The sequence below is a fragment of the Equus przewalskii genome, chromosome 26 (assembly GCF_037783145.1).
Source record: "Equus przewalskii isolate Varuska chromosome 26, EquPr2, whole genome shotgun sequence".
Classification (NCBI taxonomy): Eukaryota; Metazoa; Chordata; class Mammalia; order Perissodactyla; family Equidae; genus Equus; species Equus przewalskii.
Genome location: NC_091856.1, coordinates 4,796,159 through 4,857,106, shown reverse-complemented (window position 1 = coordinate 4,857,106; position 60,948 = coordinate 4,796,159). Strand labels below are relative to the sequence as shown.

At 44.4% G+C, this 60,948-nt stretch overlaps 2 protein-coding genes across 16 annotated transcripts; both read left to right on the top strand.

Annotated features, from left to right (window-relative positions):
* The first annotated feature begins 986 nt into the window (after positions 1-986).
* HEMGN (hemogen) lies at positions 987-19,846 on the top strand. 5 transcript variants are annotated; one of them, XM_008518986.2, is made up of 7 exons: positions 987-1,260; positions 1,380-1,480; positions 2,728-2,864; positions 9,130-9,255; positions 11,511-11,604; positions 15,405-16,591; positions 19,134-19,846. In XM_008518986.2, the coding sequence occupies exons 4-7, from the start codon at positions 9,177-9,179 to the stop codon at positions 19,235-19,237; spliced, it is 1,464 nt and encodes a 487-aa protein (XP_008517208.2). In that variant the 5' UTR covers positions 987-1,260; positions 1,380-1,480; positions 2,728-2,864; positions 9,130-9,176; the 3' UTR covers positions 19,238-19,846. The 5 variants fall into 5 exon arrangements, with proteins under 5 accessions (XP_008517208.2, XP_070451861.1, XP_008517210.2 ...); XM_070595760.1 differs by lacking the exon at positions 1,380-1,480 and having other exon boundaries at positions 1,036-1,260; XM_008518988.2 differs by lacking the exons at positions 987-1,260; positions 1,380-1,480; positions 2,728-2,864 and adding an exon at positions 5,727-5,807.
* A 4,536-nt stretch (positions 19,847-24,382) lies between these two features.
* On the top strand, positions 24,383-38,579 carry TRMO (tRNA methyltransferase O). Of its 11 annotated transcripts, none has more exons than XM_070595859.1 (6): positions 24,718-24,925; positions 25,474-25,546; positions 29,411-29,585; positions 31,800-31,957; positions 34,647-35,300; positions 38,412-38,579. In XM_070595859.1, the coding sequence occupies exons 2-6, from the start codon at positions 25,495-25,497 to the stop codon at positions 38,558-38,560; spliced, it is 1,188 nt and encodes a 395-aa protein (XP_070451960.1). In that variant the 5' UTR covers positions 24,718-24,925; positions 25,474-25,494; the 3' UTR covers positions 38,561-38,579. The 11 variants fall into 11 exon arrangements, with proteins under 11 accessions (XP_008517216.2, XP_070451958.1, XP_070451957.1 ...); XM_070595855.1 differs by having other exon boundaries at positions 38,130-38,579; XM_008518994.2 differs by lacking the exons at positions 24,718-24,925; positions 25,474-25,546 and adding an exon at positions 24,383-24,548 and having other exon boundaries at positions 38,130-38,579.
* Positions 38,580-60,948: the final 22,369 nt, after the last annotated feature.

Below are 60,948 nucleotides of genomic sequence, written 5' to 3'. Positions count from 1 at the left end.
GCGCTGGAGCCAAAGCTCCTGCCCTGGTCGACAGGTGAGACGGTGCAATCGCCATTTAGTCCACCTAGTGGTAGCAGTTCTGGTCAGAGTCACGGTTACCTGGATTGGTTCGGGTGAGGACTATTTACTGCACGTATACCTTGTGCCAGGCCCTCGGGCCAGCACAGAGGGCTGAGCCGTTTGGAAGGCTGCAATTCATCTGCAGTGCTCCCTTTCAGGCAGGGACTGAGCTAGGTTATTCTACCTCAAAACTCCAAGTCCAGAGGATAGAATCTGCCGGAAGCAGGGAGTTGAAGTTTCCAAACAAATGGGATTAAAGCGTCACGTTAGGTTCTAGTCCATAGACTATGCCAGAATAGCTAAAACTCTAAAGGGTAAAGAAATAGCAAAAATAGGAGAGGCTAGTGTTCAACCAGCTACTGCGTGGAGACTAGCTGACAGGAATAACATGGGTCAGTGGCAGGCCAGGGAGTGACTTGGGTCTTTGGCTCTGTCCCTTATGAATTATAAACCAGTCACTGCAAAGGGCAGTTTCGTTTTAGCGTAGATTTGGACATGATCTAGAAGTTCCGTGAAATGAAAAGAACTTACTGATTAATGACATAGGCTGGCCTTTCCCAAGACGTGGTATGCATTCCACTCAGGGCAGTGCAGATAATTTTAGGAGAAACATCTTTTATTTTAATAGTTCAGTATTTATTTTAATGTGCCTTAGAAGAAATACAATTTGTTATAGCACAAACCTGTGATTTCATGGGTGATATGGTTGGTTTTCCATTTCCAATGATTATATAAAATTCCCATTTTAAATACTTTTAGTAAAAATAAGTTGATTTGAAGAAAAATATTAAATAATATGGAAGATGTTATTACAAGACTATGACAAAAATCACAAAGATGGAATGTAAGTAGCTGGAAAGTTTGGGAAATAATTCATTAAGCCAAGGGATGAGGTAGATTGACTTGTAGACAGAGGAGTCTGGGATACCTGACAGCTGAAGGGACAATGGTAGAACTCTCAGAGGCTCTGGATTCTAGTTCCAACTGCCACTAAGCCTGTGTGACATTGGCTTCTCTCCCCATTTCCTTATCCATAAAATGACTCTAATGCCTGGCTTAGCTTTATTATTTGGTGGTTCTATTTTACTTGTTATTATTGAGATTATGAACAATCCTAACAACAGGCAGTAGTTTAAAGTCTGCTGTCTGCTGAATGCTTTCCATAGTTATCATTCTTAATTCTCAAAATAGTCATGAAAGGTAGGTGTTACAATGCCCATTTGATATATGAGGGAATCGAGACTGGGAGATTTTGAATAACTTGCCCAAGTTTGAGTGAACTTAGCTCTGACTCCAGAGCCTGCCTTTGTTCCTTTTAGCCTGGCTGTGTCATAAGTAGTTAATTCCTATTCACCCTTCAAAACTAAGTTCAACATCTTCTATTCCCAGAAGACTTCTTGGACTTCATCTCTCCATTCTGGTGAGATGTCCCTCCTCTGTGTCCTCTTAATTTTCCATGTATGCTGTTTTTTATATTTGCCTTTGTATCCTCAGCACCCTGCATAGTTTTGGGCACAGGGCAGATAGTCAACAAACTGCAGAAAGAGGGAGAGCACGAGGGAGAGGGGAAAAGGGAAGAAAGGAGACAGAGGGGATTGGAAAAGAAAATATATTGCTGGCTTATTTTATTAAATATGAAAGAGGTGGAATTGAGAGGTAGGATGGCAAAGTGGTTAAGCATATGACCTTCTAGATCCAAACCACCCAGCTTTGCCATTTACTAGGTGTGCCACTTAGGGCAGAGTTTCAATGCCTGGGCTTTAGTTTCTTCATCTAAAAAATAGGAATATGAACAGTACCTACCTTAAAGATTGTTGTAAAGACTAAGTGAGTTATTATATATAAAGTGCTCAGAACAGCTTCGGGGATGTGGTAAACGGTGCTCAATAAGTATTGGCATTATTATTTCTGTTAAATAAGGGAAAAAACTTAACATTATTATAAAGTGAAAAAAATCCATAACACTCTTCCATACATATAGAGCCTCATTTTCCCAGCTCTACTCGTTGACCAATGCCAGAGTCATTCCAAGGCAGTTATGAATAAAGAGAATTATAGCCAGAGAGTGTACAATATGATATCCTTATTTTTCCACTTCTATGGCAGCAGAATTAAGAACTTTACCTCTACTCTCAGGACATTTGGAAATACTGATATCAACGTTATCACACTGTATTATATTCTAAATTCAGATTTACTTATCTACCAACCTCAATTAGATGGAGTTCCTTGAAGGAAAGGACTCTTGTTTGACTTCTATGTCTCCAATTCTTAGTAAAGGGGCTGGAAAGAAAGAAATGCTCAATAAGTGCTTGCTGAATGAACATTGTAGAAAAGATGTGTACATGTGAACAATAAAATAAAAAATACGATGTGATATTTACCATACAAGAAGCTCAAGTCACATGTGATTATAGCTCAGAAAGGAGAGATCACTTCCAGGTAGGAAAAGGCAGAAGAACAGAATGGTTAAGTCTGTGAACTTTAGAATCAGACAGCCTTGGTTTTGAGCCCTGACTCTGACTCTTAGGAGCTTATGTGACCTTGGAATGTAACCTAACCTCTTTAGACCATAATTTCCTTATCAGTGAATTGGGATAATATTAGTTGGAAGAACTAAATGAGATAATATATATAAACTGTCAGGTGCCTATTATGTGTTTGTAGAGTGGCTAACATCTCATCATCATCATCATCATCATCATCATCATCATCATCGTCATCATCAAAGGCTTTGAGACACTCACTATCTGGATGCGCAGACAAAGGGAAGAGTACTGAACAGCCAGGAGGCATAAATAAAGGTACTGTGGGTGTTACAAAGAGTTGAGGCCAAACAGGGAGGGCAAGTGGCCCTATTTAATTGGAATATTGTGTATTTTCAAGAAAGGAAATGGGAAAGAAGATTGGAAAGTTGGCTTTAAATGCCAGGCTGAGAAATTTCATCTTTATTCAGCAAATGATACTGAAACTTTACAGGATTCTAAACAGGGTAGTGACCAGTTGAGAGCCAGCTCTAGGGGGAATGTTCTGGCTGTTTGTGCAGGACGGTCGGGGAGAGCGAGAGGAGATGGAAGCAGATAGACCACTTAGGAAGCTTTTTTGATACTTCCAATGGGAAGTTGAGGTCCCTTTCTGGGATGGCAGAACAGGAAAGGAAAAGAGGGAGCGACTATGTGGGACACTGGGAAGAACGAGTAGATAGAACTATGTCCAACAGGACGTGAGAAGCAAAGTGAGGAGGTGGAGTCAAAGACAATCCTGAAGGTGTGGAGCTGGAGCATGGTGCTACTGTTCTAGCAGAAAAAAGCACAGAGGAAACTGGCTTTAGGTGGAAGATATATCTGCTTTTTGCTATGCTAAGTTTGAGGTGCAGTGGGATATTCAGGTAATGAATGATATCCAAGAGACACTTGAAAACACAATCTTAGAACTCAGACAGATATCTGTTTAGAAGATATCCGCATAGAGGTAATAGCTAAAGGTATACAGTGGGATGGACTGTCTAAGGGGGTGAGACTATAAAGAGAGTAGGATCCAGGAGTCATCCTCAGGAAATACCTCCTACATCTAGAGGAGTGAGAGAGAAGCCTGTGAAGGAGGATGATGAGTGGGGAGAGGTGAAGAACGCACCACCACAGAGGCCAAGAACAGAGCGATAGAGTGCTCAGAGGAGGCATGAGCTACAGCGAGGTCAGAGAGAGGGAGCTGAGAATGGACCACTGGACGTGGCCATTAGGAAATCATTGATGGCTTCCGAGAGAACAATATGTGGAAGAGAAAACTAGATTGCAGATGCGAAGGAATGAAGAAGTGGTGTGGAAAAACAGATGTAGACAGGGTACATTGTTAATTCAGGAAGTTCAGCAATGAAAGGACAGAGATGTGATGGTGGGTCAAAATGGGAGAAGAATTGTTCTTCCCCAGATAAATGACCACTCACCAACATTTCCCCAGAGATGCTTATTTGTCTACACATGAAGAAATAGAAAGCAATATTGGTGGAGGAGGCCAGAGGAGGGACTTTGGACCAAACTAGACTGAAAGTCAGGTTACAGCCACTCCGAAGTCATAGACCGTGTTATCTGGATGTGCAGAGTAGCATCTGTTTTAGCAGAGACAGAACTCATTTATCATGCATCAACAGACTGTGAGAGAGGGAAACCAGAAACTCTCCTTCTGCACTTAAGAAAACGAAGCTTGATCCACTCTTTGAAAAGAACTTAAAAGCGTTGAAAAAGTATTTTAGCAAGAAGGAATGCTAAGAAAAATAAACACACGCTATCTTTCCTTTCTTGACTTTTCCACCAAAATGGACTCTAGGAAAATGCACAGGTGCATTGTTAGAATGCTGTAATGACACTATCAACACCACCCAAGTTTATGGCACTTTGCACAGTGCGTTTCACTTTATAAGAAACACTCATGATCTCTTTTATCCTCACGGAACCCCTGTGAGCTATTACTTTTTCCGCCTTTACAAGGGAAGAAACTGAGGATCAGAAAGAATTGAGCAATTTTCCCCAAATTGCACAGTCAGGAAATAGCAGAGCCCCATATGCTTTGCTTTTTTAGTACATGTTTTCAAATACCAGTCACACAGTCTTCACAGTAGCATAACACTAGCCATGGCGTGGCAAACCAAAGTGAAGCAGGCTTCCGTTCTCCCTGGTTTCGGGGCTCTATAATTATATCAGTGTAGCCTGAAACTACCTTAGCTTGGGGGCACTTTTATCCGATCATGTTTTTGACTGAACAGTGTCCAGCGCTCCCTTCTGGACCCCATTGTGAGGAGAGCCCTAGGGCAGAAGTGTGGGGCAGTGTGTTTCCTTCCCTCCCACATCTGCCGGTTCAAGCAGGCCTCGGAAACGCACGAGCAAGGCCTCAATACTGAAGCCTGCCCCAGATGGGTCAGGAGGAAGCAAAGCAATTCCCTCCCCCAGCATCTAGTTTGGTCTAGTAGGAAGAAGGCCAGACTTGGAGAGCGAAGGCTCGGGTTCCTGGCTCAAACTACCAGTCTGGCTCCGTGACCTTAGTTAAATCACCCTATACTCTGAGCACCAGTGTATTGATCTGAAAAAAGGGGATGATAATAGCTATTTCATAAACTTGCCGTGAGGATCAAGGGAAACACTTGTGAAAGTAGGACCCTGTGCTAGGTTTAATTTGCTGCTCCAGCTGTCTTGAAATTCTGAATAACTTTTGAAGGAGGAGCTCTGCATCTTGATTTTCCACTGGGCCCTGCAAATTATGTAGCTGGTCTTGCCTGTGTGCCCTTGGCCAAGTCACTGAAACTCTCTGGGCTCCACGGTCCATAATTAATTGAATTAAGTTAATTAATCGGATTGAATTGTTAGGAAAATTCCCAATCTTTTCTCTACTTTACCTGTTAGCAAAATTTGACACTGTTGATCACTCCCTCCACCTGGAAACAATTTTCCATTTGGCTTCCAGGACACGACACTTTGCTGGTTTTCTTCTGCCTCACTGGCTGCTGCTTTGCTCTTTTCTCCATAATGTATTCATATGTCCAAAACTAAACTCCGGATCATCTCCTGCAAGCCTGCTCCTCCCAGGCCTCCTCACCTGTAATGGTAACTCCATCCCTCCAGGTGCTCAGCCCACAACCTTGTCATAGTCTTTGGCTCTTTATCTCTCCAGATCCAGTGTGTAAAGTACTCTAGGACCTGACTTCTTCACTGCTGCCACCACAGTCCAGGCCTTCCTTATCTCTCACCTGGATTACGGTGGGTCTCCCTGCTTCTACCCTGGCCCCAGTGGTCTATTCTCCACACAGTAGTCAGAATAATGCTTTAAAAACATAAGCCAGACCATGTCACTCCTCTGGTCAAAGCCATCCCGTGACTATCCATCTCCGCCAGAGTAGAAATCCCTACAGGGGGCGACAGGCTACCTCTCTGAAGCACCTCCTGTGATGTCCTCTCCTCAGGCCACTGGCAGAACCCCTCTGCCTGAAATGCCCTCCCAGACATCAGCCTGCTGCCCCTCACCTCCTGCAGTTCTGCTCAGCTTCCTCCTTCCCTGACCGCCCCATGCAGAACAGCGACCGCCATCAGCTTCCCCTCATTCCCCACTCCATCACTCCCTGCTCAACTTCCTCCAAAGCACGAGTCACCATCTGACACATCCCATATTTTATTTATTTGTTTATCGTTTCCTTCTCTTTCCCCATTAGAATATAGGGTCCGTAAGGGCAGGGACTTTTGTCTTTTACCTGCTGTATCTCCAGCACGTAGGGCAGTGCTGGTGAAAGACAGTAGACAGAGTTCTGGAACAGAGGATGGTATTACTATTATGAAGTCGCAGCCGCATCAGCTGCTCTCAGCGAATATGGTGCTTTCATAGGCTGCGTGCCCGTGAAGCCCGCCCTGCGTACAGGAGTGAGGGCATTTCTGGGGAAACCGCTGTGGGCCAAGCCTCCTCCAGATTATGCTGTGGAGACAGAAAGGCGACTCAGGAGTGGTAACCACCCTCTAAGAGTTTGTGGCCTAGAGGGAGGTTTCATGTATATATGCGAATACCTCCAGAACAAGGCAGCATTTGTTAAAAATACCCACCCTTTAATGCCGAACGTCTCACATTCTGCTAATGACTCTAGAGTTTCTACAGAGAGAAGGGACGATGAACTCTGGCTTGTGAACTTACTCCATGCCTACTATTTCTGTCCCAGACAAGTTCTGCTTATCACAGCAGAGACACCTTGCCTGACTTCCAATCTAGGTTGCTCCACAGTCCCGCCACTGGCCCGCTCCACCCAATATTGCCCCCTAATTAACTGTTAACTTGAGACCTCACCCTCTTAATAGTCCCTCCACAATCTCCCAGATACGGGGAACATGAGGCAGGGGTGGGATCAATTTAGGAAGGTTGCAACGGGGTATAAAGAATCTAAATATTTCCTTACAATAAAGATGTGTATCTCCCTCTCAACGAGCCTGCAGTACCCAGAACTCAGGAACCACATCTGTCCATCTCTGTGGTCTGACAGCCTGGCTCAGTACACGCAGAGTGGGCACGCAGTAAGGGTTACTGAGTCGTTGAACTGGGTGTTATAAGCTCTGAGTCAGGATAATCCTATTGCAGAAGTCCTTCTGCATCTTCCATAAGGCGCCCCAGAGGTATTCCATAAGGTTACTTCACCGAGCTATTATAAGAAACAACCTAACTAGTAAGAATTAAAACATTTCAAATAAAGGGGCTAATATTTAAAATGCCAGTTTAAATTATAAAACACTACTATTTTATAATTATCAAAGTTACTTTAATTTGTCTTTGATTTTTTAAAACCCTATATCTGAAAATCCAAAAATTATCAAGAGGTAAATCACAAAGGATGCCTTCCGTTCCCTACGGGACTCCTTTGTATAGGGACTCCCTGAACTTATCCGAATTTTAGACAGAGACTTACTTATGAGAAAGACTGGGGAACTGAGAAACCTAAAGCTAAAGCATCAGGATCTGGTAATTTAAAACCACGTTAAGTTTTGGTGGTGGGTACTTGAGTGTCTGTTATGTAATTCTCAATACTTTTCAGCGTGTTTGAAACTTCCTTCTCTCATACATTCGCACCACACATACATTTTCATACCCAGGCAAGCTCAAGCGTAAAAGGATGACCCATCTTCTAATCAGTAAGAGGTGCTGCTGGCAATCAGTAAGGAAATCTGGGGCCGGTGAATCCTTTCCTGTCTTGGGTCTCAGTTTCTCTGTGTATAAAATAGGGGGAAGGAGTAGATAGTCTTGGAGGCCCTTCCACTTCCAATGCCTTACGAGTCTGTGGAAGTAGGGGGCGCCCATACACATTATAAAGGTTTTCTCTTTATAAAAGATTCCTTTCAGATTTTCTCTGAGTTTCTTTAGTGCATGACTTGGTTTACCAAAATCTGGTTACTATATTTTTATTACTAATAAAAGCAGCAAATCCTTATTAAGCAAGTTCAATACGCCAGGAACATATTAAATGCCTTATATGGATTATTTGATTTAATCATCCCAATAACCCCACCAGGGGACATGATATTGTCCCCATACTGCATGGGTAACCTGGCTCCAAGGCTCTCTAACTTGCCTAAGGTCACTGAGTCAGGGAATGTGGCGACACTGGAATTCAAACTCTATTCAATTCAATCTGTGACTCCAGAACACGTTGTCAGCCCTGTGTCTCCCAGACTATCTATCTGCCTGTGTTAGAGGCGTCAGTTTTCCTTCCTTAGTTGAACAACCATGGTGCTCTGTGCCACTTGCCTTCACAAATGGGGTGACTGCTCAGAGATGGCATGATTCCTTTGGTTTCAACTGAATTTCTGTGACATAACGTGGTGACATTTTCATTAAGAAATGCTTTTTGCCCTTCCCTGGAGTAGTAACAGTGCATTTCACTAGTTATCTTGAGTCACTTGTCAATGATCCGGTGAGCAGTAAAGGGTTCAAATTTGCTTTGATTTCCTAATTTGGTTCTTTGCATCTATTATCTAAGTCTAAAAGCATACACGGCAAGACTTTACATTATTTGCAACAGATTAAGGTGAAAAAATGCTATATGCAGGGAAACAACATAAGATTAATTTTACATCTTCATAAATTTCACATTCGTTATTTTCACTCTCACAAGAACTGTGTGAAGTGGGAGAGACAGGAATAATTTACCCACTTTGCAAATGAGGAAAACATCACAGAGAGGGGAGGTTGACGTGTTCTAGGAGCTGACTAGGTCCTAGACCTTTCTGTCCCATGCCACCTCTGCATGCAAAAAGGAACGAGACTCAGGCACTTCTGAGCAGACAGAACCAAATGACTGCGGTACTGGAGGCTGTGCCATACCAGGCTGTGGCTGCGGGGCGTCCTGGATAACTAGCCACTATGCTGGAGGATGAGGACGCAGCACCAGCCATGCCCCTACTCACACCTGTGCGGTATGATAAAGAAAGTAGAAGTAGCCCGCCACTGTGGTCCAACCAGATAAAAGTTTTAGGCGGGAAGTTAAGTGACAAGTGAATGTGTGTGTGTGTGCATGTTTAACTGTTAGTTGCTTTTGATATTTTTTAAAAGGCTGCTTGTGGAAGTCAGACCAAATAGCAGGAAGGTTTTGCAGCAAGATGGATGTGAGAAAGGACCAGTCTCGCTTGATGCTCCATCAGACACCTGATTCTCATCAAGAAGAGAGCCGTGTTCCAGGTAATGGAGACGTTAAGAGTCCCTAGTGGCCACTAAGAGGTCTTAGTGACTTGGGAAGAATTGGGGCTATGCTTATTGTCCTCTTTTTTATGACTCTGGCCAAAAGAAAGCACATAATTGAGTACGTTCATATAACCTTAGATGGGAAGAATCAGGGCTGTATAAGTCCTGAGTGACTTCTAGAGCATTGAGATGCTAAAAGCTAGAGAAACAGAAGGAAATAATAAATTGTTAATAATACATTTAAATGAAGGATCATGAAAATGTCAATACTGGACTATTGTCATAAAACAAGTACACCCATGTACTTCTACGGTGGTGTGCACTTGGTATAGTTTTTGGAAGGAGACCTGGCAACAGGCAGTAAGAACTATAACAGTGCTTGTTCTTTTGACTCATTAATCTTAGTCTTTGGCTTTATCCTGAAGCAGCCTTTCTCAAAATGTTTTGTGGAACCCTAGGCCTTCAGGCAGTGTTTTTAAACTTTTTGTGCCCTGGATCCCTTTGGCATTCTGATGACCTATAGACTCCTTATTCGAATAAATATTTTAAATACACAAAATTAAATAGATAAGATTACAAAGGAAACAATTATATTGATACAGTTACCAAAATGAAAAATTGTGATATAGTAATATATGGGCTCATTTACAGATGCATTAAATAACAAGATCCAGTGGTGGGTCTAATAACCATTGTATCAAATCAAATATATCATCTCAAGTAAATGATATTTTAAGGTGTCTGTGACAACTGTTTGTGATATGAAAAAAATCTGTGCTTTCTTTTGGTGACAGTCAGATACTGCTAAAATGACTGTGGTTTGCTACCTACCTTCATAACTGAAGGAAATGCTAATTTTAATTAGAGATTGGTAAAAATAAAGCTATAATTTCCCCCATGCAATTTCACCATTAAGAACCTCTGTCCTGGGGCTGGCCCGGTGGTGCAGCGGTTAAGTGTGCACATTCCACTTCAGCAGCCCAGGGTTCGCCGGTTCAGATCTCGGGTGCGGACATGGCACCACTTGGCACACCATGCTGTGGTAGGCGTCCCACATATACAGGAAAATGGGCACGGATTTTAGCTCAGGGCCAGTCTTCCTCAGCAAAAAGAGGAGGATTGGCAGCAGACGTTAGCTCGGGGCTAATCTTCCTCAAAAAAAAAAAAGAACCTCTGTCCTAAGAACAAAGGTGCTGTGGTCCAAGGGGCATGCTCTATGTTTTGGGGGTCCCAGTGCAAATCTGCAATCGCACCACAGGCTCTAAGAAGTTCTGTCTGCATCAAAGAGCCCTTAACTTTTCACAAACTTGGATGGCAACAAAACCTTTTCTGGTAATACTTTTAATATTCCAAAGAACTTGGAGAAACACTATCTTAAGGAAAAGATCCAACAGAAAAAAAAAGCTGTATGCATGAATATGCTTTTTTTTTTTTTTTAAAGATTTTATTTTTTCCTTTTCCTCCCCAAAGCCCCCCCGGTACATAGTTGTGTATTCTTCGTTGTGGGTTCTTCTAGTTGTGGCATGTGGGACGCTGCCTCAGCGTGGTCTGATGAGCAGTGCCGTGTCCGCGCCCAGGATTCGAACTAACGAAACACTGGGCTGCCTGCAGCGGAGCGCGTGAACTTAACCACTCGGCCACGGGGCCAGCCCCATGAATATGCTTTTTATAGTTTGATCTACAATGACAAAAAATCACTGGCAAGAACCTCAATGTTCAATAGGTAGAATGACTGGGTAAATGAGAATACATCAACTTGATTAAGTATCATGTAGTCGTTAAGGTTATAATTATGAGGACTATGTCATGGAAAATATTTCCGATATAATGTTAGGTCAATAAATGATCAAATTGTGGTATGCTATGATTAAAACTTGGTGTAATATAGGGACTGGATGAGTACGAGGAGTAAAATGAAAACAGGTTCTAACATTAAGGATGGCAGAAGATGGCTGATTTCTTCTTTTATTTTATGTTTGTACAATATGTAAAAATTATTTTGAAGAAATTAATAGGTTGGTAGCACACAATGTACAAATACTGACCTTTTCATTTAAAATATTTACCGAATGATTTATCCCAGGTATTCTCTGAAGGTACAAGGATAAATAAGATATAGTCCTTGTCCTCAAAAAGCTAGGAGAAAAACTTAGACACCCAGCATAAAGATTCTACCACTTCGCTATAGGACTCTTGCTGATAAATGCCACGATTCATCACTATCTGCTATAACTTGCATTTTGATCTTACAGAAGTCATTGGAACTTGGAGTTTGCGAAACAGAGAGCAACTCAGAAAAAGAAAAGCCGAAGCGCAAGAAAAGCAGTCTTCACAATGGCAGTTTGGGTATGGAATCCTTGCAAGGGAAAAGGAACTGATATTTATTGAGCATAGGCTATGTGTCAAGTAGTGCTGAGCATTTTTACGCACTGTATTTTTTCTTTCCAACAATCCCGTAAATCAGGAGCTGTTATACTTATTTTACAATAAAAGGACACCAAGTGTCTGATGGGTTAAATCTCTTGCCTAAAGTCACAGAGAGTAAAGTGGTGGGAACGGAATTTTATCCCTGGTCTCTTTCATTTAAAGCACCAGGTAATCAAATTATCTTGTAGAGAGGCTGGTGTTCAGCCACTCGGGTAATATAAGCATGGAGCATCCTGTTGTCAGGAGTGGGAGACACCACTGAGGAAACCTCCGAGCTGGTTCTCCAAGCTTTCTATTAGTAAAATCCCTATCGAATGAGTATGATGAACTCTCCATGGACTAAACCAAAACATTGTCTGTAAATGAGCAAGGGAAGAGTCTGGGAGTTCCTACATCTCCAGTCGTCACCTGTACGCCCTCTCAGGGAGGGAGCACAGGAACATGAGTGTAAGTCAGGCAGCGTCTCACTACCTCCAGTTAGAATAGGACAGCAGAGGCATCGCTTGCTTGAAGAAAGAAAAGGGGAGCCCAAGGAGCCAAAAGTGCAGGATCCATCTAAGCCAGGGCACCGTTGATGCTGTGGGCAGGATAATTCTTTGTGTGGGAGGCTGTCCTATGCATTCAGGATATTCAGCAGCATCTCTGGGCTCTAGAAACAAATAGCACCCCCCACCCCAGGTGTGACAACCAAAAATGTCTCCAGACATTGTCAACTGTCTCCTGGGGCGGGGGGAGGGAGGTAATTGCCCTCAGTTGAGAACCAGTGATCTAAGCACTCTTCTTAAGCAAGGGCATCTATCCTCGCTACGGACTGAGAAGTGTCAATTAGCTCTCATATGATTGGTGAATAGGAGAATGATGTCAGCATAATGTGGAAGTTGTGTTGATTTGATTTTTCCTAGTCAAAGGAGCCAGAACAGTGGGAATAGAATTAGAACCTTTAGTGGGAAAGGAAAACGCCCTCAGCTTGGCTGCTGTATAGGCAGGATCCTTTTCAGCCTGCATCCAGGGCTGTTCCCCAGAGAAGGACACCACCAGCCTCGCACAGCTCTCCCCAGGTGGCAAGTTGCACTTCCTCCTGCGCCCAATTTAATGGCAGCCCTGCAGGCTCAGAACACCACCCTATTTGCATGATCTCAGTGGCTGCAAGCCTGCATTTACTACACTGTTGCTTTTGTGCACTTTTCCTGTCCCCCGAGGCAGCCTCCAGCCACAGTCAGCTGCTTGTCTGGACTATCCAAGTGATCTCCCCAGCTACTAAGTATTGTTTTGTTCGAGTTAGAAAGTTGCATAGGTTTTGAGTCGTTTGCCCCAACTCTATTTTTGCCTCATAAGCACCGTTTATTGTTTTAGTGCATGAGTTTGCAGAAAGTGAGGTTTTTCCAAAATGTGTATACTCTATTATAGCCGAAACTTCTGTGCTCGGGTCCTGTGGCAGGTGGCTCTGTTGCAGAGTATCCCATTAGCTCCCGTATTCCACACAGGCCAGGCAGCTTCCTGACCAGCGCTGGGCTTCCCAAGTGCCTGCTACAGAGGAAGTGCACACTCTTGCTCTGTGACTTTGCGTTTCTCACTCTTCATTTAGAAACTGGTCTTTAGGTTTGCGTATCAGTCTCTTTGAGCTGGTTGATGAGCTCTGCGCTCGATAAATGGAGCTAGTCTCAGTGTGCAGACAGAACTGGGTTTCAGTGCTTGCCGGGCTGGGTGGCCAAGGCTGAGGAGGTCTCTGAAGTAGATGACACCTTGATGAGCCTCTTGACAGCCGGCTGGCCTTGCCCTGGTGACGCATTTCTTCTATGCTGCTGAGGGCGTTCTCACTACAACATCCCACCCAGTGAAACCTTCGTAGTTCCGGAGAGAAGCGGCAGAGTGGACTGGGGGAGAGCCTGGCTGTTAAAGCTGCAAGGACTAGATGAGAAGCCTGGCTCCCTGCTGCCTAGCCACTTGAGCCTGGACGAGTTACTCAGCCTCCCGGAGCCTCAGTTTTGTCATCTGCAAAATGGAGATAATAATAGTATCTACCTCATAAGTTGATGTGAAGATTATGTGAGAGAACAGAATAAGTAAATTACTTAAAACAGTGCCTGGCACATAGGAAGCACTGTAACTGTTTCCTTTATTAGTACAAAAGCACTGATTTATATTTGGATAATTCATTCATGTAAGTTATCCTCTGCGATTCTTACAACAACCATACGAGGTTGGGCAGATACTATTTACTCCATTTTGCCTGTGAAGAAACCAAGGCACAGAGAGGTTAAGTGACTTGCCCATGATCACATAGCTGATAAGGGACGGAGTACAGATTAAATTGTAGTCCACAGAGATATTTTTATGTCTTTTGAAAAACTTCTGGGAAGAACATGGAACATTATATTACTCAGATTCCCTCACATAGAGATCTACATAACAAATCATTTAGGATTTAACATCTAAGAAAAGACGTGTTTCCTGAAGAATTCAGACATATATTTTTTTAATCTGACAATAGGACTTTATCATTTATCTGTTACCTTGGTTACCTGGAGTTAAACTTCAAAATGCTGAGGTGCCATACCATCATTTTTAGATTACCTTTTCTTCTCTATTACTTTGCATATTTATTTTTGACTGTCCTGTGACATATATACCTTTTTTACATTGACTTCAAACTGGTTTTGGTAAGGCAATCTTTTATAAATTTTTAATTCTGGGAATTTTCGAACATACACAAAAGTAGAATAGGGTACATATTTTTTAAGTGTGCAAGGAGCTATGAGCACTGCAAAAATATAAGAGACACTGGTTTTCTCTCTAAAGAATATTTAGTGTACTGAAAGAAATAAGGTTTCTCCAGAAATAACTACAGTATGAGGCAGCCTCTGATCATGCCATGAGCACCAAGCAGGGAGCACATTTCAGCCCTGTGGTAAGAGACGGCTCCAGGAGCAGGTAGCATGGAACAGAATTTCAATAGGTTGAGAGAAATGATGAAACACTTATTTATAGTACCCCCTCGGCCCATCTGTATTAGCCGTCTGTATTTGGTTATATTTGCAGTACCTAACAATTTGTCTTTGGCTGCAATTTCCATGTATATCCTTTCATCTTTTAGATCTGTAATCTAACTATTAATCTGGAGTAGGTATAATACAGCCACTCATTCCTGCCTACCACAACTTCAAGAAATGTTTTTGCAACTTTTGACCCAGCTTAAAGTATATCTCATTTGCCGTGTATTGTAGCTACTTAGCATCCTTTACACAAGACACTGTATGAGATAAGCAAGCCATATACATCATCTGCCTGCAGGCTGCCCAGACAAGGAACCGTGCCTGGATCACAGATCTAGAAACGCAATTGTATCAGTTTACCCAGGGCACAGTGGGACTAACTCACACAGACTGACCCAAAGAGCCTAGCGTATAAACCAGAATGCCAATCTATTCATTTATAACATCAGTTATATGTTTTCCATTACCAAACTCAAAGCATATGCTCTCAAACTCATACACACTACACTCACCACGAAGGTTCCTGGTGAGCAAGGCGTCAGAGACAAAAGTCCCCGAGGGCCACCACTCCTTCATCTTACAAACAAGGAGAGTGTGGCCCGGAGAGATTAAGTGACTTGTTCAAGGTTGTGTAACGAGGCAGTGGGAGACCGGGGACTGTTATTATCAAGCATTTATTTGAATTCTGTAGTCTTGTTGCTGACACTAATTTTGATTTCTCCATAGAGAGAAAAAACACAAGCGGCAGAGAACAGGAAGAGGAAATCAAAGAGGCCGAAAGAGACAACAAAAGACAGAACTGAAGGCGGAGCCTGGGTCACATTTAGAAAAGGAAATTATGGAGAAAGCTCTGGCACTTACGGAGAAAGAAAGTGAACCACCTAGGAGTGTAACTGAAGCTCTCCCCTCGGGGGCCTCCCCCCAAAGAGTTGTGCCTGAGAAACATTTTTCTGCAATAGATCAAGAAAGCATTATACATCAGGAAAGCTCTTCTGAGTACCAAGAAACAGTGGTACAAAACCACCCTTCTGACATATGCCAAGACAGGGCTGGACCCGAAGACCTCTCTCCTAAAAGGTGCCCAGAAACAGCTGTTCTTCAAGACCATCCTTCCAAAAGCCACCATGATACGACCGAGCCTGAAGACCTCTCTCCCAAAATGTGCCAAGAAACAGCTGTAGCCAAAGCCCTTCCTTCTAAAACATCTGACGACGTAGCTGACCTGGAAGGATGCTCTCTTGAAGCATACCCCAAACCAGATGTTCCTAAAGGCTATGCTCTTGAAGCATACCAAAAAAGAGCTGAACTCGAGGAATACGATTCTGCACCAGGTGAAGGAGTAGCGGAGACTGAAAGCTTCCTTCCAAAAACACAAGAAATAGCGGTGCCTAAAGACCTTTCTACAAAAACATCCCAAGAAACAGCTGAACCCGAACAATTTTCCCCTAAAACATATAAAGAAATCACTGTCCCTAATGCCCCCTATCATAAAACAATCCAAGAAACACCAGCTCCTGAAGAATATCCACCTGAAATGTACCAAGAAACACCCGGGCAAGAAGAATACTCACCTGAAATATACCAAGAAACCCCTGGGTGTGAAGACTATTCACCTGAAATACACCAAGAAACACCTGGGCCTGAAGATTGTTCACCTGAAAAATACCAAGAAACCCCTGGGTGTGAAGACTATTCACCTGAAATATACCGAGAAACACCTGGGCCTGAAGACTGCTCACCTGAAAAATACCAAGAAACACCTGGGCCTGAAGACCTCTCTACTAAGACATATAGAAATAAGGATCTGTCTAAAGAACACTTTCCAGAACGATACCAAGAAACAGGTGGGCCCCAAAGCCAGGATCCTAAAGCACACCAGGAAGATGCTAAGGATGTTTCCACTTTTCCTCAAGGTAGGGGTTGTTAACTGGGGACAAGTCAGTGACACTGCCACTTAATGGTGTTCCCCATTTATAACTGGAGCACCGAATAAGTACATCTTCCTCAAAGCGGTGATTTTATAGCTTTCTTTGACAATCCTAGGTTATCCCCAGTCATCTCAAGGGGTATCATTGATATTATTGGGTAGTTTCAAGTAAAAAATATCTTTCATTCAACCAATGTCTGTTTGGCACATTTCCAAAAAATTAAAAGAACATAATTGAAAACATAAGTGTGTACAGTGGGTACTTGTACGTACTATTTATTTTGGGAAGCTTTAGCCAGTGAGGAGAAATGAACTCAATAGAGGATGAATTATATGCAAAATATTTTAAAGGACAATTAAGTTTACATAAAGTTTTTCTCAAAAATTAAATTCATGGTCCAAGGTACCAAAGGAGACACAAAGGTGTGAAATGTGATCTTGTTATTAGGGAACTCATTCTTGTAGGATTTATCAGGTTTATCAAAAACTCTTCTATTTCAATATTTGTTCCTGAAAACCTTTCTCCTAAGCTGCTAAGCAGCATTTTGAAAATAATGTGACCTTTCTTCAGTTTGACTTGCCTTAGGGACATAACTGAGAACCCCGGTTCTCTTTGTACAACACTGCAGACAGCACAGCAAAGGGGACGAGTCTGTTATCCCCAGGGAACTGTTTTCTAAAGAAATCCCTTCGGTAGCTTATTTGCTCTTTCTCCTAAAAGACGAGTGCAACAAGAACATGGGGTTAATTGGGTTCCAAGTAATACAGGTTTTGAGGAAATACTTAAAAAAAAAGAAAGTACAGTAAAAAGCAGACAGATGAAGACTACTTGTACTGACAGGAGCCCCCTGCTGGAGAAGCAGCTCTAATCAACACGCGACCTCAGAACAGGGTCGTTCTAAACCCAGCAAGGTTAATATAGGCAATTAATTCATGCGTGTTTTGTTTTTGTTTTTGTCTTACCAAACAAATGGAAATATCCCCCTTTTTGCTGATGATAACATTTTCATAACAATAAGTTATAAATGTTCTTTATGAGAAATTAAAGCAATATATAAGTAAATATAAAGTAAAGTCTCCTATAATCCCATCTCCTATCTCCAATCTCCAATGTTAAGGTTCTGTTTTGTGTTAACAAATGAGCTAGTACAATACATTCTATTCTGTAACCTGCTTTTTTCCCCACACTCTCTATATATCAGGGCCATCCTAATGACATCTTTTGTAACAATCCTTTAGTATTGTGTTATATGTACAACGATTTATTCAACCAATCCCTGTACTGATGAACACTTAGGTTACTGTCAAGTTTTACCATTATAACAATGTTCAATGAACATCGTTGGAAGTAACATTTATTTAGCACTTTCGATGTGCCAGACACTGTATTAAACATTTTGTGTGAATTGTTTTATTCAATGTTAAAAACGCTGTTGGATAAATAATATTATCCCCATTTTTTTTTTTAAAGATTTTATTTTTTCCTTTTTCTCCCCAAAGCCCCCCGGTACATAGTTGTGTATTCTTCGTTGTGGGTTTCTCTAGTTGTGGCATGTGGGACGCTGCCTCAGCGTGGTCTGACGAGCAGTGCCATGTCCGCGCCCAGGATTCGAACCGACGAAACACTGGGCCGCCTGCAGCGGAGCGCGCGAACTTAACCACTTGGCCACGGGGCCAGCCCCTGTATATTATCCCCATTTTATAGATAAGGAAACTGAAGCACTGGAAGCTTAAGTTTGTCTGACTATTTCCTTTGAATAAGTCACTAGAAGTTGAATTGCGGGGCCAATGGGCACTAGTATTTAAAGTTTGGATACATTCTGTCGGACTAGCCTCCAAAAACATAGCAATTCACGCAAACCAAGAATTTATACAAGTGCCTGGTCCCCACACCCTCATCAACACTGTGCATGATCACGTTTTAAAAATCTTTGCCTGTTTTGCTAGGTTAAAAAAATCCAATTGTTTTAATTCCCACTTTTTGGATGACTAACGCTATCAGGCATCTTTTCATAATTATTATGAATTGGAATTTTTTTCTTTTGAGAGTTGCCTGTTTGAATCCTTGTGCCATTTTAAATTTGGGATATCTCTTTTGATTGATGAAAAAATCTCTTTAAATAATAGTAATGAAAACTTTACCTACATATAAGTTGTAAATATTTTTCCAGTTGTTTGAGGTTTAGCTTTGTTTATAGTGGTTTTTGTCATCCACATGGCAAAATTTTAATTTTAATTTTAGTTTTTAGTTATTCAAAACTGTCATGATTTTCAGTTATTCAAACCCGTCAATCTTTTCCCTTATGGTTTCTGGTCTGTGTTCTGCTTAGAAAGCCCTTTATAATCCTAAAATTATAAGAACATTCTATTGCTTCTACACTGATGGTATTTTAATATTTAAATCTTCAACTGATCTGAAATTTGTTTTTGTGCAAGGTGTGAGGTCGAGTTTTCTTTCTCCAAATGGATAATCAGTTGTTCCAATACCACTTATTGAACCTACTTTTGTATTTTATTTGATTTTACAGAAATTAAAGAACGCAAAGCAGAAGAACCAGAGACACCAGCAATTCCAAACATTCCTCAAGAGCTTCACCCAGAAAATGACGTCCATAGTTACGTTTTGTTTTAACAAATGCTCAACTATCATAGTTGTCCAACAAAATACACATCTTAATATACTATATGTGTGATTTTCTCAAATATGGTAAAAATCTCTACAATACTCATTAAAATTTTAACAGTATTTTTCCCCGATGTATAGACAATAGCTGAAAGAGAGAACTCAAGTGTTTTTCAGGCTCTACCACATGGACAATATCCTACTAGTGTGTGTGTGTGCGTGTGTGCATGTGTATGTATATTGGGGTTAGGATAGTGGTGGGAAGAGACAAAATGGGAAGGGGGAGAGTTGAATAATTTATTTTTCCCCCTAAGAACAAAAATTTCTTTGATTAATTCCTAAGAGCCCCAAAATTATTAAGTTAGAACACTTACAATTTTGGGAAGTATACAGTTTTCTTGTAAACTTTGTTCAATTATTAGTGTAACAATAGCATCAAAATTTTATTCAGGCTTAGTTGGCTTTTTAAGTTAATTTTAGCAATTCTTATCATTCTAGGACTCCTTCAAAGATATTCTGGAGTGATAAATGTAGTTTGTGTATTTGAATTTTGATTTTCCATTTTTACTTTTTAAATATTGTATTTGTGCAAAATGTAAATTAAATCATTATTACGTACTTAACTGTGTGGACGGCATCATGATAAACACTGTGAGGGTTGGAATACCTATAACACACAGTCCTTGCCCACCAGGGCACTCTCACGGGGGGATAAAACAGAAAACAAATAACTACAGAAGAAAATAGTAAGTGCAGTGCCATTTAAATAGCAGATACAGTAGAAGAAATGCTCACTTTTTGCTGGAATGACCTGAAAAAATTACACATGAGTGGATCCTTGAAATGGAGAGGATTTTGTATTATAGGTGTGGATAGCAGCATTATTGTATGTGACACAGAGAAGGGGGAATTCAAGACATGTTCAAGAGAGCTGCACGCAAACTACGGTTAATGCAGGGTCCATGTGGGACAGCAGTCCAGTAGGCTAAAAATCTCGTATTATTGGAGCGTTCAGAATTTTGCATACCTAACTAAGAAGTATTTCACTTACTTGTTAGGTAATGGGGAAGTAAGTAAGACTTGTGAACAATGGAGGGGCAGTTTTGGTATTTTAAGGAATATTTATCTGGTAATAATGGTCAGGATTAAGTGAAAATGATGAGACTGGGGGGTGGGAGTAGGAACTACTCCAGGTGAGAAGATGTCTGAAAATCTCCCCTGGTATTTTCTTGGGTGGGGGTTGTTTTCAATGTTCCCTCTGTTCTTACAGAGGACCCAAAGCAAAGACTTCTGCAAATCAAAGTTTGGTTCAGCAAGAGCACACTGCGCAAGCTCTCTCCACAGGCACTGTGCTAGGTACTGGGTTGCAGTGAAGAACGAGGCAGGATCCCAGTCTCTCAGGCATTCATGGTGAAGAACAGTGGTTCTCAACCCTCACAGTACATTTAGAACCACTGGGGAAGCTTCCAGATTACAGAGGCCCAGACGCCTCCCTGGGGATTCTGGCTCACCTGTCTAGGGTGACATCTAGACATAGGTATATTTATTTTTAAATTGTTTTTTGCTTGGTTAAGTTCAGCACATTCTGCTTTGGGGCCAGGGTTCGGTTCCCAGGAGCAGACCTACACCACTGGTTGGTGGCCATGCTGTGGTGGCAACTCACATACAAAATAGACTGGCAAAGATGTTAACTCAGGGAAAATCTTCCTCAAGCAAAAAGAGGAAGATTGGCAACAGATGTTAGCTCAGGGCCAATCTTCCTAGGGACAAAAAAATTTCTTTTGAGGAACAGTTTTAGAATTATAGGAAAGTTGTGAAGATAGTACAGAAGTTCCTGTATGCCTCTCACCCAATTTCTCCTAATGTTAACATCTTACATAACCATGGTCCATTTATCAAAACTTAAGAAATTAAGATCTAACATTAAGTACAAATACTATTTGGATTTCATTAGTTTTTCTATGAACGTCCTTTTTCTGCTTCAGGATCTGATCTAGCATACAACATTGCATTTAGGGTATTTTAAAAGCTCTCTGGATGATTCTAATGTGCAGCTAAGGTTGAGGACCACCGGTATAGTGAGAGGTTACAATGCGGTTTCCTTCCTATCTACCAACTCTCCCCGCAAACATTAAATCCTCCCCCCCAGGATGCATTAATTGTACAATGATTATTCACATCCCATTATATTACTCAAGTAACATAATGAAGGCAGCATACCACATGACATCCCTTATATCTGGATGGCAGTTTGGAATTTATACTTTCACATACACTTTTTAATTTGATCTGCACAACAGTCTTTTTTTTTTTTTTTTTTGAGGAAGATTAGCCCTGAGCTAACTGCTGCCAGTCCTCCTCGTTTTGCTGAGGTAGGCTGGCCCTGAGCTAACATCCATGCCCATCTTCCTCTACTTTATATGTGGGACGCCTGCCACAGCATGGTGTGCCAAGTGGTGCCGTGTCTGCACCCGGCCGGGATCCAAACCGGCGAACCCCAGGCCACCGAGAAGCAGAACGCGTGAACTTCACCACTGCGCCACCGGGCTGGCCCCTCACAAGAGCCTTTGAAACAGGCTGAGCAGTGATGATCATTCCCATTCTATAGATGAGGGAATAAGCTCAGGGGGGCTGGGTACTCACCCAAAGTCACAGCTAATTTCCTCAGCGCTTTTCACGATGGTTCTCAACCTTTGGAAACCTTGTCTCACTTTCACCTGCCAGAGTCGGTTAAGATTGGAGAAGAAAGAGTGAACTGAAATCTCAAGTTCTAATGGTGCTGCGTTAAGATGAAGCTTAAGAGATGTGCATGTGTACAATGTACAAGGCACAGGGGTGAGGGAGATGGGAAGCAGATGGAATGAGGAACAGAGTACGTCAGAGGAAGGGGATCTCCTGCTTCTACCTTGTAGGACCCTTTCTGCCCAGCCTCTTACCCCTCTCCTTCTATACACACAACCCCTGCCTTCTCGCTATTCTCACCCAAACACCAGTGTGCGTTTGAGAATTTTACAGTTTTCTTCTTGGCTTAGAACCTTGAGGTCACAGAACGAAAGTTTTGCAAGAATCCATCTAGCCCTACTTCGTGCTGCCCTCCTCTTGTGGTAGGTATGATGGTTGCGAAAAATCCATGGGCTCTATGATATTAAGGCTAAAATGATGTGTGAAAAGGTCCAAAGCTTTAATAGATTTTCAAAGGGATCCTTCACTCAAACGAAAAATTAAGAATCAGGATACTGGGGCTGGCCCCGGTAGCCAAGTGGTTAAGTCCGTGCAATCGCTTAGGGCGGCGGGGTTCCCTGGTTCGGATCCTTGGCGGGGACTTACACACTGCTCATCAGGCCATGCTGAGGTGGCGTCCCACATGGAAGTACTAGAAGGACCAACAACCAGGATATACAACTATGCACTGGGCCTTTGGGGAGAAGAAAAAAAAAAGAGGAAGATTGGTAACAGACATTAGCTCAGGGCCAATCTTCCTCACTAAAAAGCATACCTTTAAAGAAAAAAAATGCATCACGATACTGAGAAGTGTTTCTCAAAGTGTAGGTTGATGACCACATGTATTAGAATCATTTAGGTTGTTTTTTTTACGGCATATTCCTAGGTCCTACCTCCAGAGAAAGGGTTGTCTTACAAGCTACAAATAATTATACACAACTGTAGACAAAATAATAAAAGCCTCACGTCATATGATGAAAGTGCGGCATATTTAAGTTCCTGTTTTCGTAAAGAGAAATTTTACCTTTGAAACAGGTAGCGATCTCCATCAGTGTCTCCAAGTCTGCTTTGCACTTCAGTACTTGTCACACTGTGTATCGTATTTTGTGTGTATGATTATCATTGGATAATGGTATCTAACGCCAGGAGGGCAAATACCTCTCATTCCCTACGCTAGTCTGTCTACGAATTAAGACTCACTTTCAGCAACACCACCATCTAGCGGCAAACGCAGCTACGACGGCCCCAGTTTTACCACGCGGATACAGCGCAGCGGTTCTCAAACTCGTTTCTTCAGCTGCGCACAACTGTTTCTTCCTGGAAAGAGAATAACGGCATTCTTTTCCAAATTTTCGTGTGGAAAGGACCTATCAGAGGACGCCTATACGATTTGGATCAATTTTTAAAGTGTTGTGTTTTTCTTAAACCACAACCTTCTCTTTAAATCTTTGGCTCCTTCTGCTGGTTATTTTCCACTAGTGATATATTAGTCCGTGACAAATGAGCAGGTTTAGAACAGCTTTTCATGGCTGCTAAGCTTTTAAATCTGTGGACTTGTATGCTTTTGACAAATTTATATTGCAGGCAATATGTCTTTTTTCTCTCCCCTGAACCAACAGAAACAGAACACTGTATAGAGAAACCTGATAACTGTGTGGGTGAGAGATGAGTTACAGGTGAGTGGGCAAAACGACAGGCTCTCGGTGCTGGGACAACGGGTCATCGCACGGGATGAAAAAACGATTCTTGCTGGCACTCAACTTTTCAGAGCTGCCCAGGAGCAAAGACCATAACCCCCTCCATGTGTATGGCGTGTCGACTCTCAATTTCCTTCACTTCGGTTCCTGTGAGGTATGGAGGACAAGAAACAGTCTCCACGTCTTACCCCGAATCCGGTGTGGGGCTCCCCATCCCTTAGATTTGAAATAAGGTTTACTTGGGTTCCTTTCTCACAAAATATCGTTTTTATTATGAAGAAATGGGAGCATATAGAGACGTATAATTATCTGTGTATTCCCACCACCCAGAGAATTTTGAACATTTAACATCTGATCATCGTGCTATGCGGTAATTTCATATACCTATCCTTTTTTCTTTAAAAATTTTGCGTCGTGCGTTGGATATGTAGGTTATTATTTCGACAGAAGACATTTTGGCGCGTAAATCTTCACGGATGTGTCCCCCTTGCAAAGCGCGCGATCTCGGAGTGGCTCACTGCCCTGAAAGGGCGGGAAGGGCCAGCAGGTCCGCGCGGGACCACCGAGTCGCGGGCTCGGAGGAGGAACCGAGGCCGGGATGACACCGTCGCGCAGTCCCAGCCGCGACCTCCCGGCCGCCCGCGCGCGCGCTCGAGCCCGGCCTCGCCCCCGAGTCCCGCGACGCCGCCCGCCGCGCGCCCCCCTCCCCGCGGGCGCCCGAGCCCGGCCTCGCCCCTCCGGCGCGCCTACTGCGCAGGCCCCAGGCATGGTGACCGGAAGCGGAAAGCTCGCGCGCGCCAGGCTGGTCTCTCTGTGAGCGGCAGCCATGCGCGGCCTGCAGGAGCGCGGGCCCGGCCCCGCAGCGACCCCGTGCGCGTGCGTGAAGCCGGCTCTGGAGACAGGTAACTGCCAAGAGGCTGGCGGTGCGGCGCTCAGGAGAGGCCTGGGTGCCGGCGGCCGACCTCACCGCAGGGAGGGACGCGGGAAGCGAGACCTCCAGCCGCGGGGCGTCCTGCTCCTGCTTAATGTGAAGGTGCGGGTCACGTGCGCCAGCGACCACGTGATGCGTCTGAGAGGCGAGCCGGTGACGGCATCTGAGGTTCGGGTCTGGGTGGCTGTGGTCCGTCTGGTCTTGGCGCGGTGGCCAGGACGGCCACGTGCAGCGCCGCGGCCCTTGCCTTGGGGGTTGTCGCTGGGATAGGAGAGCGCGTCGCACTGCCGCTGGTGTGCGCGTCAGAGGGAACACGCGGCGGGAGAGAAGCGCGCTTTGCTGGAGGAAGTGAGGCAGCGCGCGGGCGCGGGTCGCTTTACACGGGGCCTGGGGAGATGGGCGTGGATTTGTTTCTCTATTTCCACCTCTTTATATAGCACAGAATGTATTAAGTTTAGAAACTAGAGGAAGCAAATGGAAGAAAAAGGAGTCGGCCATCACCCAGAGAACACCACTGTCAATGTCTCGCTGTCTGCTTTCCGTACTTGTTTCAGCGCATTCACACCAGAAATCTGAGTGGCTAGGCGAGCCCGCTGTTTTATAAATTTAAAAAAAAGCTTGTCATAAGAATCTTTACATGGCAATTAATCATTTTAACTCTAAGAGGTTGCACACTATTTTGTTTTCTAGATGTGCTCTAACTTATTTAGCCTGTTTCCTGTTTTGGGGCATTTAGGTTATTGCCAGTTCTAGATGAAACTTCTTTTTTTTTCTTTGAGGAAGATTAGCCCTGAGCTACCTGCTGCCAATCCTCCTCTTTTTGCTGAGGAAGATTAGCCCTGAGCTAATGTCCATGCCCATCTTTCTCTATTTTATATGTGGGACACCTGCCACAGCATGGCTTGCCAAGTGGTGCCATGTCCACAGCTGGGATCCGAATCGGTGAACCCTGGGCTGCAGAAGCTGAAGGTGCGAACTTAGCACTACGCCATGGGGCGGCCCCTAAATGAAAGTTCTTGAAATTAAAATCTTTGCCTGTGTTCAAAATGTTTAACTTAAATTTCCTAGAAGTACTGTTATCTAGTCAAAGGTTGTACTCATTTAAAAAAAACGGTTGCACACTGCCGGATTCCAGGTCTAATATTTTGACAGGCAGGAAAGAGCAGGGCTCAGAGGTGGATAGAGCGTGGGGCTGGGGAGCTGGAAGTCTGGAGGGGAGAACGGGCAGATATGGGAACCATTGATCGGATCTGGGTTGTAGAGAACCTTGAATACCAGTCAGACACATGACATCTGCTACCTGTGGGGAACTGGGAAATTTAGACAGTAGCGTGGCGTGAGGAACTCAGTCTGGAAGATTGGTGTACTGTGTTTGGAGGAGGGGAGGGACAGGCGGAGGGGGGACAGACTATAACAAGGTTAATTTAATAGTCCAGGCAAGAGCTGAAAAGGACCTGAACTTTCCTTGTGTATAGAAAACTCTGCGTTAATAACCAATTGGTTTTTTTCTTACTACACAATTAATACAGTTGTAATGTTGAAATGAGTGAAAAGCCTGAGCAAAGCCCTTAAAAGCTACTCCTTGCTGACATCTTCTCCTATACTAGGTGCTTTATGTGTTTTAGTAATCTTACAGCTTTCCAAGACAGGTCTTCTTGTTTCATAGCTGAGAAAACTGAGATTCAGAGAGGTAAGCAGTTTTGCCCAAGGTTACACAGCTAGTGGAGTGGCCCTATGTTGCTTTTGTCCGTTCTCCTTTCTGGTGCCAGTCATAACCCTCCGTGTTCCTTTGGGAGGAACCCTGAAGGAACCACTTCTCTCCCTTGCTGTAGGTTGTCATGCCATTACTACTCTGCCACACCTGAGCTTGTCCCTGTCCTACGCGTAAGGCAGTTTGATTTAATTGTTGATTTACTGGTCCATCTCTGTCAAGATACTGGACACCCTGGAGGATGAGAATTGGTTCTTGTTTGTGTCTGTACCCAGGCATTTAGCACAGGGCTTACCAAGTGCAAGGCGCTTACTGTTACTTTGTTTTTTGAGATATGAGGTAAGAGGAAGAAGATTAGGATTCCCCTGGGTGGACGTTCTCAGGCCTCCACTTCAAGTAGAGCATTCAAATAGCATTTATATTTGGAAATTATTGAGTGTTTATGTTTCAAGCGCTTATTTTCCCAAGAACAGGGGCACAGAGAATAGATAAATAGGTTTCTGAGGGTTCGGACATATTAGAATGTGCTGAGTTCCCACTAGGTTGTTAAGTGGACATCTGATATGTTGAGTGTGGTCCCAGAGACTGAAGAGTGACGCAGTTGACGGACTCCTACGGCGCAGCTCCGTGAGCATGCTTTCAGTCCATTACTCAACCAGCGTTACCCTGCTCTGTTTACAGGAATGCTCGGACGATTGGACTCAATCTAACTGGTGACAGCTTAGTTTATCGTAGCTTATGTGTCACCTCTGAGGAACAGGTATAGCCTGATTCGATGAAGCAGTGGCTCAGTGAGTTATAAAGTTGTAGGCCCCCCGTCCCGTGGTCAGGGGCAGGGTCTTTAGTCATTATTGCCGAGATGACATTTCCCATGATATTGAAGCACATCGTGAGAGTCTCCCCAACCAACTGGTAACTCCACTGTGATAAGAGTTCCTGTTTTGTGTCTTTTCCCCAAACTTAGTACAATGCCTAGCAATTGTAGACACTTGGAAAGTGTGTTAAACAAATGAAAACAGGACACAAGGATCCCTGTTGATTAGGTTAGGAGTCTTTTTTGGCCATTTTTCTTCAGGATGTTTTAATGAACACCAGAGAATTGTTTGACCTCAGTTTCTTCATCTTTAAGATGTTTATCTATTCCACAGAGCATAGAGGAGGATCAAAAAAAAAAAAGAATGTAACATACTTGGGAAAAAGGTCATCAAAAACATATACAGTATGAATGGATCTTAGAATCATAATATTGAAAGAGAGAAAGCAACTCTGAGAAGATAACATACAGTTTGATATGAGTTTTTATAGAGCTCAAAGACAAAATAATGAAATGTTGTTTAGGCATGCTTATGCATGTGATAAAATCAGTTAAAAAGAAAGTGAATGATAAATGACTACATTCAGGTTCCCGTTATCTCAGGGGGAAAGGAGGGCCGTGGCGTGGGAGAGAAGCAACATAAAAAGATGTAGGTTATTGGTAAAGCTCTAGTTCTGGGGGGAGGGCAGGGTACACAAGATTTTAGTATAATATTATGCTTTATGACTTACATGTATGTTGCATATACTATTTTATATGTATCAAATAATTTACTTTTTAGAAGTGAAATTAATGAAAGGTACTGCGAGGGGTAGCCTCAGGCCCTTTGCTGGTAGGACAGATTTAATGGAAGCCGGAAGTAACCTGAAGGTCTAGAGTGTCTTTGTATCATCTCTTAAAAGAAGTTAGTAAAGCCTTCATGAAATGTGAAAAAGAAGTTATCTGTAAATCAAAAATGGTAGTCGTGCGTACCTTGGACTCTAAACCTATATTGATGCTGCCTGGCCAACTTTTTCTTCTTTTGAAAGGAGTTACTGCTTTAAAAAAATTTTTTTTAATGATTTGTGATTATTGCAAAAATTTCAAATATTATATAAATTACAAAGTTAAATATAAAAACAACCCAAAAAGGGGCTGGCCCCGTGGCCGAGTGGTTAAGTTCGCGAGCTCCGCTGCAGGCGGCCCAGTGTTTCGTTGGTTCGAATCCTGGGCGCAGACATGGCACTGCTCATCAGACCACGCTGAGGCAGCGTCCCACATGCCACAACTAGAAGGACCCACAACGAAGAATATACCACTATGTACTGGGGGGCTTTGGGGAGAAAAAGGAAAAAAAAATCTTTAGAGTAACATTTGAAAAAAAAAAACACCCAAAAATCTCTCCATTCATTTTAACCGCTGTTAATATTTTGGTGAATTTTCTTACAGATAACTTTCTAGACATGTGTGTACATATTTAGATAGGTACATATATAAACCAAATTGTCATAAATAGGATGATGTTATATATATTCCTTCATATTTTCACTTTACATTTTAATCAGTTTAGGCTTACATAATCCTTTTTTCCATGCAACATTAGTTTTTTGAAGTACGTACCCTCTTGTAGGCAATACTAGACAGTGAGAACACAGCAGGAGACAAGACAGAAAAACACCTACCCATGTGGAGCCTACATTCTGGAAGGGCAGAGTGCTACTGGACCAAGCCTAACCTGAAATCTACTCTGCCTCTAGATATTTTAGTAGTATGGCCCCATGCCCTCACTCTGTTGTTCAATTAAACTAGTTTGTTTTGTATCTTCTGTTGTTTTCCACTGAAAGCATCTGTACTTATGTACAACGATGGTCTCCATTTCTTGCATTATTCTTTGCCTTGTATTTCACACTCCAGCCAATCAAAATGGCTTGTTCCCTGCATATGCTACAACATTTCTCATTAAGTTTGTGCATGTTTTTCCCTCTATTTGAGATACCCTCTTAGTCTTGACCAAGGTCACGTAACTTAGTAATGACAGCATAGAATTTGAATTATGGTCATAATAGGTCTTCAAAAAATGCCCTCTTCCTTTCATTCTTTCTTTCTTAGACCTGTGCTCTTTCCAGTCTATCGTCTAAGGGGATATAATAATGTGTATGGAGTGATGAGGGTATTTGTACGTATTCACGAATACTGCAAGAATCGTGTTTTATAGTTGCGTAGCACCTAGTAGATTTTAACACTGTGAAATCCATGCATTAAAGATAACTTGTTTTAATCTTTGCTTGACCTTTTGACTAATGATTTCTTATCTAATTTTCTTCTGTAGGCAATCTTTTAACTGAGCCAATTGGCTACTTGGAATCCTGTTTCTCAGCCAAGAATGGTACTCCAAGGCAGCCGTCCATTTGTAGTCATTCACGGGCTTGTTTGAGGATTAGAAAGAGCATCTTTAATAATCCTGAACATTCCTTGATGGGTTTAGAACAGTTTTCTCACGTTTGGTAAGTTGTTTTATAGTTAGAAGTGGTACTTTGGGCCAGAACTTGTGCCTGAGTAAAGTACTCCAGTTGGGGCAACCTTGGAGGCTGCTGTCCAGACTCCCCTCGCCTGTCGCATGGAACTCCTGGGCTGTATTCATGCGCGTGATTGTCTGCATAACTTGGACACCCTCAGGGGAGCTCGGGATCCACCGAGGGGTGCTTTCCATTTGCCATTGGTTCTGACTGTGATGAACACCTTCTGTTGAGCTGAAATCTGTAGACCTTTCTTGATTGTGTCCATGAGTCATTGTTCTGTCCTCTAGACCAGGGGGTGGTAAGCTACGGTCCATGGACCAAACCCATCCTCCCTTCTGTTTTTGTAAGTAGGTTTATGGGAGCACAGCCACGCACACTTGTGGATGTGGTGTTGATGGGTGCATTTGTGCTACAGTGGTGGAGTTGAATAGTTACAGCAGAGACTGGTTGGCCCACAAACTCTAAAATATTTACTGTCTGCCCTTTTACAGAAAAAGTTTGTGGACTCTGCTCTAGACCCACAAAGAATTAAGTCTATTCTTCCTAAAAGATAAAAGAGACCTTAGAAGTCTGGATACTTTACATAGTGTTACCTGTGTTAGGGCCTGTGTTGTGCCGGTGGTAGTTGCTGTCGCTTGGAGTGCTGTCTGTCCATTCTTCCTCACTCCAGCATCAGCAGTCTGGATTGGTCTGATTTTACTGGTGAAGACCTAAAATTAAGTGTTTATTCTGAAATAGCTTATTTTTTGTATTACTTTGGAGACTTGAGTAGAGTAGAAAGAACATGGGTGTTCTGACGTAGTTTGTATGATCTTAGTTGAATTAAGTTAAAAACATGACTGATATAAACCATGGACTCACAAGTATTTAAAGAGATGTTCCCTTATCTCTCCTATTTTTCCCCTCTCGTCCCCACCTCCCAGTGCTCTTCAGAGGTGATCACCGTTAACAGCTCACTGTCTTTCCTGCCAGACCTTTTCTTTTTTTCTTTTTCTTTTTTAATTCACGTAGAAGCATAAATATGCACATTTAGAGTGGGTGTTTGTTTTTAAAAATCGAATATGTTCTCTTCACTTAGTATATATCATGACAGTACATAGAGATTTTCCTTTTTTGCTTTAACGGCTGCCTATTGCAAAATACAGAGGTCCCATGATTTGATCTCTTTCTTGTTAGTGGAGAATGACTTTGCTATGACGGTAATGCTGTAACAAACCCCCTGAGACGCATATCCTTGAGCACCTACATATTTTTATGAATAGAATATCAGAAATGGATATATTGGGTTAGAGGGTGCACATATTCATAATTTTGGAGAGCTGCTGCCAAATTACCCTCTAAAAAAACAATTTATACTTCAAAGGTATTTGAAAATGACCTTTTCCCTACACCCTTGCCAACACTACGTTATCAATTTTTTACATGTTTTTCCCTGACAGGGAAAAATAGGACATACTTGTTTTTCAGTTTACTGTCTTACTCGTTGGTGAGCTTTGACATTTTTTCTTATGTTTGTTGACTATTTCTGCTTCTTTTGTAAATTGCTTATTCCTGTTCTTTGCTTAGTTTCCTTATATTCAGTTGTCCTTCACTTTATGATTGATGGGAACAGTTTATATACCGCAGATATTAACCCATTACATGTAGCAGACGTTTTCTCCTGGGATGGCATTTTGTAGTATGTAAATTCAATGATTTAATGAATTCAAATCTGTTATTGTTTTTCTTCATGGATTCCTGCTTTTGTATCTTGTATAAGAAGACCTAGTCAAGTTATTTAACATTTCTGAGCCTCAATTTCCTCATCCTTAAAATGGGGGAAAAGTTATACCTTTTTGGGTTGTTAAGAGAATTGAAGGAAATGAGTATAAAAATGTCTAGCATAGTGCCTGGCGCATGGCAGGCACTTACTTAGCAACTATTGTTTAATCAGACATTTGACAAGGTCCACTCAGCTTCTACCGTGTGCTGGGCCTTGTGCTTGGGGCAAAGGATGCAGAGATGCGACTCTGTCTGCCTTCAAGAAATGGGAATGGTGTTATTTTTTTTCCCCCACTGATTACATTTTAATACCATTAAAAGCATTCTTTCTGTTTTAATTTTAATTTGTAGGGATTAAAGTTTTTTCCTCCCTCAAATCATAATGCTAAATTAACTTGTGCTCTTTTCTTACTCACTGATTTGGTTTATTTTCAATAGGATTTTGTTTGTTTTTCACAAAAATGGTCATTTGAGCTGTAAGGCAAAAGTGCAGCCTCCCAGGCTGAATGGTGCGAAGACTGGCGTCTTCTCCACGAGGAGCCCGCATCGTCCCAACGCCATAGGCCTGACCCTGGCCAAACTGGAAAAGGTAGAAGGTAACGCATTTCTTTCTACTTTTACCTTTGTTTCCTTAACCAAAAGCAATCTTCTAAAATCAACGTAGTATTCAGCAGTGGCTGTTATTCAGACAAGTAACAATGATGTTAATTAAAAAACCACCAGACATTGAAGAAAAAATGAAATGATTAAAAGAGTGTAGCGTTGAAACACTTTGAAATTAGCTCTCATGGGATGCTCAGGGTTTGTTTATATCGTTGCATTTACCAAAAGTTATTAAAGTACTGAAAAATAACTCTTAAGATTTCATAATCATTAAATTAGTAACCAAATTTTCTGACTTGCAATGCAATAAATACAAAATGATTCAAAACTAATTAGACACTTTCAAAATTTAACACACAGTAATTGGTTGTACGTGCGTGTATGATAAGCACAGAGGGTGGTGGTGTGTCATTTCCTCCTTCCAGCCTTGAGGAGGTGAACGCCTGGAGGCTGCAGTGCGCCTGTCAGCTGTGACGTGTGGCAGAGGGTCTGGAATGAACCGCACTGTAGGATCCGACACCTGTCAGATTGTGAGAGGACCTGTGCAGAACACCAGATTAGTTTTAACTGTGTGTTCGCATATAACCTGGGTACTGAGCCGTACATTTCTAGAGAGCATCCAGTTCTCGAGTCCCCCTCACCTAATCAGCACATTTGTTAGAGAGGCAGAAGATGGAACGGCAGGTAGACGGGAGTCAGGAGACCATTCCAGACTTCTGCCTGCTTGTTTGTAAAGTGGGCAAAGGAGAAGAATCTGCCTCTCTGGGACTCCACAGGAGATTTTTGAGAATCTTAAGAAACAAAAGCCCTCAGAGTACTTCTCAGGCTATTGGGTGCTAAAAAGATGAGAGCAGTTATTTAGCTGGTTCTTTCCCAGAACGTGAACTCCCCTACTGGATTGTGTTTAGCCAGGCCTTTGATAGGTTTTCCAGAAAAATTCTGTAGCTGATCCAACTTGAGCTTTCTCAGTTTGTGGTGGCTAACCAACTTAGGTAGCCGTACTGGGACATTTTATGATCATTTGTGCAGCCCAGACATGTTTTCTGAGCACTGAATATGCGCCAGGCGTTGCTCTAGGTGCTGGGGATAGAGTGGTAAAGGAACCAGATGGAGCTCCCCGCCCTGCAGAAGAACTCGGCATCCTGATGGGGGCTAATCAGAAGGCGGGAGCAGACACAGCAGCACTGGACGCTCTCACTGAACAGGCATGGTGGTGACCACGGGTGTTTGTGCGGCGCTTTACAGTTTATAGATGATGTTCATGTGTGTTACCTCTCACTGGCTCTGTGGGTTTGAGAGGGTAGCGGTCTCCACTTTATGCATGAGAGCACTGAGGCTCTTTAATGTATCACTTAGAAGGTCAAGTCATCCTTTCAAAGCTCCAAGTTCATTCACAGTAAGCATGTTTGAGAAATCAGTCCTTTGTTAGTCATATTTTTCTTAAATAGAGGCAGAATTGAATGTGATCACATGCAGTTTTTTGATTCTCGTTTGGCCAGTTTCTCAAACATGAAGTTAGTAGACTGCACCAGTAGCAGGAACTGAACAGCAGCTGTGTGAGACAGCAGGAGTCTTGTCATTAATATTTGGTAATGGTGACTTAGGTTTTGCTTAATTGCTTGAGTCTTGATGGAGTGTTAGATTTCTGATGCTGTGTAACAAATTACCATGCACTTAGCAATTTAAACAATGCATAGTTCTTATGTGTATGAGACGTTACTATGTTGTTGTGGGTCAGAAGTATGGGCACAGCTTGGCTGGGTCCTCCACTTAGGATCTCGCCAGACTGCGGTTAAGGTGTCAGCTGGAACGAGTTCTTATCTGGAGGCTTGAGTGTGGAAGAATCTGCTTCTGCTCACTCAGGTTGTTGGCAGAATTCACTGCCTTGTAGTTGTGGGACTGAGGGCCCCGGCTTCTTGCTTGTTGTTGGCTGGTGGCTGCCCTCGGTTCGAGGTGGCCGCCATAGTGCCTGGAGACCACCTGCAGTTCCTTGCCCTGTGGGCTTTCCCAGTGTGGCTGCTTGCTTCGTCAAGCCCACAAGGAGAGTCTCTGAAGTGAGTCTGTCAGTAAGCACGGGAGCCTTAGACAGCAGAGTGTAGTCACTGGAGGGATGCCCACTCATACTCAAGAGCAAGGGATTATGCAAGGCTGTGAACACCAGGAAGTGGGCATCATGGGGGCCACCTTAGAGTCTGTTTGCCTTGGTGGAAACCCTCATGTGTCCCACAGAGATGATATGGAGGACTCTGATGTGCCTGGAACAGAGTTAGAAGCCCCAGTGAGGCAAAGATGAGTTGGTGTCACCCAAGGCTCAAGGACCTACTCACTGTCTAGGGAGAGAGACTGTAAGGAGGTCATTGCCCCAGACCATGTGGAAGGGGCTCTCGGAGAGGTTTCTACTGATTCCACGGTGGAACCCGGAGGAAAGAACTTGGGCCTGGAAGAGCCAGATTTGTAGAAGAGGTGTTATGTGAGAGCCTTGAAGGGCAAGTAGGAGTTTGACAGGTAGAGAAGAGGATGGATTTCCAATTAGAGAGAAAAGTGTGTGTCGGCAGGTGTACAAGCCTGGTGTGAGAGAGTTGTGAGTAAGCTTGGTGGGGTGAGCAGACGATGTTGGTTCTCCAGTTGTCTGTGCTGTTCTTCATTGTTAACGTTTCTAAGAGGATGTCTCTCGCATTATAGGTGGAGCTGTCTACCTTTCTGGAATTGACATGATTCATGGCACACCTGTACTAGACATAAAGCCCTACATAGCTGATTATGACTCGCCACAAAATTTGATTGAGCCTTTAGGGGACTTTAACCTACAGAATAACCAACCTAAAACAAAAACCGTGTCCCCGTCTGATGGCAAGAGTGACAGCTGTGAGCAACAACAGCTCTCAGGATACGGCAAACCATCACCCTACAGATGCACTGAGGAGAAACCTGAGTATTCTGAAGACGGAGCTTCAGGAGACAACGACGTGAAGCATGACAGGGCAGAAATCCAGCAAAGCTTGCCTGAGCACAGGGAGAGAGTGGCGAGCTTGGGTTCAGAACCGAGAAGTGGTCAGAGTCCGAGTGTGGCAGAAGAGCAGGTGGGCCCGCCTCGCCTGGAGCAGAGCCCTTCAGAGGAAGGTGCAGATGAGAGGCTGAGGGCAGGGGAAGCAGCAGTGGTCCCACCAGGACACAGCGCGAAGAGGCGGCCGGCAGCTCCTCCCCACCCTTCCAGGACGGCGGCTGCAGCCCACGGCACTGTGGTTCCCGCCTGGGTGAGGGAGGCCCCCGCGGCCCCCTTGGAAGTCCGGTTCACTCCTCACGCGGAGATGGACCTCGGGCACCTCAGTTCAGAAGGTGAACCAGGCACTTTCCATTTCTTATATCTGAATGAGAGATGAGCTTTTCCTAGGAGATTTAGCCCAATTTGGTACTTCTGAGGGCAGTTCTAACAGAGTATGTGTCAGTGTGACTGGTGGTAAAGAAGTGTAGGAGTATAAAATAATATTTGGGCAACACCCTCATCTGACGACTTTCATTCGGCACCTGCTTGTGCTGCACAGCGAGCCCCAGGCTGAGCGTGGGCTGCCTCATGAGGCGGCCGTGCTTTAGGGTCTGGTGTCTGCTGGTACAGTAGTTCTTGGAGTTTCAAACAGCATTCAGAAGCTACAGTGTGCTTGTTCTGTACTTAAGCAGATGAAGATTTTTCGTCTGTTGACTGTCTGACTAGAGGAATGTCCCATCTTACTCTGTCAGGTGGCTGGTAGCTCAGCCTCTGGCTCTGAGCCCAGGAGTAGAAGGAGAGAGGGTGTTAGCACGGGAGTTGTCCCCATAACGTCCCTGCACTGGAGAGAAACCCTTGACTGCAGAAGAGAGGCCGAGGGCGGGCAACTGAAGTCTGTTTACTCTAACGTCTGCTTCTCACCATGCTGTCTGGTCTCTCCAGCCCACCGCAGATCCCAAGCAGCAAATCTAGAAGGAAGGAGTGGGTGCAGTGCTTCCAGCTAGTTGCCAAGGAGATGTCAGAGTCCATCGCCACTGGAGGGCTGTGCTTCTCCTTCTTTCCTGGGGGTCTCTGTTTCATAAGCAAATCGCTGGATTGTCCAGTTGGTTTTGTTTGTGAGGGTTGTTCACCCCTGTGTGCAGCTGATGGGGGAGCAAGGGCGGTTCTAAAAGGATTTGGTAGAACGGAGCAGTACTGCCTGCAAGATACCTCATATTTACACTGACCCCTTGGCTTGTGTTTATCGTGCATGCATCCTACTTTGGAAAGTTTTGTGTTTTTTAAACTATAGTGCTGTGTGTCTGAGAGGTGACAGTATGCCTTATTGACAAAAAATGGTTAAAAAGAGAGATTATGAAATACAATTATAAAGCGGGGACTGACTTCTAACAGAGAGGAGAATTTAGAGCCAGCACAGACATGAGAAATGACCTCAGAAAGTTCAGAATCTAGAAGAGGTGAAAGATACTGAAATGTCGGGGAACTGGCTCTGGAATGGAATGCTGTGGGCACACGAGGGAGAAAAGGCTTCTGACTTGGGGAGTGGGAAGGAAATCTGGGAAGGCTTCCTGTAAGAAAAGGCATTGGAGCTGAGCCTGGAAGGATGAGTAGGCAGGGAAGTGAGAGGGGCACCTGCACCAAAGGAACAGCCGTGCCACGGCCTGCAGCTCCTGCCAGAGCACTGTCACTGAAGAGTGTGCTGTATTTGCAACTCGTCTGTTTTGAGTGGCCTTACAGTTATTTTATGAGCCATGCAATAAAGGAATATTATCACTGCATAATTGACCCTTGGTTTGTGACCAGAAATTGACCTTCATGGCTTTACTTACCAGCTTATGTATTGGACGTAGCCCAGAGTGATTTTTAGCTGTTTTCTGAAAACTGAGTGTACTTTCAGAAGGACAAAGGTCTACCACGCTGCAGATGCTGTTTTGAGCAGGGACAGCATTGTTTAAAGCACATACCTGTTTTTGGTTGTGTGTTCCATTGTAGCTATTAAAAACTAGGTCATTGGGCCGGCCCCGTGGGGCAGTGGTTAAGTCTGCATGTTCTGCTTCGGTGGCCCAGGGTTCACTGGTTCAGATCCCGGGTGTGGACATGGCACCGCTTGGCATGCCATGCTGTGGGAGGCGTCCCACATATAAAGTAGAGGAAGATGGGCACGGATGTTAGCTCAGGGCCAGTGTTCCTCAGCAAAAAGAGAAGGATTGGCAGTGGATGTTAGCTCAGGGCTAATCTTCCCCAAAAAAACCCCCCAAAACTAGGTCACAGCTCCTGTTTAGTTTAAGTTTTGTGCATACCGTATTTTAGAAGTTAAAATGCGTCCACAATGATACAAACATAGGGAGTTTTGCCGCTTGACAGAGGAAGCCTCTGTTTCCCTGAAATACACACGGGGTGGGACGGAGTGGCCTGTTCCCGAGAGATGGGTTGGACTTTCTCAGTGTTTCCGTTTCACTGTTTCCACAAAGACTCTCGTGTCCTGTTCCTTAGGGAGTATGGGGTCACTTTAACTGTGGGGCTCTGATGCGGCTCTCTAGGCACTCTCCCTGGCTATCGCCAGTGCTCCGGGTACATGTGGGTTTAGTCCTCTTTCTTGTGGCTTTCTGAGAATACTGGGACTGCCACGCGTGGTCCCTGACCACGCCTCCACTCTGGGAAGAAAGTGCGAGACTTTGAATTGATGTCTACATTGAGCACAGAAAAGTGACATTTAGGTTGTCAGAAAATGAAAGCTCAGCTCTCCTAGTTAGAAGACTAAGGAAAAATATCATCATGACAAAATTGGGGGTTATGTTTAATCTAATGACAGTAGATACCACTTGCGGGTGACATTCTCTGTAAAGACTGAACAGATTTCCAAATCTTGTTCATTTTAAGTGATGTTCAAGGAACCAACCAAACTCCAGATTGAAGTTCCCTATAATGAAACTTGACCTGCGTGATTTTTTTTTGCTGAGGAAAATTAGCCCTGACCTAACATCTGTGTCAGTCTTCTTCCACTTTATATGTGGGTTGCTGCCACAGCATGGCTGAAGAATGATATAGGTCCACACCCAGGATCTGAACCTGCAAACCCGGGCCACCAAAGCAGAGCACACGAAACTTAACCATTGTGCCATGGGTCTGGCCCCCTTGACCTGCACGATTTTGAGCATTAAGTTCTGTTCTTCTCATTGCAGATGTCAGTCAGGCTTCATTTAAATATTTTCAATCAGCAGAGGAAGCAAGGTGTGCCATCGAGGCTGTGTTGTCCGCTGACCCTCGGTCTGTATATCGACGGAAGCTCTGCCAGGACCGCCTTTTCTACTTTACTGTAGACACAGCACATGTCACTTGCTGGTTTGGTGATGGCTTTGCAGAGGTTCTAAGGATCAAGCCGGCTTCTGCACCTGTTCAGCTGACTGACCCTGCAGAGTCCCTGGTGTCTCTGGGCTGTAAGTAGCCTCCATCATGTCTTGCAGATTGCGTTGGTGACTGTGGAGGTGGCTGTTGGATTCCTGTGGGAGCTAATGATGGGCCTTCTTTACAGAAAGAAGCAACGGTTTGTGATCTCACTGCCCTGATTGATTTGGGTTGTTCAAAATATTTATTTGTAAAATATGCATTTTAATAAACTGAGAGAGAGAAAATTTCGAGAAATTGCCGTATGCTTTTTGATTGGTCCAGTTCAAGGATCCAGAGGCACTGCCGTCTCAGTGATTTCTGAAAGGGGCTCATAGCTGTTGGCGCTTGATGCCGTGGGACAGAGATCGCTCCAGCAGAGACCGTCAGGCTGAGGGGTCTGCTCAGCATTTCACGTTGGTTTTCCCGTCCGGAAAAGCCCGACCTCTCTGTTTTATTCTAAATCAAACTAAGTTATGATGTCTTAGGAAACTAACCAATCAAAAGCAGTTGGTGATGAAGAGCTGTAGAGATTCAGCTGCTGTGTTGCAGAGACTCGCACACACACGTGTGTCTAGGCATATCTCATTTTGTTGAGCTTTGCTTTTTTCTGCTTCGCAGATACTGCATTTTTTACAAGACCCTCCACCAGCAAAAAGATTACAACTTGCTGAAGATTCAGATGATGATTAGCATTTTTTAGCAATATTTGTAAATTAAGATATGTACTTGTTTTTAGATGTAATGCTATTGCACACTTAGACTACAGTAAACATTTTTTTTTAAAGATTGGCACCTGAGCTAACATCTGTTGCCAGTCTTTTTCTTTTTCTTTCTCCCCGAAGCCCCCCAGTACGTAGTTGTATATTCTAGTTTTGAGTACTTCTAGCTGTGGCATGTGGGACGCTGCCTCAGCATGGCTTGATGAGTGGTGCTAGGTCCGTGCTCAGGATCCGAAGTGGTGAAACCCTGGGCCGCTGAAGCAGAGCACGTGAACTTAACCACTCGGCCACAGGGCTGGGCCCTAAACATGACTTTTGGATGCACTGGGAAGCCAAAAGTTCCTTTGACTTGCTTTATTTCAACGCTCACTCTATTGCAGTGATCTGGAAGCAAACCCACTGAGGCCCACCTGTTTATCCGTTTAATCCTGATTCCAAAATAGACACTCCAGGATTTCTTTGGATGTCTATTTATCCTGTGACTGTTCACTGCGAACCTACTATGCATTAAGTTTTGGTGATAAAATAAGATGAACAAGATGCAGTTTTTGTTGCAGGTGGTAATGGAGGAAATAAGACAGGCGCGGCACTGTATCACAGTTAGATAAATATGGTAAAGTCTGTACGTGGGTCCTGTGTAGTACCACGTAGGAAGTAGTTGTAAGAATGTTTGCCTATAGGTCATTTTAATGATGTGATCCCAGATAACTGAGGATTTATGCTCAGCAAAACCAAGTTAGATACCTGTTGACATGACATACGCTTTCCTAATCACAATGTAATCTTCACAGTTGATTGATCACGGTTTTGAAATCGGCCTTGCTGCCTGTAGATACTTGCATAGAGACATTTGCGGCTGATGACGCTGCACTCTGGAACCAAACTGGGTTGTCTCCCAGGTTCCATAGAAGCTCTTGGAGAAGTATCTTTAATTTGATCTTTTAAATCAGCTTTTTATTTTGAGATAATTATAGATTCACAGGAAGTTGCAAAAATAGGGCAGAGGCCCCGTGTACCCTTCCCCCAGCTTAGCTAGAGTGTAAGATTAAAACTAGGAAGCTGACATGGGTACAGTCGACCCTTCAGTTTGATTTTAATGTCTGTTCTCCTTAAAAAAGAAAAACGATTTGAAACTGAATCAGGGCTTGAAGCCAAAATGGTGATATTTAATGTGGAAAAAGTAATTTTGGGGATGATACCAGCCGTTTGGCAAGAGGACTGTTCAGTTGTTTGGGGTTTTAATATATATTCTCAGGATTTTAGAAGTAAAATCCTAAATATAATCCAGGTTAGTTCTCCGCCAGCTCCCCGGTCTCTTCCATGTTCCCACTTTGGCTTTCTAGCCCTGCCTCAACCCTCAGTGATGACCCTTCACCCCTGCCCTGTGTAGCTCATTACGTATGGACAGTGCTCATTATTCAGATGTTCTTCCGTTCTGTGATGTAAAATCTGTTCTCTGATAATTCCATCCCCTGGTGGGGCCACATAGTGTGTGGCTGACACTGCTCCCATGTGGTCTGTCAGATGCTGTTCCAGCTTGCCCCACCCCTGTCTCTGGGCTGAGCCACCCCCATTTTCTCCAGCTGTTTCTCATGTAACATGTTCTCAAGCGTCTCCTCCCCAATCCTTGAGTTCCCTGTGTGGGCTTTTCTCTCTGGGCTTGTATTTCCAGTGTCCTGTTGTGAAGAAATTTGGATCTCTAGGTCATAAACTTCCATCCCTCAGAAAGAGAGAGAGTTTGAAGCAAGTCTTGTATTCCTTTTCATCTTGGACACTTTTTCAGAAGAAGAAGAAAGGGACACGGTTCCCTGTACTGTGCATGAATGACATCCACCGTAAGGTTAGCGTTTGCTTTTTAGTGCCTGTTGGGGGTGCCCTTGTTAGATGATGATTTTCTCCAGCTTGGCGATAAACTCCAGGGGTTCAAGCTGTTCAGGTAGGTTTAGCTTTCTGCGCACATGCCCCAGCTTTCCACAGTGGTAACTTCCACAAGAAAGGCTGATGCTTGTCAATCACATACAGGAAGAGGTTAGAAGGATGAGTGCCATTTATTAAATTTTTCAATTGTAGCTTGGCTTAAGGGGTGAGACGGATTATTGCAGAATGTGGAGGCTGTGCACAACCAGGTAGAGCCATGAGCACACGTGTACAAGGCATTCACTCTGGTTGTATGTTTGTAGCTTTTTTCCTTGGAGAGAAGAAAGTGAAGTTGAGAACATGCATCAACTTCTTGTTGGTAGTTTTCTTTTTGTGATATGGTCCCAAAGGAGGCAGATGAGGACTCAGTAATAATGAAGTCTCTGTCAGTTACTGAACTTTTGTCACGTCCTTGGCACTGGGCTGCGGCATCTTTCAGACATTGATCAGAGGTTGAGTGACGCTCAGGCTCACACAGCTGGTAGCCGTGCATTGAGGGTTTCTACCCATGCGGCTGGGCCCCTTCCCAGCTTGCCTCCAGTGCCTCCCCGAGTGCAGATGTGGATGCGCAGCAAACCACGCTGGTTTATTTGAGGATCGACAGTTCCCTGTGCTTAAACACAGGACACTCTTCTCAGCAGAGTGCTGTTCGTGGGAGCCCAAGCACTAGCTGAAGAACAAGGAGAGGGTTCAGGGTGTTCACACCGGTTCCACCCGGACCTGTGTGGCGCCTCCCGGGAGGCAGGCTGGGAGGTGTGGAGAGCGCTGGGTTTCGCTTCAGGAACTTCAAGTGCTGTTCTCTGTCCTGCCTCGTGCTGGCTTTGTGGCCTTGGACAGGTCACTGTGTCCATCTCCAACTCCCTGAGCTTACAGAGTTGTTACAAGGATAATGCTTGGGAAAGTATCTTCTAAACTCTTCAGTGGTCTGTAAACTTAGGTGATGTTTTTATTGTGCCTGTCCTTGCTGACACCTTTGCTTGCCCACACTGCTCTGGCTTACCTGGCTGGACAAGCACATTTGGGGGAATCAAGGGGTCCCTAAAATCCAATGTAGGGACGGCCTCCATTTTCGTTTTTTATTACAGAAATATTTTTTTAAAAAAGACTCCTTTTAGCAAGTTATGTGATGTTTTGCTAAGGGAGATAGCACAAAGTGCCCTCACCTCAAGGACCAGGTGACATTATGCCACTTGCAGCTTCTTCCCGCCTGGCTGTCCCTTCTGGGGTTGCAGCTGTGGCCTGTGCCGCCTCCGTTGCCCACGCATACAGCCACCAGATCAATCCCTTTCTCACTCGTGATCGTCTTTAGCACCTTTCTCTTCCACCCTTCCTGATTCCAGCCTAGATGTTTCAGGAAAATCTCTGCCTTTCTTTTATAAGAAGATGAAATTGTCATTGTGGTGTGAGATTATTAAAGTAAGCTCTACCTCTGCAGTGGAGAAGAGGCAACACATGTTTTACAGCTCAGTGAAGTAGAGTAGGGGTCTTTCGTCACTGTCAAAAATAACGCTGCTGATCTAGGAGGTCACAGAATGACTCTCCAGCATCTCTGTTCTCCTCGCTGCCCCTTCTTGGCCTCTAGATTCCAGCGGGTGCAACTCACAGAGAAGTCAAGGTTTCGGTCCGTGCATTTGACTGCTGGTGACCACAAGCAGAGGAAAAGCCTTTTCAGTGCCCGCCGGGACAAAAACTCGGTGATGCGCTATTTGACGGGGGGGCCACTTGGTCTATGAACTCACACTGCGTGAACCAATCAAAGCTGGGTCAACGCGTAAATACACTGCTGACGAAATGGTAGGATTCGATGTAATGCAACGTTAGCAACCTCTGCTTGTAGGTACCCTGAGACTTCTATTCGGATTCTTCGTTAATTCTTCATGCAGCTCAACATATGTAAAACTTTTAAATTCACTGTTAATTTCTGTTTTAAAAAATTACCCACATGCTAAACACTGAACTGCCTACCAATTCTTGACATTGGTGTATAGACATTATGGTTTACAAAGCAAGTTTAAATATGTTATCTCATTTGGTATCTTGGCAACGTTATGGGTTAGTTTTGCTTCTCAGAGCTGAGCTGGGGGCCTAACTGCTATTTAGAACAGGGGTCAGCAAACTATGGTCTGAAGGCCAAGTTCAGCCCACAGCCTGTTTCTCTGCAGCCTAAGAGCCAAGATTGCTCTTTACATTTTTAAAAGATTATAAACAAAGGCCGGAGAAGAACACGTGACGGAAACTGGTCTGAAAAGCTGAAAATATTTACTGTCTGGCCCTTTATAGAAAAAGTTTGTTGATTCTGGCTGAGAACATTATTTCACTGAAGCGGTATTTTGAGTTTCAGAAAGGTTATTTACAAATTACGTTTTCAGATTATTGTGTGTTTCTAAGCCAAGGACTATCTATATTTCAAAAGGCTTTAGTCATGTAACCATGTGAGAAAATCTGTAAATAGTATATAAGTATATAATGTCCTATTTATATGTGTAAAATGAGGTTATACAAATCCATGTTTACCCATACCTAGACAATTTCTAGAAGGTTAAAAATACGCTAACAATAGTTACTTCTGGGGGATGGTCTCTGGGGGTTCATTGGGGAGGGAAACCACTTTATTCTCTTTAGTGTGTTGTAGATGTTTTTTCTGATCATGAGCACGCATTACTTTTAGATGTGGAACATAAGGAGAGTAAAATGCCCGGTAATTAAACTGGAATGGACGTGCTGTGCTAGTGTAACTTAAGTTAGATTTATGTATCTGAATACGTAACTATATACCCTCCTTCTTCCCTCCCTCCCTCCCCCAAAACCTGGTAAATATGGTTAGAGACATTTTCACTTTTTCCTGGAACATCACTTGTGGATCATAAAACCAGAAACCGCCCAGGTCACACATCAGCTGTGGAGCTGAACCGGTTGGGGGCAGGTAAACTGAGCCTGGCATCGTGTCCCCGAGGGTACGCTGAGGCTTTCTGTTCTTCAGAGACAGAGTTTTGGATAAGGCATTGTGTCTCCAGGCAGAAGACAGGCGCTTATGTGGATGGTGTTGCTGGCAGAGGGCTGAGTCACCGAGAGGGCCTTAAGCCCAGTGCTCTCCAGATCTGTGCACTTCCTCCAATCTGGACTAAGGGATGGGTCTCTGCTTGCAGGATCCACTCACTCATCAGCTCCACCCACTGGTTCTCTGTCTGCCTGCATTTAGTGAGCTCACAGGCCATGTGACCTGTGGGGATTGCTCTCCCTGAGTCCCCAGGACTGGCCCTTACCTACTGTCAGAATGGGAAGTCTGAGCTCAGTCAGAGGAAAGGAGAAGCTTGGAGCTGGGATGGGGGCTGTGCCCGCTGGGATGGGGGCTATGCCCACTGGCATGGGGGCTGTGCCCACTGGCATGGGGGCTGTGCTGAGGTACAGGGGGGACAAACTAGGAGGGGCAGACTGGCATGTTGGCAGGGAGCAGCAGAACAGAGCCTGTGTTGGGGGTGGAGCAGGGCTGTCGTCAGAATTTGGAGGCTCAGGCTCTGCCTGGGTTGGGGGAGGAGTTGAGGTCTGAGAGGACTGGCAGAGCCAAGGCAGGACTGAGTCCCAGAGGGGTCAGGCAGGTTATCCAGGGGACCTGCGGGACCTCAAGGCAGGGACCCCTCATATTGGAGTTGGAGATTTTTCTTCCTTAGTTCAAACATCCTATCTTTGCCAAGATGTAAGGTCACATTCAAAGATACCTTCACTACAGTAGGATAACATGAATAAGGAGTCCTTGCAAATGATGAGAAGGGGGAAAACAAATGACAAAGATGGGTTGGTAAATGAAGCCATGCACAAAATGTCCACTGGGTCAAGAGGTGGGAGGAGCTTGGTCATCAGAGTTTTCCCTTTATTCCTGTTGGGAATCCTTCATCCCATGTGAACAAGCCTGGTTAGCCTGCTGGATGATGAGAGATACAAGGCTGAGTGTCAGCCGACACAGGATCATGAGGGAAAAAAATGTTCATTATTTTAACTCACTGTTTTTGGGGTGATTTGTTATAAAGCAAAAGCTAGCTTATATATTTAACTTCCATACTCTTGAGAGGAGCAGTGGAAAGATAAAGTTTAACTAAAGGGGGGTTTAACATGAAAAAAAATCCTTAAATGATGGGAGTCTTTAGGGCAGCGTGGGTTTTTGTGATGAAAATCGTGACAGTAATAATAAATAATAGAGCTAACATTTATCAACCACTATAGGTCAGGTATGGAGCTAAGACATGGACTATCTCATTACGAGGAAAGATACTATTCTTTCCATTGTATAGATGAACAAACTGAGGCTCAGGGACATGAAGTTACCTTACAAGATCACATAGCTAAGAAGGGGAAGGACTTAGGCTATACATCCTGTCTGTCAAACTGCAGAACCAACATTCTTAAACACTCGCTGCAAGATTTCTAGCCTAGAAGAGTCTGCGAATGGCAGCTCCATAGATACAAATGGAAGAGCTAGAAAGCAGAACTAAAACAGAGTTCACCACTTCTCTCCTCAAATCACATCTCTGATTTCTGAATAAACGTAGAGTGAACCCATACATTTGTTTCTGCTGCCTGCTAAAATCCCAATAAATGGCAGCAAAAAAAGAGCAAATTAAATTCAAAGTAAGCAGAAGAAGGGGATAATAAAGATCAAAGAAGAAATCAACGAAAACAAAAAGATGGAAATCAATAAAACCAAAAGCTGGTTCTCTCAGATCAATTAAAATTGATAAACTTCTGGCCAGACTGATTAGGAAAAGAGAAGATACCTACTAACAATATCAGGAATGAGAGAGGTGACACTTCTACAGATATTTAAAGGAATATTATGAACAACTTTATGCCAATAAGTTATGCCCAAAACTTAGATGAAATGAATGAAAAATATGAAAGATACAAATTACCAAAATTCACTCAAGAAGAAATAACTAACCTGAATAGCTCTATATAAAGAAATTGAAATTATAGTTAAAAACCTTCTCATACAGAAAACTCAAGGTACAGATGGCTTCACTGGTGAATTCTAGCAAACATTTAAGGAAGAAAAGAATTCTAAACAGACTTCCAAATGTTGAAAAGGAGGAGTACTTTCCAACTCATCCTATAAGTCCGATATTCCCTATACCAAAACCAGACAAAACTATTACAAGAAAGAAAACTACAGACCAGTATTTTTCATGAGCATAGATGCACAAATTCTACACAAAATTTTAGAAAATTTAATCCAACAATATATCAACGGATAATATATCATGCCCAATACAATTTATCCTAGGAATGTGGGGCTGGTTCAACATTTAAAAAATCAATCAGCGTAATTCACTGTATTTACAAACTAAAAAAGAAAAAACATAATCATTTCAATAGATGCAGAAAAAGCATTTGACCAAATCTAGTGTCCATTCCTGGTAAAAACTCAGAAAACCAGGAATGGAAGGGAACCTCCTCAGACTATAGTCAAGGGCATCTACAAAGAACCTACGTCCTAGTGAACGACTGAGTGCTTTCCACACTGAGGTCAACAAGACAGGGTGTCTGCGTGCTCCACTTCTGTTCAGTGTTGTCCTGGAGGTCCTGGGTAGTGCTGTAAGGCAAGAAAAAGAAAGAAAAGGCATGTAGATTGGAAAGGGAGAAATATAGTTTTCCTTATCTACAGATGACATGTCTGTAGAAATCCTAAAGAATCAAGCGAAAAAAAAAAAGCCACTGGAACTAATACATGAATTTAACAAAGTCACAGAATTTAAGGTCAAAGAAAAAATCAATTTTCTCTCTTGATATTGGCATTGAGCAATTGGAAATGTAAAATATTACTTACATAGAAATATGAAATACTTAGGGATAAAATTTATCAAAATATATATAATATCCGTACACAGAAAATTAGAGAACGTTGCTAAGGGAAACTGAAGGTCTAAATACATGGAGATCTACAGTGTTCGTGAACTGGAAGACACGGTATCATTAAGATATCAACTCTCCTCAGATTGATTTATAGATTCAAAGAAATCCCACCCAAAATCTGAGCAGAAATTTTGTAGAAATTGAAAGTCTGATTATCTAATTTATATAGAAAACATACCTAGAATATGCCTAGAATAACCTAAAATTTTTTAAAAAAGAATGAAGTTGAGCAACTCACACTGCCTGATTTCAAGATTCACTACAGTCTTGTAATAAGTGTGGTAGTGATGAAAGGATAGGCCCCTGGACAGATGAAACAATGGAAATTCCCGAAATAGACTCACACATAGATGGTCAGTTGATTGCGTACCAAAATGTCAAGAACATTCAATGAGAAAGAATAATCTTTCAACAAATAGTGCTGGGATAATTATATAACCATATGGGAAAAATTACATGTCAACTCATACATTAATCATATATAGAAATTAGAATGGATCATAGAAGTACCAATTGCTTTGTAAAACAGGATGGAATTCTTTTAAGCATTTCTTCTTTACAGTGAGTATGGTCTTAAGCTTTCTCAGTAGGAGGACATTGCAAGAGGTAGGGACACCCTGTTGTTTTCCAGTGGGTGCACAGACGGTCAACAGTGTGGGTATGAGGATGTCCCATGGTTTGTGGCCCAGCCACATGCCTGGGATGTGTGGTCCCTTCCTGACCTTGCAGCCTTGGCCTGGACTAGTGTTCACCTTGCTGCAGCCCTTGCACAATAGACATGGTATGGTCTAGGTCATCAGGGACACTGCACTCCAGGCCTCCTGCCTACAACAGCATCCCCACTCTCTCTGTACACTTGTGTTCCTGGCCACCAGCTGCAGCTCACCTGTGCCCCACCTGCACTCATGAGAGTTGCTTTCTGCCTTCCTAGTGACTGAAAACCAGCTCTGATCTGGGAAATACAGTGAACTTCTCTGTCATCTAGTGCACTGTAGTTGTACCTTCTCCAATGAAGTCTGAACCCCAGCCTTGGGGAGGGAGCCCCCTTCCGAGGGAGTTCTTCCTTGGGTACTCTCCCTTAGCCTCAGAGTACCAGGTTTGTGTTGTTACTTGTAAAATCATAGTTTAATAGTTCTTTATATTAAACTTTCCCTGTATAAATCACTGTGTGGTGTCTGTCTCCTGATTGTACCTAGACTGATACAATAGACCTAAATGTAAGAGCTAAAATAAATGAAAAATTAGGAGAAAACCACAAGAAAAAAATCTTTGTGATATTAGATTAGGCAGATGTTTTCTTAGACAGGGAAACTGCACAGGGACTCAGACAGCAAACACACTGAGAGGTATCTTTCTTGCCAGAGTACTGGAGAAAGGGGCCTGTGGGAACCTGAGAGTATCAGGGGAAAAGGGGGCTCCTGGAAACTATGGCAAAGACTTTGAAAACTGAAGTGCAATGTAAACCACCACTCATGCCCCAGGCTAATCCCTGAATGGTGCATGCATATCAGTGGCTTTAAAAACTGAACTGACTTTGGAACCACCACCTACAGAAGTTGATAACTTGTCATCTAAACCTAACTGGGTTGATTGCCAGACGTTTAAAAAATTCAGTGTTCTCCAGAGGATTTTATAGGGCCTAGAATCTCACAGCATAATAGTTAAGATATTTAATATATTTGGGATATAGTCCAAAATTACTAGATACCAAGGACCAGGGAAATCTGATCTATTCTCAAAGGAAAAGACAACCAACAGGTGCCAATCCTGAGATGATCTAGACATTGGAATTATCAAAGACTTTAAAACAGTTATTTATAACTGTCTTCCATCAAGTAAAGGTAAACACTCTTGAAATGAATGGAAAGATAGAAGTTCTTAGGAGAGAAATAGAAACTACAAGGAAGAACCAAATGGAAATTCTAGAATTCTACAGTATCTAAAATAGAAAGTTCACTGTATGGGCTCACTATCAGAATGGAAATGACAGAGAAAAGAACCAGTGAACTTAAGTATAGATAAGTAGAAGTTATCCAATCTGAAGGACATATAGAAAAGATGGTTTTTAAAAAAATGAACAAAGCATCAGAGACTTGTGGGACAATATTAAAAGGTTTAACATACATGTCATTGTACTCCTAGAAGAGAAGAGAGATTTGTCAAAAAAAAATGAAGCAGTAATGGCTGAACACTTACCAAATTTGTGAAAGATATAAATATACAGATTCAAAAGGCTCAGCAAAACCCAAATAGGATAAATTCAAAGAAAACTGTGTCCAGATACATCATAATTAATCTGCTGAAAACCAGAGATAATGAAACTATCTTGAAAGCAGCCAGAGAAAAAGTGACAGTACAGAAATTAATCAAATGATTATTATAGCAGAACTCAGTGAAGCTGAAAACAGAACAATGGAGGGAATTAAAAAACTGTTATTTGAAATGATTAATAAAATTGATAAATCTCTAGCCAGACTGACCAAGGAAAAAAGAAGACAAATTCTGATTATCAAGAATGAAAGAGGTGCTATCACTACAGACCTTGCAGACATTAAAAAGATAATAAAGGAATATCACAAATAACTATACTCAGAAAGTTGACATCTTAGGTGAAATGGACCAATTTCTTGGAAGAGACAAACTATCAAAACTCAAGAAGGAAATGGAGTAGCAGGCTATCTGAGGTAAGGGTCACTTCAGTGGGAAACCCCTGAGGCTGGCTCTTCCTCCAATTTGAGCCTCAATCCATCAACAAGCTACTCTTTAAAGCGTGGCCGTTCTGAATCTTAGACAACCAACACTCAGCAGCGGGAGTTGTGGGGGGGGCGGGGCATACCTTGGTCACTAGAGCTCTTCAGCCACCCAGCCAGCCATTCAGTTTCTGGGCATCTCCTTGCTCATTGGCTCTCAGAACTCTTCCGATTGTGGCTTAAGAGCTGGAGTCTTTTTGGACTTCCCTATCTCTAAATTAATCCCTAAATTAATTTCCAACATCTTTTTCCTAAAGTGGAAAGTCTGAGAAGGTCAGTGAGAAGATGTAGTGAGCCCCTCCAGACCCTCTCCTTTCTGCTCTCTGCTTCTAGGACATTTCTCCTCCATGGCTGGAGTCTCTTGGGACATAACTCCACTCTCATGGGGTCATGTCCTGCCATTTCACTTGGAGTGACTCTGATCTGCCTCTCTTGTCTCCCACACAGTCCTACTCTGCCATGATTTGTCCATTATGATAGGTGTGACAAGCTAAAAAGTTTGTCTGCTCTTCTGCTTGGCCTGAGGGTCCTGTGTGAACTATGACCAACATCTCAGGGCCTCCTGGCCTTCCTTGCTCACAGCTCAGGGGTCAGGGAAAGGACTTTCCAGGGTAGGAATAAATTTTTTGTGATCACTTTGTCTCCTGACCTGTGTAAGGGTTTCTTCCCAGAAGCTCAGTGACCTCTGCTTAGCCATTCCTGAAACATGGGTGGCTGAGAGAGAAAGGCGGACCGGGGAAGGGGCCATGATTGGATCTCCATCAACTTAACAGTTTTATGGACTCGAGGGCCTTGAGAGGTAAGCTTACCTCTGCTGTACCCCAAACCGTATAATCTGGGCTTCCTAGTGCTTGTCTAAAGCCTAGATCAAGAAAAGAAACTTTCCAAGAAGTATTCACGCAGTCTTCCTGATTCATTGAAGGTACCAAATTTCCAGTTTCCAACTGGAGGACTTGCCAGGAGAGGGCAGTGTACAGTGGGCAGCAAGCCAAGAGCTACGCACACCTGCGGGGCTCCCGCCTGAGACATCAATCCACCTTCTTGTCCAAGTGAGTATTTAGGGTGCTTTCCAGTTGCTTCAGGTCTAGTTTCTCCCTTGAACCCCTTGATAAGTCATTCCCTGAGTGACACACCAAGTCACCTTCTGTCTCCTTCTCAGATGCTAGACCCCTCACAGGGTAGCTTTCTAAGTACCTCGATTATTTGGGAGGCCGTCCCTCAGGCTATGCTCCACACTCTTTGTGGGTCATTCCCCAGCTGGTCCTTTGTAGGGCCCCTCACATGGAAGCTTCATGGGTGCCTCCATGCTGTCTGGCTTGGATCCTTCCTTGCTGCTCTGTCCCTTACCACAGAGGGCTGTGAGGGCACATGTTTGCCTCTTGGCAGAGAAATCCTGGCTAGTTTGCCCTGAGGTTGTACCCAGATGGGCCCAGCATTGGATGAGGCTCTTTCAAAGGCAGAGCTCCAGCTGCGCCCAGATCTCATTCTGATAGGAATTTCTCTAGCAAAGATGGAGCCCGACAGTTGGGAGTGAGAGCCCATATTATACCGATGCATATTGGGAGCTGGAGGATTAAAGATGTCCTGAGATCTTTGGACCAAAAGATGCAAACACCACAAATGTTCCAGCTGCTTCTGCAATGAGTGCCCGTGCAGGGGCTGAATTTCCCCTGGGACGAGAGACTGTACTTCACCCTGGCTCCCAATCCAGGGTGAGGGTTCGAGTGGGAGAGAGCACTGGAAAGTGGGCCTGAGGCGGGCCCTGGGAGTGGGAGGCTTCCAGACGAGGGTCGGGCTGCGGCCGCAGTGGGGATCCTTTAGCCTGAATATGGGCTGGGGCCGTTAGGGAATCCCCTGAATAAGACAGAGGGAGACTCAGTGCGCATCAGCCGCCAAAGACTGGGACAGCAGGTGCAGGGACTCGCTGTGCACTGAAGGGAGACCCCAGAAGAGCTGGCTCCATTTCTGCTGCAACTGGGCCCCCCCTCAAGATTTGGGGGTCTTGGAACTGCTGAGGCCTGTGCAGCTGCTCTGGTTTGTCTTTGGTGCTACGCAAGGGTTGGGAGCCTGCAGTGTCCTGCCTGTCAGCAAGTCGTCCCAGGAGGTTTCAGCAGTAGTCCGCCTCATTGTTGGGCGTGTATCCCTCCTGCCTTCCTCTCCCCTCCACACTCTGGAAATGCCCTCTCTCTGTGGCTTGTGTCTCCAGGAGCTCCTGCGTGTCAGGCTGGGGAAGAGGCGCTACCACCTCAATGTACCTGCTTGCAGAGTCCCCCAGAGACAGGCCTCGGAGGGAGTGAGGGCTGAGGTGGGGGACCTGAGGGAGGCAAAGGGAGCCATCTTCCTCAACCTCCCCAAACACCAGAAGAGCAGCTTCTACAGTCACTCTATCATGACCCTCCCACAGGGATCTTGCTGCAAACTGCCCTCCTCAAGAAGCTTGCCCAGATGGCTGCAAAAGACAGGAGGAACAAGCTGCAGCCTGGAGCAGAATGGGGACAGAGCAGGCCTGGCAGGGGTCACATTTGCCCACATCACTGACTTCATGATATTTCTTTTATTCCTTATGCGGTGGCTTTCTTTCACATTCCCTTCCCTATGGGTTTCCCCTCCCATGTCAACCTCGGTGCGCTGGGGCCCTGGATTCACATTGGCCGTGCTGGGAAGAGGGGTACAGGAGAGAAGGAGAAGGATTCATCGACACCTGCTTTTCCAAGGAGCAAGCAGGTCTCTGTCACATGAGCTCCTTTCCAGCCAGCTCTCCAGACTGGGAAACCAGGAGACTTGGTCACATGTAGTGAAGGTGGGAGGAAGGGGATCTTATAGGAGGCTAAGCAAAAGGGTGCTTTGTGGGGGAGGCTCTTGGGAGACTAGACTCCGAGAGCCCCAAGCATTAGCGCACAAGGTCAAATAGCCAGTGACAACAATTGACAAGCTCAAGTATGGACTAGCGTTTTATACTTTACCCCATCTGATCCTCATAACCACTCTGTGAGGGATGCAGGCCAAGTGTATCTCAAGGAGGAATCTGAGCCTTAGGAAAATTAAGCAGTTAGTCCCAAATCAGGACCCAAAAGGTCCACCTCCACATATTCGACTGCATCTCACATCGCCACCTAGTGGGCAAGACTCACCAGCCAGCTCCATCATCCTTTCATTCCCGCGGATGGGCGCCGCGGGGAGCCTGAGTAGTGTTCCAGCTTCTGACTCCTTGCTATGAGTCTCCCGGCTGAGAGCTTGTTCTCTGACAGGGTTGGGCTCTAGCAGCTGACATCCTCAGAGACGCTGCACCTGGGTCTCGAGGAAAAGATAGATTTAAGTTTAGCTTTTGAGAGCCTGGGCTGAGTAGGCAGCACCTTACCTACAAAAGCTCCTATTTGCCCTCCTTCCCTCTGCATTGATGCTGAAAGACAGGAAAGGAATGAGAGGCTGAGATAAATCCTCTCTCTCCTCTGTGGGCAGATCATTATTCATGGATTTCTTCGTTGCCTTAATGGAACTTTATGTTACTTCCCTTTTATTCATTTGTACAGTGAATAAAAATATTTTCTATTTTTGAAAACTTCGAAGAAGGGTTTTCGGGGTGGGGTCATCAGTTGATATTCTTCGATTAGCCCATCTCTGCTGAGGAAGGGCACAAAATCCCAGATAGGATTTGCTCCAGAAGGTCGGATTCCACTCTGTGAGGACAGCACTAGAGCTTTAGCATCTGATTAGGTTTTCCGAGGCTCTGCACTGCTTTTCAGAGCAGCCCTAACACGGGAAAGGCTTGGCCAAGACACCTGGATGGGAGGGTGACTGATGAACAAGTGTCGAGGACTCCTTAAGTTTTCTGAACTCTCTTAATAATCCAATCCATGGCTCCTGAATTGCATGATTGGGGTTTTTCTTGGAACCCCTCTGCTACACCCAGACAGATGGTCTGTAGGTATTGGATAGAAGTCCTACTCTCTTCTCTACCCCGCCCCCCCTTGCCCACAAATATGATGCTCTCTTCTTTCCTGAGGGTTCCCATCTCTGTTGTCTCTCTGGGCCAGCAATTGATTTAGAGAAGTGGGAAGAGGGACAGGAACAAAAAGACTTGATCTCTGCTGGGGACGGGTCCTCAGTTTCTCTGGGGTGGTGGTGGGGGGGAGGACAGAGTGTAAGGAGAACTTAGAGCCTCTTAGCCCATTGATCCCTCAACCTTCCAGCACCTTCTAAATCTCTCAACCCTTCTCTGAGCTTTCCTATTCTCCAGCTCCATCATTTCATCATGTCAGTTGTATACCTTATGCTATTTCCTATTTCTCCCACCTAGAACCTGGATATTAACTGGGTCCTTCTGTCCCCCTGGGAAATCTCAGCTTGAAAGCCACCAAGTCCATGGCCTTTGAAAGTCGGAAGTTCTCCTGGAAATTTTTGCTTGTTTCCAGGGATTTACACAGGAGTCTTTAAATCCAGTTTCTCCGCATAATCTGTTTTGCCTTGCATCAGCACAGACATACAACTCATCCCCATCCCCTTCAATATTCCCAGAAGAATCCACTTTCACAAAAAAGAATTAGTGAACAATGCAGCCTTTCCTAAAGATAGTGTAAGAGTGGCCAGGGGGAGAGGCCTGGAGCGCACACCGTGGCAAACAACTTAACAATCCTCTCCGATTAATTCCTTTTCTCCCAAAGCCCCCTTTTGTGTTGAGGTGCCCCTAAGGGCTCCCATTCCCCTCCTCCACCCCTGCAGTGCCCACCCTGCTGGTCCCTCTCCGCTGTGTGCTCTTCCCAGCTTTATGATTTTTCCCCTTATTGTACAGAGCGACCCCCCTCTCCCGAGTTCCTGCCCAGCCTGCACACTGCAACCCCCCGGATTTGGGGGCAGGACAGGCCTTCTCTTTAAGACTCTCCAGCTTTCAAAGAGAGCAGTCGGAGTTAGCTATGGAAATAGATTTAGTTAGTTCTGAGTCATGCCTGTGGTTACTTCTCCTATGAAGAATTTCTTGATTTTTCTGGTCTACTTTCTATATTTTTACCAAAATCTCCATTGAAATCTCAATATTGTTTTCTTTTGAGATCATGTGTATCATGTAACTGTTAAAATTTCCTTTTTCTCTTTTTACAGCTTTATTGAGGTAAAATTATTTGAAATGTACCATTTGATGAGTTTTGACGTGTACCAGTGAAACCATCTCCACAATCAAGAAGATAGGGAAATCAACACATTTTCTGATAAAATAATAAGTTCCAGTCAAGAAGTCCAACTGATAAACTGTAATACATATTCTCATGCTGGTAGATTCATGTGAGATTGAGAAAGTGTGACCCTGCAGAGCCTAGAGGGCTGGAGACAGGAAGCACGAAGTCCTACAGTAGGTCACTGGCACTGACAGCAGGGCCACTGCTGCTTCCGCCCGTTGGTTTCCAGGCCATCTATCCTTCCTACTGGGGCACACCGCCATGTAGGGGCTCTGGTTTAATGAATACACTGCATCCTGAAGGAGGTACTCTATCAGGGTGTTGCCTCGGAGGTGGTGCATCAGTTGTATCAGTAGAAAGGCATTCCGCGAGGCTGGCTGCCTCTGGGTGCAGTAAGTGACGTCAAGCACTGCATCCCATGACCATGGGCTCATTTCCACACCTTGTTCACCGTGAAGCGAGTCCCCCGGTCATATGCTACGCTTGGTGGGATTCCATGCCTGTGGATCAGGCAATCCTTACAACCACAGAGGGTCAAAAGTGGGATGAGGATAATGGGAATCATACTGAGAAAGTGGAGTTTGTCAATGTACAATAATAGGCTGGATGAGTGGTAAAGCGATGAGAAAGAAAAAGGATTCCATAGAATCAGAAAGTTAATCTTGTTCTGTCATCTTGGATAGAAGCTGTCCACTTCCAAAGTCTGCAAGTGTCTGCAAATTCTGGGAAATGCCTGAGAATCCTCAGTCTGAGGTCTTGGAATGGCTGTCTTATCGTTAGGAGAAAGTGATGTGTGTCTTTTCAGTTGGCAAACATATGTCCGAGGACTAACCCTTTAGAGTTTTATGCTATGTCAGTTGTTAGTGGCTCATGAGACCCTTTCCACTGAGGCTCAAGGGCGGTTTTCCTCTGATTTCTTTTCCAGTAACCAAATCTCCATATTTCAGATCATGCAGAGGCTGCTTAGGTGGGTGTTTTGGAAATTTATAAAAATAAAGCAAAAAAAAAAAAAAGCTTCAGCCACCTTTCCTTCTTGCATGTCTGTTTCTTCCATCAATCTCCCCAAGAGTGGGAGCCATTTCTTAATCATATCTGTCTTCCTTCTTCTTCTCCAGGGACCCACACAGGGCCGGGTGCAGGTAAGTATTTAGAAAAAAATGTTGAATAGCGTGGCAGTGTGCCCACCTTGCTTGCAGTGGGCTCGCTCTCGGCTAGCAGCCACGCGTTCTTCCCGCATGTCCAGCCTGGTGGATCTGTGCTGTAGCATGTACTGCTTCAGTCCTGAGAGACTGGCCAAATGCCAGGGCGGTACTCACTGCCTGACGGAGCCAGAGGAATGCCTGCAGCGGATGAGCACATTCCCGTCCCATGTGCAAATGGTAGTGAAATCATGGCAGCTTCCTGTGGGGGTCAAACGCCATGACCCCAGCCCCCACAGGAAGATGCTGGCTGGTACACTAATAGAAACAGATTTTCCAGCATGCAGAATGCTTGCATCTTACTCTCCCTAGGGTCATTACCATTGGAGTGTAGCTTTATATTTTCCCTTGACTTCCAACATCACGAGACTGAATATGTAAGAAAAGGTGTTCTTGTATCGTCACTTGCTCAGGAGTGGAATGGACTGCTGTGGGAAGATGTGAGTTCCCGGCCTGGGGTGCTGGGTAACTAATTGGCAGAGATGTTGTGGAGGTGAGGAGGAGGACTCCCAGCCCCAAGATGCTATGAGTCTTAGGTGCCCATTGTCCCTAAGACGCCGCCAGAGGTACGCAATCTGATGCGGATTTCGCAAGGCAGCTTTGAGGTTAGTGATGCAAGTTCATTCAGGAGAAAACTGTGGCTGGTGAGACAGACCCCAGGCTGCTGCTGGGGCTCGAAGGGCCTGACTCATGCTTCACAGCCCCTGCCAGCATTTCAGAGGAAAGCTATGTTGTCTCTCGTTCCTCCTCTCATCCCCTAAAGGTAGGCGGTTGGTCTTCAGCCCTCTTCTCTTTCATGCCACACAACCCGCGTGGGAAATCTCAACCACGCCCCTGGCTTCCTCCACCAGCTCTGTGATGAGAAATCCTAACTCTGTGTCTCCAGCCTTGACCTCATCCCTTAGCAACAGACCCATAAACCCAACAGTTTATTGAACATCTCCATCTTGTCCTACATCTCAAACACAATGTGGCCCAAACTAGGATGTTTTCTTCTGCCTTCAAACCTGACACCCCTCCCCCAGCCAGCCACCCCATAGAGAAATCTCCCTCCACCTCCCTCTTAAGTCCACGTCTACCTTGTGTCCACATCCTGTGTAATCTACTCCTACAGTGCCTCTGTTTATCAGCCTTTTTTATTCCAGTTCTGTTGATTTCATTACCCCTCTCCCAGGCCTTACTGCCTGGCCTCATGACTGGTTCCTTTCTGCCAGCTCCCTCTCTTCTAACCACCACACTCTACACTGCTGCCAGAGTGACTGTCCTTCAAGCTAGCAGGGATCATGTCACCCCCCCTCCAAACAAACAAGCATAAAACATGGAAAGACTAACAATCCGAAGTGTTGTATTGTGGATGTAGTGTTGGTGTTGGTGAGGATGAAGAGCGACCAGCAATCTCCTGCACTCCTGGCGGGTGTTAAATGGACAGGCGACTTTGGAAAAGTAGCAGTTTCTGTTCCAGTAGATATATGCACGCCCACCGAGCCAGCCATTCTACTGCCGGGTACGTACCCACAGATGTACATCCACAGAAGCACCACAGACGTGGGCGAGAAGGTTTATAGCCCCAAACTGGAAACTGCACAAGGCTCGTTAATAACTCTGATACATTCATACAGTGGGATATTCATGACAATAAAGAACAAACTACATTTGTGTATAGCAACATGGATGAGTCTTGAAAATGTTACATTGAGTGAAAGAAGCCAAACGCAAGACAATAGGGAAAACTAATTTATGGTGTTAAAGTCAGGATAGTGGTTTCCGTTGTGATTGGGTAGTTCCTGAAAGGGGGCCAAGGGGGTTCCTGAAGTTTTAGTGATGATTCGTTTCTTTATCTGGGTGCTGTTGACACAGGTGTGGTCAGTTTGTGAAAATGTTTGCACTTTTTTTGTATGTGCGTTATACTTAATAAAAAGTTTGCTAAAACACGCCTACCCACACATACACACCAAAACAAAATTCCGTCCGTATTCCTTGTACCCAGAGGAAACGTTTCCATACCCTAGCAGAACATTCAGTGATCCCCATGGTACGACCTAGTCTGCCAGGCCACCTCCTTCCCGCCTGTGGCATCGGTGCCATTCACACCAGGTCACTCTCTGTTCTCCTTGCACGTCTCTGTTCCCTTGCTTTTGCAGTTCCTTCAGCCTGGAATTCCTCCCTCTTTCTGGCTTTACGCTGACAATGCTGCCTCCACTGTGAGGCCTCCCCTGATTTCTCAGACCAAACGGATCTCCCCCCGTGTTGCATTCCCGCGGCATGCTGCCGTTCCTTCTCTCACAGCTCGCAGCTCTCCCTGCTTCATGTGTTTCTTTGACTGAAGGAAAACCTCCATGCTGGTAAGAACAGAGTCTCATTCATCTTGGTAAAACCTCCCCGACCCAGTGCAGTGCCTGCTACAATGCTTGAGCTAACGAATATTTGACAAGTGATTGAACGCGTGCTCCGAGTTAAGCTGCGATCTGTACTGCCAGAAAGCCAAGACACCCAGCATGCCTGCAAAAAAGCGTTCGCCAAGAGCCAAGTCCCTTTGGAAGTAAACACATCCCGCAGTCCTTCATTGGCTGCTGACAGCCCAGTGGATGTAAATGTGTTCCGCAGCACTGTGGGCGTGTCCATCAGACTCGGTGAGACCCAGCAGCCCCGCGAACATGAATAAGCCGTGCAAATATGTGGTTAATGACCATGTCACTCCATGTCAATCCTTAATCCCAGATAATTAGCAGATAGATAATTGGTGGAAGAAAGGGAGGTGCTGATGGATGTCCATCACTTGGGTGAAGCTAATGATCCTCTATGGATTAAGACCCACCCTCCGCCAAGTGTTGATGGCTCCTATTTGAAATACTGTTTTTGAAAGGGCCTAGATCCAGGAAGAGGTGTCAGGAACTCCAGAGTGGGGCGTTGGCATCAGCACTAATTCCCTGGGCTGCTTCCATAAAAGGTGGTGGATGGGCCCTGCTGCTGCCAGCCTAGTGCAGGCAGCTCAGAGTCCCGCACCGCGCCTGACTTGGTGGGTAATTCAGAGCACGTCCTTTGTCCTGTCCTGGTTTCACCGTTTGTCTAATGGCAAAGGGTGGGAGGGCTGGGGTGAGCATGCTGATTCGAGAACCCATTGTAGACAAGTTTCCCTACTCTGTTCCTTCTTGGTTCCATGAGAGGCGTGATTAGCTGGCCTGGATGATAGGGTGCTGTGGAAGGGATGTTCTGGGGCTGAAAGCAGATATCTGAGATGTGAGCCGAAAGTACCTTACGTGACCCGAGGCGGGGCCAGCTAGGTGTCCACCAAGATGGGTGCACCTGGTTCCACAGTGCTGAGTCATCACTTGGAAGCAGCTGGCCAGCCAGCGACTCCATTTCCCAGGCCCCTTTGCCCTAAGCTGGAGCCCTGGGAGTGGTTCTCACCAATGGAAGGTGAGCGATGTGCGTCACTTCTGGGCCTGCTGTGAAGAAGAGAGGCGCCTGCTCTATGCTCTCTTTCCCCTTTCGCTGTCTGGGTCTATAGTGAGACAGGAACCCAGCGCATGGTGGAGCCGTGAGGTGGCAAGAGCCTGAGGTCCCTGCGTTGTCACACAGGGCAGTCACCTGTATCCAGGAACAGCCTATGGACTGTTCATGAGTGGGGAATAAAATCCAATTGTGCCAAAATTTCAAAATTCTGGGGCTCATTTGTTCCAGAAGTGAGAGGTCCCTAATTGACTAGATAGGTGATCAGGGAATCAGTTTCTTCCCATGAAGCTGATACTGAGAGCTGCAAAGGGAGATTGATTTATAGCCCACAAATATTTCCTAAGCACCCTCTCCGTATCAGGTACTGTAGATACCATGTCCGGTGGCGAGTTTGAGATAAAATGAGTCAATGTAAAGGAAAATATGAAGTTAATACCAGCATTGGTTGCATGCGGATATAACAAAAACCAAAAAGGTGGCCTGTGAATGACTGAAGACTGGTTGACAGTGATAGATACCAGACCATATCTGGCACATAATAGGTGCTTAATAAGTTGAATTTTCTACACTGGTAAACTCCTCTGTGCCAGAGCAATGTTAGACTGTAGGGATACGAAATGAATAAGGCACTGCCCTGTCCTCAGGGTGCTCAGAGCCTAGGGCCGTGGTTCTTACAGAGGGACGATTTTAACCCTTAGTGGACATTTGGCAATGTCTAGAGACATTTTTGCTTGTCACAACGGGGGGATACGGAGGGGAAGGTATTGACATCTAGTGTATAGAGGCCAGAGATACTGCCAAATGTCCTACAATGCATATGACAGTCCCCTATGACAAAATGTTATCTGGCCCCAAATCTCAATAGTGCTGAGGTTGAAAAACTCTGGTTAGTGGATTTCTAAGAACTGAGGGATAAAGAGATGGATCCACTAAAGGCTCCAAACTTATAGAGACAAGCACCCAAGGTAGTGCTGTGATGGGGTAACAAACATCCATTTCTACTGGGGGATCTGTAAGGGCCTTGGGGGTGGTTGGAGGTGAGTGGGCTGCAGACTGGACTGCCCCGTGGGACACACAGGGAGAGAGAGGTACTCAGAGAACATCACTGAGCAACTTGCCAAAGCTGAAAGCGATCAGCCCCAATTCTAGCTGTGAGTTCTGTCAGGGTCGGGATTGGCTAGTGGGCCTGAGATAGTGGGGATGAAGACGCTTTGCAAAGGGTAAAATTTGGATCGTGACCATAGATATTATAAAGACATGGACTAGATGTTGGAGGATGGTTTGGATTTAGAAGTTTTAACCTTTTAAACTCCTGTATGATGACTACGTTGGCGTAGACAATCTTTTTGTCCCGAACCCAGTGGCAGATTTCTTTCTTCAGAAGTTCTCGTCCAGGTGAACTATTGGCACCAGATTGCACTAAGCCAAGGAGCAGCACTCACGTTGCCCCCAGAGAGGGTGCCAATTACATAGAGAGTTGCGCGCATGGTGACCCTGGAGTCGC

Bases quoted from the DNA above. Each gene is read 5' to 3' on its own strand.
- HEMGN (XM_070595760.1), top strand. From the start codon at position 1,214: ATGCTTTCCATAGTTATCATTCTTAATTCTCAAAATAGTCATGAAAG. The intron at 1,261-2,727 runs GTAGGTGTTACA...ATGTGTTTGTAG, and splicing joins TCTCAAAATAGTCATGAAAG to AGTGGCTAACATCTCATCAT. The intron at 9,256-11,510 runs GTAATGGAGACG...TTGATCTTACAG, and splicing joins AGAAGAGAGCCGTGTTCCAG to AAGTCATTGGAACTTGGAGT.
- TRMO (XM_008518994.2), top strand. From the start codon at position 24,473: ATGCGCGGCCTGCAGGAGCGCGGGCCCGGCCCCGCAGCGACCCCGTGC. The intron at 24,549-29,410 runs GTAACTGCCAAG...TTTCTTCTGTAG, and splicing joins GAAGCCGGCTCTGGAGACAG to GCAATCTTTTAACTGAGCCA. The intron at 35,301-38,129 runs GTGAACCAGGCA...TTCTCATTGCAG, and splicing joins CGGGCACCTCAGTTCAGAAG to ATGTCAGTCAGGCTTCATTT.